Source organism: Labrus bergylta, chromosome 5, assembly GCF_963930695.1.
Source record: "Labrus bergylta chromosome 5, fLabBer1.1, whole genome shotgun sequence".
Taxonomy (NCBI): domain Eukaryota; kingdom Metazoa; phylum Chordata; class Actinopteri; order Labriformes; family Labridae; genus Labrus; species Labrus bergylta.
In genome coordinates, this window is record NC_089199.1 from 3,656,902 (window position 1) to 3,728,490 (window position 71,589).

The 71,589-nt window shown below is 40.6% G+C and overlaps 3 protein-coding genes and 1 non-coding gene across 12 annotated transcripts in view; 1 reads left to right on the plus strand and 3 right to left on the minus strand.

The window, feature by feature from the left end:
* Positions 1-588: 588 nt before the first annotated feature.
* Positions 589-22,228, minus strand: LOC109993808 (vitamin D3 receptor B). Of its 2 annotated transcripts, XM_020646899.3 has the most exons (10): positions 21,589-22,226; positions 21,172-21,250; positions 10,310-10,457; positions 9,235-9,365; positions 7,877-8,073; positions 6,730-6,829; positions 5,839-6,019; positions 4,066-4,217; positions 2,789-2,905; positions 589-2,225 (listed from the first exon to the last, which is right to left on the minus strand). In XM_020646899.3, the coding sequence occupies exons 3-10, from the start codon at positions 10,453-10,455 to the stop codon at positions 1,972-1,974; spliced, it is 1,278 nt and encodes a 425-aa protein (XP_020502555.1). In that variant the 5' UTR covers positions 10,456-10,457; positions 21,172-21,250; positions 21,589-22,226; the 3' UTR covers positions 589-1,971. The 2 variants fall into 2 exon arrangements, with proteins under 2 accessions (XP_020502555.1, XP_065810648.1); XM_065954576.1 differs by lacking the exon at positions 21,172-21,250 and having other exon boundaries at positions 21,589-22,228.
* A 5,571-nt stretch (positions 22,229-27,799) lies between these two features.
* Positions 27,800-27,871, plus strand: trnaq-uug (transfer RNA glutamine (anticodon UUG)). Its single transcript has one exon. It is a non-coding gene; the product is annotated as a tRNA-Gln (tRNA).
* Positions 27,872-28,691: 820 nt separating this feature from the next.
* Positions 28,692-58,369, minus strand: LOC109993817 (tensin-2-like). Of its 4 annotated transcripts, none has more exons than XM_020646910.3 (27): positions 57,620-58,369; positions 49,985-50,096; positions 49,781-49,818; positions 40,934-40,966; positions 40,789-40,838; positions 40,458-40,641; positions 40,145-40,195; positions 39,929-40,051; positions 39,777-39,841; positions 38,960-39,043; positions 38,754-38,866; positions 38,529-38,589; positions 37,798-37,873; positions 37,184-37,313; positions 36,059-36,124; positions 35,839-35,955; positions 34,363-35,757; positions 34,095-34,245; positions 33,151-34,010; positions 32,902-33,033; positions 31,683-31,775; positions 31,421-31,498; positions 31,152-31,229; positions 30,786-30,954; positions 30,541-30,609; positions 30,216-30,245; positions 28,692-30,033 (listed from the first exon to the last, which is right to left on the minus strand). In XM_020646910.3, exons 1-27 carry the CDS (start codon positions 57,740-57,742, stop codon positions 29,889-29,891), a joined length of 4,626 nt encoding a protein of 1,541 aa, XP_020502566.2. In that variant the 5' UTR covers positions 57,743-58,369; the 3' UTR covers positions 28,692-29,888. The 4 variants fall into 4 exon arrangements, with proteins under 4 accessions (XP_020502566.2, XP_065810650.1, XP_065810649.1 ...); XM_065954578.1 differs by lacking the exon at positions 57,620-58,369 and adding an exon at positions 56,443-57,596; XM_065954577.1 differs by lacking the exon at positions 30,216-30,245 and having other exon boundaries at positions 57,620-58,368.
* Positions 58,370-59,806: 1,437 nt separating this feature from the next.
* Positions 59,807-71,589, minus strand: part of eif4ba (eukaryotic translation initiation factor 4Ba) — a 14,088-nt gene continuing 2,305 nt past the window's right edge. Inside the window, exons 3-15 of one of the 5 annotated variants that reach the window (XM_020646894.3) lie at positions 70,628-70,833; positions 69,972-70,088; positions 69,726-69,780; positions 69,490-69,636; positions 68,898-69,029; positions 68,300-68,449; positions 67,817-68,090; positions 66,563-66,651; positions 65,963-66,224; positions 65,742-65,779; positions 62,195-62,324; positions 61,704-61,776; positions 59,807-61,421 (exon numbers count right to left, since the gene is read on the minus strand). In XM_020646894.3, the coding sequence (XP_020502550.1) occupies positions 61,344-61,421; positions 61,704-61,776; positions 62,195-62,324; positions 65,742-65,779; positions 65,963-66,224; positions 66,563-66,651; positions 67,817-68,090; positions 68,300-68,449; positions 68,898-69,029; positions 69,490-69,636; positions 69,726-69,780; positions 69,972-70,088; positions 70,628-70,833 (1,751 nt within the window). In that variant the 3' untranslated portion in view covers positions 59,807-61,343. Of the gene's footprint in view, positions 61,422-61,703; positions 61,777-62,194; positions 62,325-65,741; positions 65,780-65,962; positions 66,225-66,562; positions 66,652-67,816; positions 68,091-68,293; positions 68,450-68,897; positions 69,030-69,489; positions 69,637-69,725; positions 69,781-69,971; positions 70,089-70,627; positions 70,834-71,589 lie in introns of all 5 variants that reach the window. The other 4 variants (XM_020646892.3, XM_020646895.3, XM_029279889.2 and 1 more) reach the window with 4 other exon arrangements.

The following is a 71,589-nucleotide window of genomic DNA, read 5'->3' on the forward strand; positions in this document are numbered from 1 at the left end:
CATATACATATATATATACACATATACATATATATATATATATATACCTGGTATTTACACAATGCAGCCACTAGAGGGCTGCGCAGCATACATCATCAAACAGGACGGGCCTGGGTGGTGAGGTGCACACCATCAACACAATCAGGCCCTCTGACATTCTAGAGGATCCACATCCCTGTCAGAAATGAAAGGGTGTGATATCTATGGAGGTCTGAAGCAGCTTCCGAAGCTCTCTGCCCATCGAGCTCACGGTGTACTGAGGAGGAACAATTCATGGAATTGTTTTTAAAAGTGAAATGACCAATAAAACAACCAAAAAAAAAATAAGCATCCGTTGAAATTACATCCATAGCTATGCCAATTCCAAGTATGGTATGCAGCTATATATAAACAAGACCGGCCCCTTGCTTTGGCCTTCATTTACTATTCCAGTTAGATTTGGCAACTTAGCCCTTTAAAAATCTGTGATAATATAGATACTGTATAACAATACATAGGCTTGAGTAAAGGTGGTATAACAGTGCTTAGGATACATGTGGTAGTAATTAACTATTTACAAGGAAATAAACAATACCAGAGAAGAATGAAAAAATAATTTCCATAAGAGAGGAACAAGCCATAATGCAGGCTTGGTTTGATTGACAGTTAGCAGAGTAAAAAGTAGCTAACACATTTAGTGGCTAATTCTCACCTCAAAACCATACACCCCAAGTCCTGTCAAAAAACCTCACTAAATTACAGACTAAGTTCTGCACTCTGCAGTTATCCTATATTATGACATTTTCCTTCATTGGCTGCGAGGCCAGTAGCATAACTTGTTCCCATGCCGAATGGCTGCATGGGTGAAACGAGCCATGGAGCAGCAGCAAGGTTATTTTTAGGTACTGAAAGCTTATTGAGAAAGTAGTAGACCATACCTTTGGTGAAAAGTGAAAGGCATGCGTTTGATTTGTATACACAGTCATATATATATATATATATATATATATATTTATATATGCTGCTTTGGAGAGAAGCAGATGAAAACAAACCAAACAAAGGAATCACAAATATCATAAAAAGTCAGGTACACTGAAAAGTTGTCCGTACTGTATCTAAGTTCCATCCGTCCATTATTTATACCGTTTATCCTGTTTGGGGTCGCAAGGGGGCCGGAGTCGATTCCCACCTGTCACTAGGCGAGAAGCGGGGGTACACCCTGGACTGGTCGCCAGTCAATCACAGGGCCAACATACAGACTAAAACAACCAGGCACGCTCACATGCACACTTAAGGGCAATGTTAAGAGTCACCAATCAACCTAACAAGCATGTCTTTGGACTGTGGGAGGAAGCCGGAGTACCCGGTCGGAATCCACACATGCAGAGGGAGAACATGCAAACTCCACACAGAGAGGCCCTGTCCCTGTCCCAACCATGAACCTTCTTGCTTTGAGGCGAGAGCGCTAACCACTGCACCACCGTGCAACCCCACTGTATCTAAATTGTCCTGTGTTAAAGTTACAGTTTCACATGGGTGATGTAAGTATAAAACAACCCCAGTAAAACCAAGAGGTAGCTCAACTGAATAGCAAAATGAATAATTGAGTGTGTTTGTTGTGTTGGTGTGTGCATTTCACATGCACACAGAAAATGTCCTGGCATCTGAAGCAGCTGTTGGTTGATTTAAATACAGACAAAAACACTGTACGTAGAGAGAAGTTGTATGTATAGTTGAATTTGTATTTCATGAAGTCTCCGGTTTACTGTGTCTCTAAACATCTGCTTTCTCTCCATACAACCTTGATGCCGAGACAGCCTCAATTAAACGAGACACACGCACACAAATACGCACGCACACATCACTTTCTCTCTTCCACTCACTTCAATCTCCACAACTCCAATTTGGTCCATCCAGCACATCCTCAACTCTCTCCTTTCGTTCAATTCCACCAGGGATCTCGTCTCCCGCTGCATCTCTACCACCGAGCATTTAGGAGACTTCACTGCCGAACACCTCCAACACCAGCGGGGTCAGCTGCATGCTGTGCTCCGGCTGAAAGGAGAGCGAGCGGTACTGTTTGGAGTGCTCCTCGTTGAGGCTGCGCAGGTCGGCCAGCTTCTGGATCATCTTGGCATACAGCAGCCGACCTCCCGGGTGGTGAAGCTGGATGTAGGCCTGCAGGGTCTCCGACAGTCGGTCTTGGAGGACTTCGACCTGCGCGTGATCCTGAACACCTGGGCGATCTACATGGAAGGAGAGAAGAGGGGAGTCTTCAGATATTTATGGTGGTTACACTGAAAAGAGAGGTGGAAACCTTCACTGTTTACTGTTGTTTACTTGTTAATCCACAACAAAATGTATGACCTACATGTGCGGTTGCATTTCTACCGTTTGGGTCAAGTCATACTAATTTTAGATCATGGAGCTCACATCCATGCATTGTTAATGAGCTTCCTAATGTATACAAAGGAATGCAAATCTCCACTTAGTTACACATGCTTGCTTGCTTACATAACAACATGTATAATATATGGAATGTATATGCAGCAATCTATAACATAAACACAAATGTGTATTCAGAAAGAGGCATGAAACTCTTAAAAGTAGCTGAGATCTGCTCCTCCCTGTGTTTTATGTTGAGTGACAGATGACAACAAGTCCTCAAATAATCTCCAACAAGGACTAAAAAAAGGAAATGACACTACTATTTCTGTTGAAAAATTGATATAAGAAGATAACACATTAAGAATTCATGCTGCTGACCCCTCTATATGTTCCCTTCAGCGAACACTCAGACCTACAGTACCTGGAGACAGCAGGCAGATGGCCATCAGCAGCACATGTTCCTCCTCCTGCAGGTTTAGCTTCTTCAGACCGACCTGGAACTTCACCAAGGGCTCCAGCAGTTCCAGAGTGTGGCCCGCTAAAAAAGTACGCAAACACATCATGACTGTCCGTGCAGCAAACAGAATCAGCTTCATACTATATATCACAGGAGAAAGGCCCTCTGGGGAACGTTAGCATCCCTCTGACTCATTAATATTTCACTCTGCCTGTTAAGAGTCATCTCTGGAGAGGACTTCTTCCTACATGTGTTGTGCGTTATCTAGATTTTTGTCACTAAGAACTAATGGCTGTGAATGCTTTTTAATCAGCAAATTTGAATTCAAGTCGGTGTTTACTCAGTTTCTCATGGCGGAGATGTTGTTTTTTTATGTAGAGTTGTTAATGAGACACCATACAAATGCATATTCCCTATTTAATTCTAATTGAATAGTAAGTCCTTGTATTCAAATTTTAGTCTTGACCTAATTTCGTTAAACACTGATGTGTTTTGTAAATCTCGTTTTTGAAAAAGCTGAGTATAAAAAAACTGTTTTAGTGTTGAAAATGATTCCTTTAATTTTTTTAAAGGAAATGCTCATTTTTATGATACACAGCAGAAACGTTAACAGCAAACATATCTTGTGAATGAAGTGCTAATGTTAAACAATTTGCAGAAAAGATTTTCATGGCTTTTTTTTTTTTTTTTCAATCTTGGTGTAGACTTACATAAGAAAAGACATAAATCAACAGTATATTTTGGTCATGTTCATGTGGACTATTCAGGGATATTTTAAGAAAAGCACAAATTCTTGTAAGGAACGCACACTTCTCCCTGGTGCAGACAGTGGTTGTTTTGTGCGGTGAGCAGGTCAGGAGTAACATTCTTTGGTTGATCCCCGTCAGAGGGGTCTTGTTTGAAAGGCAAATGAAAGCCATGCCCATAGGGGCCTCTGCGGATATGTAAGACTGGTTTAGCAGAAAAACGTGCATTAGCATATTTTTTTTTCCTATGGGTGTGAGCACAGGCCACTACAAGTAATCTTATCTGCTCTCCCCCACTAATGATCTGGTCGCCTCCTCAACGCCACGCTGCTTCCTGCGAGCTCTGAGCGGGATTGTTAATGTGTAACATGCGCCTCTTTTCTTCAGCTGTCGGAGGGGCTAAACGAGAGGACTGGCATGCAAATTCATAGTCCAAAACGCTAGCTTGTCTTCACAGCAGTCTAAAAGTGTACACGTGGCAGAGTTCAGACCGACCTTTGGTGACATCACTGATCTGGTATTTAAAGTCAGGCCCGCCACAGCTCCAGGACATGTCCTCTAGGTTGAAGCTCTGATTTGAGCGCAGCATGATCACCTCTATGGCACTGGACTTGAGCAGGGCAATCTGGTCCTCTGCAGTCAGCTCCCTGTAGGGGAAAGATAACACCTACTGAGTTAGTGAACCACAAACAGTTAACTATTAAACCCGCGGTCCTCAGATAACCTCAACCACGCAGTGTTGATCATGTTTAGTTTTACAGAAGGCTGATACCACAACAGATAAACAAGTATGGATTGACAACAAGTTATGCCCGTTCTGCATGTTTTGGGGTCTGGAATATGTCAGGCTCTAGAGATGGAAAACTTTATTCAAAAGATTATGCTTATCATCGGTTTACAGGCTTCAGGTCCGAGGTCAGTCAGTGTCTTTAAACTTTATCTTCTATATGCTGTGGAGGAAGAAAAACATTACTCCCTGCTGTTGACTCATTTGAAGTCAAATTAAGGCTGTTTTATGTGCTGTTGCCGTCACAGACAAATCTTGCTTTAGGAAATGTCTTGAAAAGTCTTTAGACTTTTGGAAATGCAAACTACTAAACTAGCAGGAGACATGAGTTAAAACCTGCAGATCTGTAAGGGAGGTCTGCTTTGTTTTTCTGGCCTTAGGCAGCAGATTACAAGTGGACAAACATTCCATATGTAATCCGACCACGTCTATCACTCGCTGCCAGTGAGGACGACAACTTTCAGGAAATACAGGCCCTAACTCGTTTTAGCCCTGACTTTGAGGTGACCCCTGAGACACAGAGCGTTTTGTCCCTGTCAACGCACTGGCAGACAAACATGCTGAAATGCAACTGTTGCCATGTTGGGAAAGATGGGGGAAGAGAATAACAAAGCCGAGGCCAGCTATTGCTGTTTTGCCTTCACAGTCACAATGTCCTCTGTTAACTGTATTCCAAAGAAGTGTTTATTCTTCTTCCTGTCACTTAAGCATAAACCTTTTACCAATCCAACTTCTACACAAAACCCAGTCAATCCTGTAAAGTATCTGTTGTGTGTTCTAAACATGTTCTGATCATCAGGTAGTCAACCTGAGGGTGTACGTGAGAGGCAGACAGGTGAGTGCTCAGCAATAGAGGAGTGTCTTCCTCCCGAGTTTAGCAATCACCTACCAACGCACTTCACACCAACAACAGTAGCAAATGTGTAATCTCATCCAGTGAAGAAACAACCTAACATAAAAATATTGTCTACAATGTGTCAGCTATCTTTTCAGTTACCTATGGCCTTTAGACCATAGCAATCACTGTGGCACAATATCGACTAATAGGGCAGAAAAACAAGTAGGTGGACAAAGTCTTCAATGCACATTTAGGTAAAAAGTCACACAGAGACATTTCATTAACAAATACGTGTGGACAGTTCTGCATGTAAACTTTTGTTTAGTTAAGGGTCTTATTATGCCAGACTTCATGTCTTTGTTACATAAGCAGGTTTTTGTTTTTTTATCTGTACAGAAAATCAAAAACAGAAAGTCAGGATGTCCTCATTAAAGTCCAAACAACATAGAAGCTCAGAAAAAATAAACCCATTATCTCTTAATCTCTCTAGGATGGAAAACTAAAACTTTACCAGTTGAATTGTCCACACTATGTATGTTGTCTCTTTGTAGCAAATATAACTAATGTAGAGAGAGCGAGTTAAAAAGGAAAAGGCAGATAAAATGATTAATTCCAAACACAAAATACAATCACACAGACATACCTGAACCCCGGGATCATCTTTGCAAAGCCGATGACCTTCTGGATGCTATAGGAGACCAGGTCAGCAAGGTGGGGCAGCATGGAGAAGCTGGAGCCCTCCTCCTCGCTGGAGTCGGGGCTGCTGCCCTGCTCGTGGTACATCATCAGCAGGTTGTTGAAGTTCATTTTGTTGTCAACCGACTCTGCAGCGAGCAAGATGAAGGCGGCCAAGCAAGGGAGGAAGAGGAACGAGAAGAAAGTGGAAAAGCAGGGACAGAAAAGTGGTTATCCATAGAGCAAATCAATGTCACACTATTCTTACATGAGACACACTCTGTGCTGAAAGAACCGAAGAATTCAAGGCATATAGGCTTGTTGATGGAAAGGATCATCTGAAAATACACAAGTGTCGGGTCAGTAGGAGTTGGATGAAAGCTTAGATGACAGCTATGACAACATGTGAGGCATGCAGAGCTAGCTGGGGTTGTTTGGAGTCATTTGTCTCCTCTGAGTGTTGGCTATAAGCCATGTAACTGTGTCCCTCACTATGTTCCCTCCATTAGTGACAGATGCATTAATGAACTGGTGTTTACTAGTTGGAGTCAGGTGGTCCTGAGAGTGGAGGTGGGGAGGCCTTCCACAGGATTCTCAGTAAAGCAGTTTAGCAGATTACATAAGCAAACATTCAAACAGCTGAACTAGGAAAACAATAGCAGTCTTAAGTATTAACTTTATTGATACTGATAACCCTTCAACCCTTTACTTAAACATTGTGTTTCTTTAAAGTTATAGTTTTGGAAGGAAACTATTTTTCTTTTCTTTTTTTAGATTCATTTCAGATGATCCTTACAAACAGAATATTCACTGTATTCCCATGTTTTTAAATGAGGTCCTCATAATGTGTATCTCTTACCTGGAGAGTGACTGAAGGAGTCAGAGGAGGCGTCAGACAGAGAGTGTAGGGACGCAGCTCTACTGGCGCTGCGTGTCACTGGGCCCTCGCGCACAGGAGGCTGCACGAGAGAAAAAGGGGTATTCATAAAGACACTGAAGGATTCCCAACATATTTTAAGTCAACAGAAATAATACATTCTTGTGTTTTTTATTCCCATTTGCATCCTGACAATTAAAAAAATCTTTTTGGCTATCTGCGTATTTCCTAGACCCAAACAGACGCAGCTCTTTGATGATATGTTACAATCAAAGATATATCTGCAACATACTGTTTTTCTGAACTGTATGAAATCTGCTTTAAATAACTTATAATGCAGTAAACAGTGATGAGGGATTTTTAAGAGTGTTATCTCATAAATTATTATCATAGCGCCCAATACTGTCACAGTATTGTCTTTGCCACATGTAGAACAGCAGACAGTCCACACTCAAACTGACTGACAATGAATAATAATGTAAAACATATTTAAATAATAATAAAAATAATAAAACATATTTCCTATTCTATTTTATATATAATTTTAACTTTTTTGTAGACGCTGACGCACAAAAATTCCAATGTAACTGTACTGTCCTGTACCTGTGCAAATGGCAATAAACATCTATTCTATTTAATTAAATAAGATATTCTTTTTTTAATGGAGCTTTCTGAGTATCTTTTGCAGAGTCATCAGTGCAAAAAAAACATCACAATCCTCATACATTTTTACATTTGGACTGTTAACTTTATTGGACACCATATCAATAATCCGTGAATTTGAAATATCAGTCTCTAAAATCTCAGCCCAGACAGGCCATGTATTTATGTCAAGTCAAATCATTTACAGTGTGGACAACATCACTACAAACTAGATATCTGAAAAGACAGGTGTGCACATAACAATTCCTGCACTCATTTGGAAACAATATCGACATTGTAATTGATGAGTTATATCTTGGGACTGCTGTCATGGCACATAATTGTTGATGCTAGTTGCACAGAGTAGGAACAGTTTAACCTTGATGTTAAATGAAGAATATTTGATGTATCCACATTCAGTTTGGCGTTTGTAGATTAATTCTACTAATGGGGAATGGTATAATGTATTGCATCATAAAACACAAACCCTGAAGCGGCAGAAGTCGGAGTAGGAGTCGTCGTATGTTTTGTGGTGCGCCTCCACTAGCGTGGAGATGACCTGACTCTGTTCGTCTGTGAGTCTGGGCCTCCGTGCCTCCCTCTCTGCTTCGCGCTGTGCCTCCTCGTCCTTCCTCCGTTGAATCAGGTCCTTCTTCCTCTGTACTTCCTCGTCTGTCAGAATGACTGAGGGTGCAAATAAAAGAAGACAAAAGAGGGGGAGAGAGTGTTACATTATATAAACACAAACAAGGGAAAAATAAACTGTGAACAGTGATTTTCTTTTTTTAACTCAAGCAGAAATGAGTTGGATTGAGAGCAGGAACACATGAAGGGTAACAATAAGAGCAAAGACATTTAAAATCCAAAATTACAGAAGAGAGGTTTTCAAGCTTTCCAGTATGTACTTGAGTTTCTCATTGTGATGACAGATATGTCAATGTGGGGTTGGTTGGGGGTGGTGGTGGGGTTGTTATTCCCTAGAGGAAGAGCATGGGAGGGGACGGGTCCATATGGAGACCCCTGCTGCACCGAACAACTGAAAGCATTGTTTTTGTTCTGTTTGCTCCTTGTTGTTCTAGCCACTGAATTAGCTCACAGAAAAGCAAGAGAGAGAAGACGGGGCTGCTGAGACTCAACAACATGTTGCTGTTTTTTGCAACGGCAACGCCACTGGCTCCTGTTCATGTACAGTAAATAGTGGTGCTGCTGCCACCTCCACTCTTGTGGTATTCCCAGAAAACACACTCCGGGGGAAAGAACATTCAGCTGGAAGTGAGAGGCCTTTGCTTAAAAGAGGCCTGTGGACAATATCCGGATATCGGGGGGAAAACAAGAAGAAATGTACCTGCTATTTAGAGAAGCAAAATAAACATGACTGTGTGCAGAGAGGAGGCCACACTAGATTGTACATAACAGCAGGTGTTTAAACTTCAGATGGAGTATACTTTCTGTATACAATGTGGGGAGGCTCTGTTAGTTCAAATAGAACATGTACACACACTAATGGGAGCAAAGAACCTGAGATCTTTGACCCAAGTCTAACTATTACATAATTGATAGAAAAGGGGACAGTAGGCCTCCAAAACTGCAAACAGCAATGTGTAAAGTTTACTGTCCATCAAAAAGAAAAAACAAAAACATTAGGATTTAAAGTTATTGAAGTTAGTCGAGTCTTGTATGCACTATTATACAAAAGGTCCATGGCAACATAAAAAAAATGACTATTTTTTTGTCATCCCTTTCAAGCACTATATAATAAAACCATCATTAATGAATAGTACGATGCACCTACGATTACCTGCAATCCTTTGTTCTGAAAACATACCAGTCACATGTCATACTTACACTCTTTCATCATGCCAATGTCCACACAGCGTTTGAGCCGGCATGCTTGGCAGTGGCGCCTGTTGTCCTTGGTGATAGTGCAACTGCCGTTAAAGGGACATGTGAAGGCCGCTTTGCGCTTCATACTGCGCCTAAATAGATTGCATAGATTTAAGTCTGTTAGAATATCAGGTTATAAAGACGCAAAAGACAAAGTTAAAGTAACCCCTCAAATGATTAAGAGTTTAGATAAGACTCTGCCGAAGGCTGAACATGCTTCTTATTTAGCTCTTTCTGCACATATAGCACCTGTTTTAAACCTCCAAGTGCTTTGTTAAAATTCAAAATCACAGTAGAACTAGAAACATGCGTTTTGCTTTTTAAGCCTGGGATTGTGTGAAACATTATAAATATGGATGAGTGCCAGGAATCTCTGGGTAAAACGTAAGTCTTGCCAAACAGTGACGCAAAGCATAATGATTTAGTCAGTGACGGACGTGTATGTACGAACAATTATACACAGATGTGAGCAAAAACACACAGAGAAGCATGCATGCTGAGAGTTCAAGCGAGGGCCAGCTGAGAGACGGGGAAGGAGATTATCAAACATCCGTCTTTTTCATCCTCTCCTTTAAATATCAACACTGCGGAGAGGAAAAGGCGAAAGACTGGCGGATACATCATGCACGCCAGGCTTTCTAGATCATGATTTGCTCTAGTTTTGTCTTCAGTTGAATTGGAAACTTATGTGTGTACGAATGAGCAGGAAGCAGCCATGGCATTAACTATAGGAGCAAGCTTATTTATATTCTCTATGTGCTGCTGGGCATTAGTGTTGTCAGCTGTTATGTGTATGTTCTTGTGTAACTGTAGGTGGTAATTACATTTAATGTGTGTGTGTGGGTGGCCATTATAAATATCTATGCAAGATCACATCTCTGTTTGTATGCTAACATTAACATGTGTCAATAACTTCATCAGTACGTATGTGTTTGTTTTCATTGTTCTGCTACACAAGACTGACTGTATACATTAGTAATGTAAATCTGTACCTTCTTTACAGTTTATCTTTGGTGTTACACATGCATTTGTGTACCTGAAAAAACCCTTGCAGCCTTCGCAGGTCATGGCGTTGAAGTGGAAACCAGTGGCTTTGTCACCACACACGCCACAGATCCTTGGCATGTTCCTATCAAACTCATCAGAGGCCAGAGTGGATGTGCTCACAACAGTTGTATCCATCACTGAACAAAGATGGGGAAAACAGAGGAAGAAAAGACAAGAGACAAAGACAGATGTTATCAGCTACCAGTTTCACAAGTTCTTACTTGTATAGATATTTAAACTGATATCAAATGAATGTTTTTACTGTTAAAACCCTTCACCAACATGCATACAAACAAACAAGTGCCCTGTACACAGTCCCACACCTGGAGGTGAATTTAACTCTAGTGTTTTTGTCCTGGGGTGAGAAAAGGGGGACCACATGAATCAAGTGGAGGGAAAAAAAACGTTCCCCCTCTAAAATGCCTGATCCTGGTTACTTTTGATTACATAGTGCTCAGAGTATCTATTTCACTTAACGGCCTCGTGAGCGGAGGGGGGGGGGGGGGGGGGGCATGTCACCGCAAGGCGAGCATCCTCATAAACAAACAATCACTGTCCTTTTCACAGAGCTCCTTTCTTATTCTTTTCTTTGCTTCCTCTGCAAAGGGGAAGGCAGGGTGAATGAAGGGGGATGAGAGGGCTGGGGGGGGTTACTTACCCGACACAAACCTCTACAAACTTTAAAATAAGAAATCAAAAGCAATGAGGTAAATGGATTAACTACAAAAAGTTTTCTGATCACTTTTCACGTACACCTGAGAATAATTGTATTTTTTTTTGGGGTTGTTTTAGTATTTAGTTGGACCCTGGAATTGAAAAGTACTGTATGCCTTTAAACCAATATCTGCACCTGAACAATTTTATTGCCAGAACATGAAGTCCTTATTAAAACAAAAAGGTCAGGGGCGCTGGTGGCGCAGTGGTTAGTGCGCGTGTCCCATGTATGGAGGCTATGCTCCTCCAAGCGGGCGGCCCGGGGTTAACTCCGGCCTGTGGCTCCTTTCCTGCATGTCATTCCCTACTCTCTCTCCCTGATTTCCATCTCTATCCACTGTCCTATCTCTCAATTAAAGGCCCAAAAAGCCCCAAAATAAATCTTTAAAAAATAAAGATAAAAAAAAAAAGGTCAAAGGAAGACAGGAAACAGAGGACCCAGTTATTGGTTTACTGCTGCAGGCATCGATGACGGCACTGACTAGGGCCTCTATCGTTCGTTGATGTCTTGTATCGCAGCAGCAGCAGCGGGGAATATTTCCAGAGGCAATTCAGGACACAGGTTGAATAAAATGAGAAAATGTGTCTAAGAGCAGTGTGCCACACTGTTTTGTTTTGTTATGATGGCAGGCTGGCCTCCACTGGCAGAATAATCAAGGGTGTGTCCTTAACTTGCTAGTTTTTCTCCAACTGTCTTGGTGCACATTTTGTTTTTGTTTCTCCCACATTTCTTAAGTCAAGGTGAAGCATGCACGTTTATCTAAGGGTCCTTCAGAATGACATACCTGGCAATGAAAGCTGCACTAGTCATAAATCACATTAAGCAAAGATTTCACATCTTCATGTCAACCCTTCTGTAAAACCAACAAGATAGGACCTCCAGGCTATTTATTTTACGTTAACACTTGCTATATATGAGATGATATATGAACAGGCACTGGTTTTACATTTCAAGAACTCATACTAGTCTAACTTTAAGGTTTGAGTTACCCTACTGGCTGAGACTCTGAGGTGATTTCAGAGCTAAATGAAGATACTAACAACAAACTGACACACACTGGCAGCCTATCGTAATGCAGTGTCTTTACATTAGAAGTCCTTGCTACAGGTTTATAGATTACCTTCCAAATCTTTATAGCTATCATGTAAATGGCGCAGCCTTTAGCTAATCAAAAAAATCTGCTTGGCTGCATGCAAGCAAACTAATCCCAGGGGGCATCCTCACTCATCGCTCACGGTGCACCAATAGGAAAACACCCATTTACCTTCCTACATCATCAACTGATCAGTGAAGTCAGTCCTCTGTGATTGCATTCAGTCTTGACAGGCCATTACACTAAATGCACAGTGGTATTGAGAGCGCGCTAAATAATGCATCAGGTTATTAGACCCGATCCGTACTCGTTCCAATCTTGGGCACGCAAAGCCAGGAAACAGGTTTTGATTTTTACTGAATGTCTAACTCTTGAGTGATACACATGATGTGTGTATGCAGGAGACAGCATTAATCAAATCTTCCACTGCAGTTATGATGTGAAATATTACACAGTCCTCATGCGTTACACTTGCATAAAGCCTAAGCATAAAGCAGTAACCTTCTGATTTCTGAGTTGCAAACCGAGTTGATGAGCTCTGAGAGGAAACCAATTATTAATTAGTCATCTGACGACTGGTGAATAGAGGCTGCTATGTACCATTAAGAAAATGGAAAGAAGCATATACTACCAGTCTGCTTGTGTATTGTAATTAGACAGTATTAACAGTAAGAGAACAGCTGCCATGTGTTTTAGTGTTGGGGGGGGCATTATGCTTTCCCACTGACTGTGTTTAAAGTTTTTAAGTTTGAAGATCAAGAACTTCTGGAGCTGCTGAACTCCAACCTGTTGTACCGAGAAACACAATCAGGTTGTAGGCAGATCTGTTGTACCATGCAAAAAAATGTAACAATTAGTTTTGTAGAGATATGATGTTAAACTCCAACTAAGCATGCCAAGAGACAAGTGTTGTTGTAGTCTAGGTTATTAAATGGAGTTCTCACACATTTCTTACCCAAGCAAAACCGTAACCCTACAAAAAAGGAGCCGTCTGCCTATTCCAGTCAAGCCAACTTAAAGACAGCGCACAGTTTTATTAAGAACTTTTTCAAAAAAAGGAAAAAAATAATAATTATGTGAATTGTGCTAAAATCTCTTAGTTCGAAATAAGATACATTTGTATTGTCAAAGGTATAAGCAAAAATCTTATCTAAGCTAATCGGTTTGAAAAATAACTTGGGCTGAGACTTTGGATGGAAATTTGTTGCAATGTTTTTTTCATGTTGAAACAATATTGCCATAATTTCAAAATCGTTGTTTCTTAATGATAAAAACAAAAGCTGTGTTTAATTTAAACTTTCAATGTGATAATGCACTGATGGCAGAAATTCAACCAGAAAACACCGAGTAGATTCTATAAACACCGTGTGAATATCCTTTCTAATATCATATCAAACAAAAACTACACAATGACCCCGTCATAGACAAAAAATGGTGTCTTAAGCAAAACTGTCTGTTTTTAATCTTACACGCCTCAATCTTTACACGCACACACATTATCTTTTATTTAGAGGCTACATGTGTGGAGGAGGCCTCAGCGATAGTGGGGCAGACTCATTGTCGTTTCACGTGTCAGTGTGTCAAAATGTTCTTTAAGTATATCAAAGCAAGAGAAGATAAATGTGTAGAATCATCGTGTGCGAGCAACCTCGGATGTTGCACACATTCCACGTGACGAGGAGAACTACTGAGGGTAATTAAGGTAGCTCATCTCAGCCACATGACTAGTATGAGAAGGAATGAGCTTACACCAACTCAAGGAGACAAATCTCTCTGAACATGAACATGTTCTACCTGAGGGTGGTGGCTGCTTCTTATATTAGGTCAAAAACTTTGAATGTCTTACGCTGGCTGCGTCGCTCATTGAATGTGCTCTGTGTCGTCCCTCAGAGTGTTATAAGAGTATCCGTGGAAAGGGACATTTATGAGATCATTTATCAGGATCTATCAGGGTCATTCCACTTTTATTTAACGCACTATCAAATGTTTTAATAATAATATCAACAACAACAATAATAATTTTAATACTAAGACTTATTATGATCAAGCACTTTTCAAAGACAAGTTACAAAGCACTTTACAATAAAAGCCAAAATAATAAAAACAAATACTTGAATCAACAAATAAGAAGAGCAAATAGACCCAAACAATGATTTATCAATAAAAAACCTTGTAAAGAAGTACAGCTGTGGCCCGTGAATCGCAAACCTTTCGTGACCTGAAGTGTTTATAAACTGCTAGCATTGCCCTGCAGGAGGGTGTAAGGCGGCGGTCAGGCTCATATTGTGAGGCCTGGTCATTTAAGGCTTTAACAACAAGCGGCAATAACATCTTAAAATCAATCACAACTCAAACTCACAGGTAGCCAGTGAAGTGAATCAAAGACAGGTAAAGTTTGGCCAGCTCTCTTACTACACATAAAAAGGCCGGCCAGTGAAGGCATCAGTAGCCTAGTGGTTAGTACGCTCGCCCCATATATGGAGGCTATAGTCCTTCAAGCGGGCGGCCCGGCCTGCCAGCAGCATTTTTTTTTTTTTTTTTACGTATTGGTCTTTGGATGTTCTATTTGCTGATGCCAGAATAAAGTGCATTACAATAGTTGAGTCAGTACTGCATGACTACAAATCACTTAGCAGACGCTTTTATCCAAAGCTATTATATATCTATGCTACATTATATCTATATCTATGACTGCATAGATATAATGTGGATACCTTCAGTCACTGTTTTTATGTTTTTTTTTATACTTTAATGTTTATTGAAAACATTTTTTTTTTTTTTTTTTAATCTAAGCTTCATTTCCTTTGATTTTCAAATATATTGTCATTATTAATTGTGTTTCCTTTCTCTTTGGAATTTGTCATTACTGTAGTACATTTGGATGTTATTTTTTCCCCGTGATCCCAGGAGGAATAGTTTCAACCTTGGATGTAGCTAATAGGGAGCCAAATAAATAAACAAATAACATTGAGTTTGTCACATTGTAGGCACTTTTACTCTGCTTATGTGTCCATTGAACCTCACAACACAGATAGTACAGCTGAGTCAGTTCTCATCTTGTGTGCCGCTTGCATTATGGGGGGGGGGGGGGGGGGCAGCCCACAGGAGCAGTGATAGTAGTGAAGGAGGAGAGAGGGATGGACGAGAGAAGCAGGCCAGGGAGGAGTCGGGTGGACACTGGAGAGATGGAGTCAAAACAGACAGAGATATAAACATAGATACAGTGAGTAGGGGAGGGGTGACCTCTTTGTTACCCTGAATTTCTGCGTCACAAAGCAGACCCTGCTGCCTGCTGCAGAAATAAGACAAACGTACTACGAGGGACCAACACACAGCAGTGGCACAGAGAGAGAAAGAGAAAAAAAGGCAAACACAACAAACAGGCTGGTTGTGATTTTGAAAGGTGGCTAAAAATACACCATCGTAAGGCATTAAATTACTGGCTAAAAATAAATACAAATGTCTCATCTCTGACAGCTTTTTATTCTGAAGAAAATCATCTTTCAGGAGGTGATTTGCTTTCATGCTGGCGTCACATTTACAGTATTATTTATTTCTTATATTTCAGCCACATTTCAAACTTTCATGTTCAGATGTGTTGTTTGTGAAGACTATGAGAGAGGCTGATACCCACAGGGTGGCTCACATAACCCCACATGTGACTACTACCACACCTCCTTGCTCAGCCAATCAGTAAAGACCCTGAAGGGCAATCCAGTATTGGAGGATTATAGGAGAGAATGTACAATCTATCAACAACAATAGGATGCAAATACTTCTTAATGTTCTATTTCATGTAAACAGTACATAATGAAGATGTGCAATAACCATAAGACAAACAGCAATGCATTGCATATCCCAAAATATTTGGTGTGTTTGACCTAACCAATGACAGCACATTTATTATTTGTCTCTGAACATTTCATTTCTAGTAACAGCGTAGAAAATGTGACAAAACTTTGCCAGTTAATGTTCAGATTAATGTTCACCTACTGTGCAATAAACACGTCTCGGTCTGCAACCAAATAAACCGTTCATAATAAAAACATTGACAGCCCTATCTGAGAAATCATGTGATGAAAGTCTGGACTTTGAGTAAGGTGGCAGTGGCCGATGAGCAAAGGGATGAGGCCTGCAGTAATTACTCGCAGAACCACAAACTGACTCTAGCTTGTCATTTTAACTGGGTGGTGAAAGCTGCAAAATGAAGACATTAGCCCAATATTGGTGAAGCTGAAGGAAAAACTAGGGAGTTTCCCCTTCTTTTTTACCCAACAAAGTGGCAGAGGGAGAACAAGTGCCACTTTGCATGCAGAGGAGTGATGACTCATCTTTTCCTGCTTTGATTTATTCACATCATGGTAGAAATGACACACGTGTATCTCATAACCCAGGGACTGATGTAAGAGCCGGACAAGGGTTGGATGTAAAGACTGAATTCTGTTGTTTGGGGTGATTAAATATCAACCAGTCCAAAACACACCCTCATGTCCTTTGACAGAATGTCTTTTTTGACCTAAAATACACTACATAAAAGTCGAGTAGTTAAATATCTATTGAAAAATAAACTGGTGTTTTATGTGTAATAGAAGAAACTCCCAATTTGCATCAAATCCACAGAACACTACCCAACCTGTTTCACACCATCTGCCTTCTAGACTCCCAAATGATACCTCTGACACCTCCTAATTAGCCGACATTTGATGTCAATCAGTGCAAAATCTGAGAAACACATGGTAAAGACTTGTTAAGTGCTATTCACAGAGAAATAGTAGAACTTGAATCTTGAGAATGAAGTTGTTTTAAAAATATTTGTATTACTGCTGCAGTTAGCGTATCTACAGTGAGTCTGAGCTGCTGGGAGATAAACATGCAGGGATGAGTGCCAAGGTGGACCCTGGCAAGAGTCCAACACCACTCATAAGGTAGCTTATTTCCTTCTGCTCTACTCGCCATTTCATTTTCAGCTGCACTATTGTCTAAGTATGTAATGAGCAAACAGGAAAGTGGCCATTGGTTTCCTTGTCAGGTGCCCTATTACTTACAGAAGACCTAAGTGAGACCTTAGCTCTGAAAAAAAGGTTTGGACTGCAGCCCAGATGTTAGATTAACTTTCATCAAAGTCAATATCAAGCGATTATAAAACCCGACCTCCACCAACGTCCACCGACTAACAAACCTAATTAAGTGGTACCATTAGTGCCGAGGTGTTGAAATGAAATGTGGATTTGGGGAAGATGTAACAAAGTCGGTAAAGAGGAGGATCCAGACATTTCAATGAGGGATCATTTTTACTGCACACAGACATGCAGAAGAGGGAGAGAGAGTGGGAAATTAAAAAAAATTCCTCTGGCACCATGTCCCAAGAATGTCAGCAATGAGCTTACAGACCACATCCCAACACATAAGAGTCAAAGTCAGAATCACATCCAGACCTATAACGGCAGTAAAAGAAAGAGAGGGATTGCTGTGGACTGCTTGAGTGCGAGAAGGAGGCCCCTCAGACAGCCCAATGAGCATCCTTCCTTTACATCACATGACGCAATCCCACAAATGGTTCTGAAATTGTTCCATGCTGCCAAAAGTTTCTCTTTAAGGGGAAAACGGAAAACGAGAAGGTGGGAGAAAAATGTTAAAGAGGAAAGAGAGAGAGAGGGGGAGAGAGAGAGAGGAAGAGAGGAATGGGAAGACGTTGTGGAGTGGGTTGGGAGGGTGAAAACATAAGGCGATGTGTTATACTGCATACCTCCGGCTGGGTCACTACGAGTACACGAGAGACATAAAACAATTCAGATCTGGAATGACCTGGGCTGCAGAGAGAGAGAGATGGTCTACAACTGACATACATGAGTTTGTGGTTCACACATGGAAGTACGTCAAGTCTACAATAAAGGCAGCAAAAGAGAGATTTAAAGGGGACATTAAAGGAGAAGGAGGGAACAGAGTGAAGAAAACAAATGGGATTTAAGACAAGAATTTTAATTCAAATCAGGTTGATAATTAACATTTTCTTTGAAAAAAACAAAAAAACCAGAGAGAGAACAATGGACAAAAAGAGACAATGTGGACCTTACAACAACAACTTAGACAAACCCAGTCTGTAATGAAGCTAAACAACTGGCTGAGCAGACTAGTCCAGTCCTGTCCTCTTCCCTCTCTCATTCTCCCTTCCGCAGCCTCCACGGGTCTATCTCATGCTCTTTTCCTACGATCACAGGGAGCATGTTACAGCAGCAGTAATAGCACATGACAAGGTGACCTGTGCCCCACACAGGATGGGCTAAACTGGGGGTGGAAAGGGTGGGGGGTCCCATGTCCCGTGTCCAACCCTATGGTCTCTGCACCACTCCCCCCCCCTGCCCAGGCCCCAGTGCTGGCCTGCGAGAGGGGAGAGAGAGGCAGTGACGGCAGCCTGCCCCCTTATGCTGGGCCCCTTGCTGGACTCTGGAGAGGGGAAAGAGACGACGCAGGGAGAGGCCCACTCAAACACACACCGAAAGTCCTGTTTATGTCTATGCCGCTTCTGACAGAGAATGCACATTCTCAAGCACGCAAAAGTCGTGCACGTCGACAGAAAACTAGACAGAACCAGACAGACAACAGACATATGGGTGAGGTGGGTGCAAATGCACTTAGCCCACAAGTAAAGGTTATATAAGCTTCATAAAATGCTGTCTCTTTACAGGAAATACTTGAGTTAAAAATATGTTGAAATATTAACAACTGGAATTTGAACTTTTGATGAAAAGTCAACTATTGATGTTTTTACAGATATAAAAAAAACTGTAACACACTGAAATAAATAAAGAAACGAACCTCCATAGAGCACTGACGTATATTACACATAATGAAAAACCTGTAATCTGATTTTACAGTGAAAAAGAAAAAAAGGAACCACCCTTGATATAGAGTGCTGAAATTTATTTTGCTTTCCAAGATATTTTTTCTGCATGACTTGCGCTCCATATACGACAAACATTACCTGTGTGATGTGTTTGGCCTAGAAACCATCAACCACAGGAGGTAATTGCGGACCCAAGGACATTAAGGGGGAAGTTAACACTTCATTAGTCCCAAAGGCAACTGAACATATGTGGCAAACAGCATGCATGCACAGAGTACATATACAAGAGGGTCTCTACAGTTAAGTACAGCAGCCCCTTCTTTCTATAGGGTTACATGTGAGAGGAAGCAACCAATTACTGTAGTCACGAAAGGGGGGAGGGGGCGGGGTATTTTTCACTGTACAGGAGACCTAATGGACTGTACCATCACCACTGCACACAGCTCCAAGAGTGACACGCTACAATCAATAAACGACACAAACCGAGTCCACTATGTGACTAATCATCACTCTTCTCCTTACAAAGAAATTGCAGATTGATTCAAAAGTCTCAAACATACTTGCTCCTCATTTGAGAGAACTCCTTCTAGCTATCCAAAATAACACAGGTTCTCGTAAATCCCCATCATATAAATCCAGAACATGTGTGACCGTTGATCTCAAGAAGTTGTTGAAGAGGAGAGACCCATTCATTTTTTCCTTCTTCTTCAAAACAGGCAATGCAGCAGCTGATACAAAAACAAAAATCCTAGCAGCTATATTTCAGGAGTCAAACTGTGTTATAAACAGAAATGGATAGGTGTGAGAATGACAGCAGAAAGAAAGCTTACTGGGAGGAATTACACTGTATGCCCCCATGCTGCTGGCTGTATTTGGTCCACGCAGATTTTATTTAAGTGTTTGAAAATTGAATTTCAGATCCAAAGAAAGACAAGAATCTAGTAGTGATAAATGATATCATTATTTGTCAGGTGCTTAGTTTTCTGTATCTATGAAATGAAATGTTAAGGTGTAAAAAAAAAATCACTATTAGAAATACTTTAACAACTGTGTGGGTGCGTGTCGATAAATGTTTTGCGGTTTCACACAGACAAACTGTAACTGTATGTTGTGTGACATCAGAGCTGAGTGTATTGTTTGAGATCAGCCGAGCCACTCACAAGTTTATCATGTTTCTAGTCACAACACAAAATGACACTTTTATTAACAATGTCTGCACAACAAGAATAATTCCTTTTTTATATATATATATAGAGAGAGAGAGAGAGAGAGAGAGAGAGAGAGAGAGAGAGAGAGAGAGAGAGAGAGAGAGAGAGAGAGAGACAAATTATACTTTGTGGTTGTATGAAAGACTCTTTCAAATTGGGACAGGAAAAACACCCTACACTAAAATGAACATTAAAATTACCATTTTATATCCTGCAGACTTGATAACACAGCCCACATGTTCAGTCTTATTCCTTTGGTTTGAGCAGTGTCCCTGATTTAGGTTTCACCTTGACAGGTTCAACAAAGTTTCAAAACTACAACAATTCAGAAAACTACAAACGCTATGACTTTTAAGACACAGGTATGTGTGTTAAAAGACTGTGTCTTCTCCCCTCAGGTCGGAGGTACAGGCTGCCCAGGGCTAAGGAAGGCAAACAGATTTCAATTTTCATATGTTCCTCATGCAATTATGTTCTTAATCTTCTTTAAATCCTTGACTGCACTTTCAAGCAGAGCTATTGCACTTTATATTTATACCATTTGAGTTAAACTTCTTAACAAACAGTGAGTTTTTATATTTTATATGTCTTAGTTGTATTTCATCAGGTTGTGTTGCACTGTCCTTTGTCTGTTTATCTGTTGTGTTTTTGTGTCCACTGCTGCAAATCAAATTTCCCTTCCAGGGACAATAAAGATCAGAACTGAACTGTATTAGAGTTTTTAAGTTTACAATAGTCATAAAAATCTATGCATTGTTTGCTGCATTTAAAAGGAAGTATCTGTTGATATGATGTCCATGTACAATAAGAGTAAATACACTTCTAATAATCAGTGCAACGATTTCCAAGCAAATCAGTGTAAAAATATGTAACTCCAGAGAAACACGAGTTACAGCTGTGTAACACGTGAGTGGACACTTTCAGTGTGTTTAAACAGAGGACTATCACTATACACGTGTGCACATCAAAGCAACAGGGGAAAATGTCTCACCTCAGTTTTACGCATGCCCTTGTACAAAAGCTTGAGCCTTGAAACCGTTCTTCTGTAATTTCCCCCCAAGTTGTTAGTCCTGTTCAATACAAAAGCAAAATGGCATGTCGCATTTAGAAGAGTGGGCCTATACTCTTAAGTAGGTAACCTGCTGTTACTCCGTTTATGTAACGCAGAAACACACACACACACACACACACACACACACACACACACACACACACACACACACACACACACACACACACACACACACACACTTAATGGTAAACATCATATAGGTAGTTGGCACTATCCAGGTAAACACTTGACACAGGGTCACAGCCTTGAATTGTGTTAAACATTTTTGCGCAACTCAATTTACAATAACCAGAGTCTAGATTTTAGCATTCCTCCTGTGCAATGCGAGTTTCATACCTCAGCTCAACTTTTCCCCATCAAGTCCGAGTTGCTTGTAAATCCTTTTCAGTCGCCGCCTCTCGTCTTCTTCATGCTCTTTGGAAGAGTGTCCCCTCCATGTTGGCTGGGTGGGCTTTGCTTTGAGGAAGAGAGGACTGTCGTTGAACTAAAACTCGTTGTAAATGAGAGGAGACTTGAGGAGGAGACGTCAAACTCGTACGCCCTTCTAGACGCTGGTTCACTATAGAGGAGGCGCTGGTAGTAGCTTAGCGTTAGCGTGGCTAGCTGCTCCTGCTTTAACCCTAAAACGCGGCACCAAGTTCAGCCCCGCATCACAAACCGTGTGGCCACTGTAGCTAAACAACGTCCAGCAGAAAGACGACTAAAGGCGACACTGTATATCATTGACGGGCAAAACGTACGCAGTAACATGAGGGGGAAACTCAAGCACACCTACGGTAGTCCGACGAGCAATACCCCTCCTTCTTCAGGACCCAAATAGATGGCCATTAGTTTTTGTTATGCACCGCCCCTCTTCAGTGCCGCTACGGGAAAGAGGGATTTTCCCCCCCAAGCCCCTCTGGTGACCAATCGCAGGTGGGCTCGGCGTGTATCCTGTGTTGTGGTTGGTGACATTTCGGCCTCTTCCGGCTCTGATTGGTCAGACCCGCTGCTCATTACCTTAGAGGGGCGGCCCTTTCAAACAGGGGTGTGTCGTGACGTCAGAGGTAACGAAGAGGTAAACAACTTTGACCGCGTGAGGTTTAAAGCAACATCGTATTGCCCCTGATCTCTGATTGTGATGGTACGCAATTAGGGGATAACGGTGCTGTCATTAGAAATGTTGTAGTGTCTCCTACGGAGCAGATCGTCCCGTTGAGGTCGTGTTTCTGTCATGTAGGCTACTGTCTTTGTTTTTCACTTTCAGACTTTGACCCTTAGCCTACATTTGAAATTTCAATGAGCCAAAAACACCATCGATATCACGCGGCTGAAAACACGACATGAGCGCCGTCTGGTCAAACATTTTCCATTTCGTGCATTTTGCTGCATGATTTCTTTGACACAATGTAAATGTATCCAGTGTGGCGTGTGTGTGTGTGTGTGTGTGTGAGAGAGAGAGAGAGGGGTGTGTCTACTCTGCGGTACACTGGTAGGCTGGGAAGCAATTCCGCTGCATGGTGATCTTCCTATGCGCTTTGCAATGCATGAAAGATGGACGAGCAAGCTGAAAAAAAAAACGATTGAAAAACTCTAACTGCGTCATGCAGGAAAAATGTGGGTGTGCTCTCCTTAAAGTAAGAATCTTCCTTATTGTTGAACCTCTCAGGATAAATGGACATTCCCGGTGGTGTTCATGAGCTCTGGTATGTGGTGTAAATGGTGGTGTTTGTGTGTGTGTGTGACGGGGCCATGCGGAGGGGCTTAGGTGAAGGTCAGGGGTGTGTCTATAATGTAAACACGGTAAAAGCGACAGATACGAAGGGGGAGAAGGGAAAAGAGAGGAGGGCCCCATCCGGTCCCATATATCCTCTCTCAAGTCATCTTTCTCTACTCTTGTTGCTAAACAAAAGATAAAAACCAATGCCGTTAGAAAAGAGGATAAACTGTGAGCAATTTATTATGATACAACAGAAAATTACAACAGCCTAAATATGTCGATTTTATAAATACATTAAATATTGTAAACTGCAATTATTTTGTATTAGTTTTATCATTATATTTATGTATTCCAATCAATCTGTTTGTGTTAACTTGAAATTGTCTATTTCTATTATTTAATTGACGTGTTTAACGGGATTGACTTTTCCTTTTTCCTCTTCCTTTTTTCTGTTTATCAAATGTGCATTGTAAACTGTCATGAGCTCCTGTTTATCCCCTGTATAGAAGTAAAGTTACAGTGGGCTTTCTGTATCCCCTGCCAGCACCACACCTTGTCCAAAACAACGAGTATCGTACATATTTTACTCCTCTCATCAATAATCTGACATGATTCATATCTTTTTTTTACCCGCTCTGTTTCTAAGGAGCACTCAACAATTAGGGTCACACCGTAAAACCTTAACACACATACAAACTTCGACATCCAGTTCTGTATTATGTATGACACTCAAAAAATGTGCATAACCCGAGCCTTGCAGCACCTTAGAAATCTGTCACAAGCTTGTTGCAGTTGATTCATGTGCGGTAACTAGTAGTAAAGTGTGTGGGTGTTAGGTTCATGCTCATGGAGAGTTGATCCTTGTCCTGTGGCTTGGGCGGTCTCCAAGTCTGGCACCAGCACTGGATCAAGCCGTTCAGCGAACAGTGATTTGTTTGGCTCCACAACACCCATGTAAGACATGTATGCTGGCCCAGCCACTTTGTGTCCTCAGATGCTCTGGCCCTGCACACTGAGCTTGGCTTGCTGTTTGGAAAACAGAAGAATGGAAATCATAAATCAGAAACACTTGACCCACTAAAAGTAAGAGAATTAGTCTTTGCAGCACTGGTGCAGAGACATAAATAACTTGCATATTAACAGAGTGCATAATGGCATATGCCTTGAGGAGAGACTGATTTGACTTAAAGCTATATTGAAATGCAAAGGGACAGTGCAGGACAGGTAAACTCGTACATATACATGTACATAACTCGTAAAAATATACTTGCGATATAATGACTGCAGTTTCAGAGGAGATGCATTTAATTCAAAGCAGTATGTAAACCTTCAATTCTATACCCACCCCCCATCTCACAACTCTTTTTGGCATTCAACCTGAAGAAACCCCTTTACCAAATAGCATATCCAATGTACTGCTTACACTTCTCTTTTAGCACAAAGACTAATCTTGTTAAATTGGAAGGAAACCACTCCTCTAACTAAATTCTCAGAACTTAATGAATTTGGAGAAAATAAGATTTGCTGCATGAGTCTATTGGCAGATTAAAACAAATATGGCAGCCTTTATTTTCCTACTTGATTTACAGATTGTGAAGGGGATTCTTTTTTGGATGGCAACATATACTTTTTTGTTTATTCTATTACCTGCTGGGTATTAGTGCTATTTATTATATCATAGTTTGTTTAGTTTATGGGTTCTTTTCCAAAGTCTTATTTTTTTTCCCAATTTTGTCAAATATGTATATGTTGACTGCCATTTCACTGTTATGTTGCTTTGAAAAAATAAATATATGAACCGATTGTTAAAGTATATTGTGTCCATTATGTTATATTTAACAGTTAACTACTTAACCTCCAAGAAGCAAATACAAAAGTTAAAACCATCACGTGTCCAATAATTTCTTTAGTGGCCTGAGGACTGTCACAGTGCAACACAAACAAGCCATCATGTCTATGAGAACTCACTCTGTCCAGTCCTACGAGCTGAGCCCTCAGGTGTACAAACGCACTTAAAGCACCTGAAAGGGTCTCTGACAGGATGCTGAAATCAGAACTGATCAACTCGCAGATGTCCTTGTGGATACACTCAAGCGTTGCCTGCATCAGTGCTGTAGCATGCATTCATGTAGAGCCTCTGAAACCCAGGATATCCTGCCTGAGGGACTACCACCCTGTTCCATTTACGTCTGTCATCATGGGATGCTTCAGTCTGCTGGTCAAAAACCCACACAGAGAAGACTTACTTTCCCCCAAGCAATCTAGACAGTGTGCACTTTTTACATAGAACAAATAGATCATCTTAGGATCACATTAACCCCTGACTGTCCTTTCATTCTTGAGAGAATACTGCCGATTACAGCACAGCATTCACTTGAACTCTCCTCATCCTCAGGGACCACATCTATATGCAACTGAATCCCGGACTTGCTGACAGGCAGGGGACTGGTGGTTAAGATTGGCACTTCCTCCTTTCATTCTTAGCACTCCAGCCCATGCCAGTACTCCCTGATCACACATAACTGTGTGGCACAGCTCAGCAACCCTTTCATCAGTTTGAGAACAAAACCAAGGCTATCAGCTCTTGACAAGTTTTCATGAAGGAGGAAAAAAAAACTGATTGTGTAATGACTTTCATCTATAGTCTGATTTATGAAACATAAACAGTATGATTTGTTAATATTATTTCTTAATTCAGGCACATATACAAAGTAAGTAATACAAATTGTTATGTTTGATTTTCTTGTGAATTAAAATATGGTTAAAATATGGGAACATCTGATTCCTGACCAGTTAGTTAGGAGAGGTTCAAGAGTAGTCAGATCAATAGAGGACACTTAAACCCATTATTTTTATTTTGCATTATCTCCTATAATAAAAACAAATCTTTCTCTGACAACAAACCATAGCTGAGATCCTTAAATATGGTGACAGGATAAGTACTGTAGTTGTAGGAGATGATAGTGGATGGGGGGTGGGGCGGGGGGGTGGTGGGGCACCCTCATTCTCATCAATATGCCATTAAGCTGAGAGAGTCAGCAGTTTCAGGTTCCTTTAGTTCAGCAGTACAGAGAAATGTCAACATGTAAATTCAGCATCATGGCTCCTTAGATCCTCTCTACCTTACACACAGAGAAGCAGCTGCATCACTGTTTGGTGTCCATGTTGCACCATCCAGGACTTTAAAGCTGTACAGCAGGTGGTGTGTACAGCATAGTTTCTCACAGGCAATAAACGACCATACCTCTGGGACATTTACTAAACACGAGACATTCGAAGGAGGCCCGCAGAAACATACAAGACCACACTCATTCCAAGCCACAGACTAGGCTGGCTTTAAACCTTCTGGAAAACATTACCAGAGTCCTATTTCCAGAGCTGACATGTTAAGGAAAGCTTCATCATGAATGCCATCAGACAGTTACATTTGTAAACAAAATTTCTGTCGTTCAAATGCTGCCTATAAAGTTTGAAGCGTACTGTTTTTATGACCAATTCCAAAACAACTACTTTGTTAAACCAGTGTAATGCTTAGACTGTTTGGTAATTTGGGAATCACTTTTGTAACGGTTCTGAAGTGAGGGGTAAAGCACAATTGTATTTTATTTATTTTTAATGCTGTGGTAATCCAGGAATAGTTTACTCAATTATCCTACTTGTTATTTAGCATGTAATAGTAGAGCACCCCTGTCAAAAAGGTGTATACGATGCCCTAAAATGTGGATACTCCAAAAAACTGCACAGAAATAAATTACTTTAGTGAATATACATTTCATTTTTTTTGCTTAACAATGTTACAATAACTTCAAAATAAAGTGTATAATAACATGTTTTTCTTCTCTAACCAGTTCAAGATATTCTATTTTATTAAATGAAGCTATACATGCAGAGATAATTTTAATGTATTAGTAAAGTGTCAGCTCCAGAGTTTCTAATCAGATAAGTTTATAATTTCATTGTCTTTTAAGTTTTTTATCGCAGCAAATCCTGAGCATTGTGGGAATTCCTGTGATTTCTGTGTGTAATGCATAAACCTGCCTACAACAGGGACATTAGCTCAACCACAAACACAAATCTCCTCCATGGAAGAGGTGGTGGAAAAATGTATTTATGTTTTCTTTATTAGACACTATTTTTTTTATCTCGTGGCCTTTTTTAAAGTTAAGTTTATTTTCAAATATTTATACAATAGTAAGCTGCATACGAATCTAAAAAATGTAAAGTGGGAAGATGCTTACACTAAAAATAATATTTACCAAGTTCTAAATAAAAATGTTGCTGGAAAAAAACTATATGTCTATAAACTCGTCAAAAATATACACTACACTACACTACACTACACTACACTATAGCCTATATGAAACACATCAGTTGTAAACTTTATTTTGAAAACAAAGCTTTTATTTTGACATACCGGATGACAAGTTGTATCTAGCTAGCGGCCCGCCTAATTGAAAGTAGCGTAAAAATAGCTTGAAATCATTGTCACTGTATCTATTATATATGATTGCAGGCCCTGTAAGACAAACGTGGCCGACTATTTCCACCTGTAGATGGATACGGATATAAACAAGCTGTCTCTGGGTTCACACTTTAACATCGCTGCCTGTTTCTCAACACACGTTTCGTTAGCTTGTCAGAGTTAGCTAACGTCAAATTAGCTTTAACGTTGTAAGCTAACTAGCAATGCCTACACACGGTCGATGACTCTGTGAGCGAGTCAAAATGTGGTTCCGTTCAGTAATACGTATAACAACATAACTTACATTCCCAATTATTAAGTATTAGATATCACTATAGGCTAAAACAACCTTTAAATACAGTAATACCGACGTGTGTGGCAGACATGGTCCCATGGTGTAATGGTTAGCACTCTGGACTTTGAATCCAGCGATCCGAGTTCAAATCTCGGTGGGACCTCATCCTTTTGAACTGTGTTTGTTTCACGACATTCATTTCGTAAGAAATGGATTATAATAAGTTAAACAAAAAGACATTTAAAAAGGCCATGTAACATGAACTGCATGAACTGCCAATTGCCTCCGTGGAACCCCATAGACGTGAAATAATTGTAGGCTGACAGGGGCACATGCCTCACAAAGTTCTTGAAATTTGGTCAAAACTTTATTTTTTCAGCTTTCATTTTGAATAATATATCGTTATAATCAAAATAAAATATTGACATTTTATTTCAAGACATATCGGCCTATCATACCTCACCTTTGTTGAGATGTGTCTTAGTTGTAGGTTATTTTAGATTTAAGCTGGCAGATTGTAGACCTTTGGCCTTAAAATCACACACTATGGATGGAACAGGTGGTTCACTAATTGCGAATGTACTTGAAGCAAGGAGTGATGGCCATGTACCAAATCAGATTAAAAAGTGAAAGGGACAGTGTTGTGTCTGGCAGATGAGCTTAGAAAAGCTCAAGTAAAAAAAGACTGGGGGCAGTGTTTTTAATTTGTTTAGAGGAGTTGGTTTGTCTGTTAAATGCAGTGGAGTATATCTATTTGTGAAGTAAATAGTAGGAGAGACAAATGTTGACCACACATTTCAATGGCTGTACAACCTCAGAGAAGAAGATGGTATTAATGGTTTCTTTGTGAAGCCAACAGTTAACGGTTAGATGAAGCTGAGAATATGTAAAAAGATAACATAAGGACTTGACAAATAAAGCATGGAGTCTGATAAATATATTAAAATTTTAGTTTATAAGTATTTGAATAATGAAGCACACACTTGTAAGTCATTTTGATTTTATTGCTTCAATTTTCTGTCAAATATAACACATTATTTGACATGTTTTGCACCATCTCAGGACTCAAATATATTACTTCATTTACATAGAAATTCATTATGAAAAATAATGATTGTGCTTAAACCATCTAAATACTGTATAAATTTATAGAAAAACACACATATACCAAAAAAATCTAAATGTAATAGAAAAAAAAATAATATCAAGTCTTTGGCTTGAAGGCAAACTCCCTCTTAAAGATAAATCCCTAACATGTTATTTATATATCTGGAATATGTAGACTTTTCAAAACCTTTTTTATATAGTTGAGATGCCAACATTGATATTCATTTGAGAATGTTCTTTGATGCCATTTTTAACTTCACAAAGTAAGGCATTTTATGATTTATAGCTTTAGAAAACTTTAAGATAATACTTTTTTATCCACAATATTTACATTTTATTATTTGTTCTGCATTAAGGCGTACCTCTTATATATTAAAATGCAGTTATAAGCTACATTACACAACATTTTGTGCAACCATATAATACCTGCCTGTTTTACAAAATTGTATATGTAGGTTTAGTCGTTTCTAATAGATAAAAATATTGTGTTGATAATTTCTTTGTGAAGAAAATATTGATTGTTACAAAAACATGATAATACTAGTTTTAATGTAGCATAACTTCCATTACCCTTTGGCACATTGCATTAGAAAAAATCAGCTAAACACACCTTCATGTATGACTCTGACATTCTGCATTGTTGATGACCATCTGAACTCTTTCTGTTTGCTTCATATTTTGATGTAGAATTTTCTAAGTTTAATACAAATGGATCGTCACTCTTGCAGCATGTGAAGTCTGTTACACATTATTTGAAATGTTTAAAAAAGGAAAAACAATACAAAAAAATCAAAACAGCCAACTCCCTCAAAATGTTATTTCTATCTCATTTGGAACAAAAAGTAGCCAAAATGAGGTCAGTTTTTTTGGCTTATTGAGCGTTTCCTCTTCAACTGTTCACTCTGTAAACTGTATACTCATCAGAGTGAATCTGTCATCAAACAGTCATACAGCCAAGCACAATGATGCACCTGTACAAATACACACACACAGAGACACACTTCATCAAAAATATGTCACAATCACATTAATATCTCCCCCAGATCCCCCTTTAACCCAGAGTGTGTGCTCTTTCATCTGTGTAGCTGTGGTCCCAGCATGACTTTGTTGATAAAGTTGACAATGGCTACAGCTGGCTGCTCGGGGTCCATCTCTGCAAACAGGTGGCAAACGTTCTCTGTAGCACTGCCCGTCCGCCTCGCCACAAAACCAAACATCCTTCAGCAAAAAAGAAGACACAAGTAGTCAAAAGAAGGGACAGAAAAAAGACAGAATAGATAGAAAAAAAGGCATAAAAGACTAAATGAATCCACACTACCAGAACTGATTGTGATTAATTGCCATGCAACGTAGCACATTGACTTGGTCAACAATATAACTCAAATATAGCAAGCACTTACTTGCTTGAAGTGCTATCAGAATTAGTCCACCTGAAGCATGGGTGCATAAATAGAGACACAGACAAAACATTGGGAACATGAATAACAAAGACATGGAGACTGTGAAACAAACACTCAGCTCAGACTAGTGCTCTAAAGATATCCAAAAAGCAAACAAAGAGGCAGGCAAATCACAAAGAACTTATATTTCTTAAATATAAGTCTAAAAAAAAAAAGATTTGTACAGCAGCAGAAAATACACATTGATTTTACTGAACATGGTCAGCAGCCCCAGCATAAAGAATGTTTTTACATTACATTTGTTTTTTAGATTTTAATGACCTACCTCTTGTCTTGCGGATCAAGGCTGCTGAAAGTCACACTGCTGATTGGATAGTGTCTCCTGAAAAATACCCTGTAAACACAAACAATATTATTACTCACATGTCTTTGGAATTAGAAGAATACTATTTAGAGAAGTGGACAAGGTGCTAAAGAAATATGACACAAAAAGAAACAACACTTTTTATAAATATCCAGGTTTTTACAAGTGTCCATTGCAATTAAAAAACGGATGAGTCTAAGATGTACCTTCTCTTGCTGTCTGTCAGAGTGATTCCCTGAGCCGACACCTTGAAGTGGACTACTGTCGGCACTGGACGTGGACTCAGAGACAAAGTACACTTGGTTGCCTTAGAAATGGCCTCGGGGCCCGTCAGTGACTCAGTCTCCACAGAGTTCAGGTACAACACGTTGCACGCTTGTTTTTAAGAGAGATAAAGAAATTTAAATAAACTAAAGTGTGTGGTCTAATAGGTCTGTGCTTTGAAAGTGTGATGCTATTGCAGTCTCTGCTGGTCAAAGTTGAGAACTGCAACTATTTAACATTTAAGAGGTCCTCAATTGAAGATCGGATCACGACAGAATCAGCAAAAACCAAACAAGCACATGTCTTACCTGCTCCTTGTTTGAGGAGGTCAGCTGCTGTGCTGGTGTTTGTCGCACTCTGCACCTCCTGAAGCTCGCCGACTAGGTCTGAAACATCATTAGTCAGTATTTAAAATGATCTTTTTAGTTAGGATCCAGTCGGTATTTGTTGATTTAACCTTCCATTCTTTATATTGTTTAGTTTTTGTTGTTATGAAAATGATGTTTTAACAGGATGGAAGATATAATTTGGGCATATAAACTCTGACATCTTAATGTATAAAAAAAACAATTTTTACCTTTTTCTGGGATGCGAAGGGCACATGGCAGAGAGATGGGAGTAATTGAATGCTGGTACACTAGGGCAGATAAACTTCCTAAGATATAAAGACAGAAAGAAGACAAAAGTAGAGCATATCAGGATTATAATGCACCCAAGGAGAGAAGTTCTTAGGAAGACGACTGGGGAGAGAGCAAATACTAAAGGGCTGTTTCACTATCACAAACATCGCTAAACATATGAAATATGTTCTGGCATGTTGTGTCTCTCACATAACTGACCAAAGTAGGACTCATTCTGACAGCCCTTGATCTTCACTCCCCGCTGCCCTGTCTCGATGAGGAAGTGTCTCACCAGCTGTTCAAGAGGATCCCCTGGGATAGAAGAGGGGTGGAGGAGAGAGGTGAGGATGAAAAACATGACAGACTTTCTTTTTGCAGAGCAAATTCTATGAAAATACATGAACAGAAATGCAGGAAATATCAGGCTGTAGTTATGCCTATAAAACCCTAATGTCACTTTAATTTGATTCCATGACAGTGGCTATTTGGTTATTTTTACTTGATGCATGAACAGAATGTACCCAAAAAGCTGAATATCTATCAACATTTACTTTACTCTGTACGTACAACTAACAAAAAATCAAAGTGACCTTCACAGAAATGCACAAGAATAATATTTGGGGCCTAGTTATAACTCAGTTTTAGTACCCCTGACTCATATTTGATGCCACAATTATAATTTGCCGACTTCAAACTAAAACAAGGATTAGGTATGTAACTGTGTCACTTAAACATGACATTCATTTGAACTTGAATGTGAAATGTTGAATGTATTAACAACATAAATGCAAAGTAGAGTAAAGGAAAACAGAAACTGTTTCATATGTAAGAAAACTGTTGAAATGAGTTGTGCTGTTTGCCATTTATTTTTGTACTCATGACAGTAAAGATAACTATTTAATTCATCGTCCCATTTAGCTACAGCAGTATGACATTGAGCCAGCATGCTAAACACTGGCTGCTGTTTGCTGGTTGCATACATCCAATGTCTTTTGCTTCAAACTTTCCTGAACCTGGCCTTGATGAGAAACTTTTGAAGGACTCAATTCTAAGATTACCTCTGTGCCACAAACCCTGGACTACTTAATTATGTGGCAAGATTCTTATGTTTATCGACTTGTAGGTTGCTGCAACACAGGAACGTCTGATTATTTTTCTTCTGTAGAGGTTTGTTGTGTAAACTTGCGTCTCGGATTAGAGCTATGACCTGCTCTTAACATGATTACCTCTGATACTTTTGAGCTCATTTTCCTCAGTTAGTAACCTCACCTAGCTAAAACAAATACTGGATGGCAGTCTGGCACCCTGAAAACAAAGCAGCTAAATAATTTACAGTCATTGAATATTTCAATATTTGCATCCATGCTTTGGTTACTGTACCATTTCTAAAAGACCCATTGTAAGCTAATTGCTATAAATAACACATTATAATGGATACCTTTGATGCCAATGATGTTGGCATTAGGAGGCGGGGTGGCTACTTTGAGGGCAAGGCCATAGGCCCCCTGGAAGGAGTTGCTGTCTCTGATGAGAAAAGTTCCTGGTTCTTTATCCTTCAAAACAGCTATTGCTGCAACACAAAAGGGCACAGAGTAGGAAGGTACAATGAAAAATGGCAGAGGTCGAGCTGCTTGATAATCATAAATAAAAACATTGCTCATCCCTTCTACTGAATTCAAATCCTCACCTTGGTCTCTGGAAATGCCCGGCTTGTACCAGTGCTTCGAGCTGTCCTGTACAAACTTAGCATTGACCCTGTTGTCCGAGTCATCCCTACAGCTGTATTGTGCGGACCCCCGTCTCTGCTCCCCCACTGCGGGGGAGAAACTAACATGGTGTGTAGGGGAAGGAGCAGAGGAGACCCTGAGTAAAGAGTGGTGTCCATTCTGGGATCCTGCTGTGTTTGAAAGCCGTTTCTTCTCAGGGAGCGGGGGCTGCATGGCGGGGATGGTGATGGCGGTGTACCCAGTGTAGGGTACATGCGGGACGTTGAGTAATGGGTAGTAATAGGATGCTAAGGGGAAAGTCGGTGTGTTATATCCATCAGGCACAGGTGATGGTGGTTTGTTGTCTGATAAGCCATCTCTGTCCGGAGTCAGTCTTTGTCCTGCTGCCTCTGAAGCTGATGTGGAGCCCTGAGGTGACGACTGGAGGTCAGGGGAGGCAATAGGAGAATTTGGACAGGTGGTGGAAGGGCTCGAGTTGGCAGAAAGGTTCATGGAGACACCTCTGCTGCTATCGGATGGAGCATCAGTGGGAAGGTTAGAGCCGTTGAGTTGCACTTGGACCGGGGTGATGAAAACAGTGGCATAGCTTGAAGACTGCAATTGGTTGGTTCCTCCTGAACTTCCTTGGATGTTGGCTTCTCTTAGCACAGCATCAGGGCCAAACCTTTGCTCACTTGATGTTTGTGTGGAGCTTATGGATATGTTGGAACTTTGGCTTTGCATTTCTCTTGGTGATGGCGACACAGATTGGCTGTTGTTTGAGTTGGGCTCCAGTTGTGTGGAGGTTTCTTGGCTTTGAGGAGGGCTATCAGCAGGTATACTTAAAACAAAAATGGCAAGAAATAAAATAATTTGCATTTCATTTTCAGTTTTTGGAGCTGTCGAAAACAAAAGCTACACCAACCTGTCTTCTGTGTGTGTTGGACTGCTGCTACCAATGATCGTGTAGTCATTATCAGAGTCCACTCCAGCGTTGCTCGACTGGCCATTGGAGTCTGATTTACCTTCTGAACCCTCGGATATGTTGTCCTTCATGTCAGCCTTGGCTTGTTCCACTTAAATAGAGGTGAGATACAAAGAAAAGATGTGAGAAGAAGAAGTGAGACAAGAAGTAACACATGTGCTTTTGGCATGTTAAAAACCAGTACAGATAGTATCTATCTATAGTTCACCTTTATTATGCTCAGTGTGCTGCTGGTCTTTAGATCCACAGGGGTTCTCAGGCAGTCTTCCTCTCCCTGGTGAGGGGCTGCTAGCAGGCAGGGGTGAGGCTGATCCAGAGTGATACCCTGAGGCGTAGCCCCGGCTCTCGTGGCTCTCTGCAGGAGAGGACTGATTAGAAGAGCAGGGGCAAGAATGGCGAGGCTGTGGAGGGGTGTGGTACCCACTACTGGCTCCATCCCGCACATCCATTAAAGACTGGGGGCTTGGGTAGCCCTGGTGGAGTGCCATGGCATATCTAGGGTGCTCTGGGTTCTGACCTTGACCCAAAGGGGGCTGGTAGACGTGAAATGCCGGCATGGCTGATTTACACTGCCAGATTTCTGCCTCCCTTGCCACCTCCCAAGGGTTCTCACTTTCCCACAGCGGAGGCGGCTCTCTGGCTCGCCCCGCTCCTTTGGACCAGTGAGGGTTTTCCAACTGGTCCGGGTTCAGCGGACCGATTGTCCTCACTGAGGCGGACTGGTGCTCTCTCCTGCTGGAGCAGTCACGACAGGAACAACCAGAGGATGGCACCGGAGAGCCAAAGAAGATTTCCCTGTAGGGGCTGGAGGGCAGTGATTGATGGGAGAGATGAGAGGCCGGAGTGTGGCCGGGGTAATGGAAGAGATGGCACTCTTCCCCAGTACAGAGTCTGTTTGCGGCTGGGAGGGTGTGGCTGTGCTGGTGGGCGTGTTCGGGGGTTGAGTACGGGTAGCAAGGCCTGTGGAAACAAGGCGGGGGTGGGGGTGGGGGTGGACGCTCCCATGGTAACTCTGGTAAAGGATGAGAACTATGTCGATGGCAGAGTTCCATATGAGTTGCATGAGGAGGCGGGGACATGGATTTGGACGGTAAGGCCGGCAGTGTTTGGCTTTTTGGGTTGTTTTTAGTGCTGTTGCACCGGCCGAGACAACGACTGTTAGAGATGCAGGGTTCTCGTTCTCTCTCCAATCCAACTTCGCCACACTTTGTACCTGCTCGACCGCAGCAGAAGCGCTCTCTCCTCACGCCCCCAGGACTTGACGGGTCTCCATCGTCTAAAATAGCGGTCTCTCTATCCCTCTCTTTCCCTCTTGTTATTTCCTTTGCTCCATCTTCCCATTCTCCTTTCCCAGATGGAGATGTAGGGTCTCTTTCTGGGTGGTTTGTGGTGTCTTTCAAGTGACCACAGGGGACCGAGGAGCGTTTGGAGTCGGGGATGTAGGTGAGAGTCTGCGGCGGGCTCGGAGGGTGGGGCTTGACTGTTGGGCTGCTTGTGAGGCATCCATTTGTTGATGCCGCGGAGGCAATCGAACCCGGCCCTCGACGCTTCCTCACCTGGGCGTACAGGCTGCCGTCCAGAGGGCCTCTTGTATGACAGATATCTGGAAAAGAGATGGCTTCGTTAAATTTGATAATTTAATCCAAAGAAAACTTTTACACCTGTGTGTTTATAGGTTTCTTACTTTCCATGCTGTCTTGATGATGAAGGTTGAAGTTCTCATAAGAATCCCACCTGACCACAGGGTCCGATGTGTTGTAGTCCACTTTAATAGACGCATCGTTTTTGCGGTATTCTCGACCTAAAAGGCGGCCATTTTTATTATTGTACTGAAAGAAAACTGTCAGATGAAGTAATGCACCAGAGGACGCAGTGACAGACAGCAAACAGCCGAGAATAATCACCTTTCATTTTTTCTGGCCCATTGGAGAAGATAAACTCAACTGTAGCATCGGGAGGGAACCTGTCATCTACAAAAAGAGGAGCACAAAGGCAATGACTAAAATATCCAGACTGTGTCTGAAGAGACTGATTAAAAAAAAAACACAGAGGAAAAATTGTGCTCTGTGAAGTAGAAATACCATGTGAATAAATAAAGACACTTAAATAAGGATTCTGTCACTCACTGTAATAGAAACAGAGCATAACACTATACAGATGCATACCAAAAATAAGTTTCCTTTTTTCTCTCATTCATGCGGACGTGTAATATTAATCATATATTGTATTCATGCATCAGCTTAAAGCACTTAGAGCAATTCACATGAGACTGCTGCTTACTTAGCCACGTACAAGCAATTCTGTTTCATGTCATTTGATATCTGAATCAAAAGACACACAAACACCACAATGATCTGAAAATTAAATGGGTTTTGAATTATACAGCCATGTTGGCCAAAGAAAGAATAGTAATATACAGCAGCAGGGTTCTATTTGTCTATTAGTTTTTTTAGTTTTAGTTTTAGTTTATTTGCACATTTTTTTAAAAGAAGAGTCAAACAGAAAATTAAAACAAATAAAAAATAAAACACATGTGCAGGTGAGGTAGAACCCCATGAGGGTTTATCTCAAAACCTCACCTTAAGAGATTAAACAAAGTTAAAATAAAATACAGTAAAAATAACAAAGTAAGAATATTTACTATCACAAATCAAATTTACCCAATTGAAAATTACATACAAACATTGAAAACATAAAAATAGAGCAAAACAGGACATACAGTATGCAGACAATATAACAAAATCAGGACAATTCACTATTCACTACAAATCTTTCTGACATCAACGCATTTCTGAGTCTCAATTTGTATCTAGAAAAAGACAAAAAATCTTTAAGTAAATAAATATGCGTGTTCCATAATTTGAGTATCTTATTGAGTACTGTCCTCGAGATGTATGACACATTGGTAGGTATATGCTATCTATCTATATGCTTATGATACATTCAATTCTAAGTTTATTTAAGCCCTAGTATTGTCTAAAAGCCAACTGGCTAGGATATAGAACCTGAACAGACCCTTTGTTTTATACCTGTGCATGCCATGTCCAGTTCAGTCTTGCCAAACCACAGCTGAGCTCCATGAACAGTGCAGGTGTGGTATTGGACTCTAAACACAACCTCCCTTTCTGCTGAGCGACTCCGCCGGTGATAACACTTCACCTGCAGAGAGAGATGAGTGATGTATGAATACAAGAACGTCTTAAAATATTGACATCATGGTAAAAAAGCAAGAAAAAACTGTTTATCTGCTTTGTTTATGGGTTCTGTTGCTTTGAATCGTATGTTTCAGTCTGTTTCTTTGTAGGTCTCTTAGGAATATAAAGCCTTTCAAGCGTCTTGAGGAGGCATGCAAGACAGCGCAAGAAAATCATTAAGTGCACATTTTCATATTCTACAGAGGATTTGTAGCTTAAGTGGTTTAAAATAATCCAGCATTTTTCAAAGGCAATGATTCAAAGTGTATCAAAGCCAGCAGTCGAGTAACTGGGAATAAAAGCCTTGGGCTGCAGGATTTAGTTATAATACAATTGAGGTTTTGCAGTTATTGCAGTAATGATCTGTATGTGTGGATATGCATAGTGTTCAAAGGTTTCCAATAAAACTGGTCATACAGACATGTAGGTCATGATAAACTTATCCTCACCATAATGTCCCCCTTTAATAAAAGTGCTGGCTCCATAGTCACACACAGTTTCCGGGCCCTCGAGCTTTGGGGATCACTGGACACACACATACACAGAATTCAAACAAAACACCTCACCTGCTAAAAACATTGATAAAAACACTCCTAACAACACTAACCTCAAAGGTCACACACTGTATTATGCAAAACACACTTCACCATGTTCCTAGTCTGTCTACAAACACCCCAATTATGAGAAAAGTCCATCCTCTCCTTTTTTTTTTCGCCTGCTCCACTCTTCATGAAATGTGTGCCTTCATTTTCCCTTCATGACATCACAAAGGGCGGTGACACTCCCACTGCTAGGTGTTTGGTCTGCCCTCCGAGTCTGCCTTTCTACCATTAACAATAGGACATGGTGTAAGAAAGCCAGAGCCACCCCAGCCCTTTCAGTTGGGCGTGGCCGATAACAGCTCACTTGCATTTAAAGGTACAGACACAGAATCAGCCTGTTCTGAGCAGGGCTGAAATAGAGGGGTTTATAGACATGATCAAATACAGGATCAGAGTGGATTTAGAACAAGAAACCTCACAGACATGTTTTGGAGACCTCTTAGACTTATTTAAACTATGAAAAAAAAATGAGTATAATATGTGACCTTTAACATAAGCACAGACTGGCCTACACCTAAACATCTGTCAGTTAGACAGAGGAAAGAAAAGTATCTGCTTGCATGACTTTTTGTACTTACTAGACGCCTGAGGTGTACACCAGCTGTAAAGACTGGTATATTTTTAGGAAGGGGTAAAATCCTGAAGAAAGATGATTAGAAAAAAAGTGTCAAAGACTGCATTGTTTTTCCTATTTATGTTTGACATTGTTAAAAAATAATTTTTTAACTTACTTTTTTTCAAAGATAAGAAAAAACTCTAAAAACTCAACCTCAAATGTTTGGCTTTTTTTGTGTGAAACTGACCTCCTCCTGCCTGGAAGTTGGGCATTGATGGGATGAGGATCTGATGGAGGAACAGGGGGCTGCTGTTCATTTTAATGGTACCCGACAGTAAACCTCCAAAGTAGTAAATGTACCTGAAGAAGAGAGAGATGAGCACAAAATGTGACAAAAAGAAATGCAGCACAAAAAGAGAGGAGAAAATTCAAAGATACTTTAGTGTGTCTGACCTGTTCTGAGAGGGCTGTAGGGAAGAGGACACTTTGTCTTCACAGAACTTTCTCATCGCTAAAGTGGTGAGAGCCTGCTCCGCTCTGTGGACACAACCACGTGCGCAATATCAAATGATGAAACAACATCCATGCAATAAATGTTCAGAAGTTATAGAGTGTTTTGGAGGTTGAGTTCTGTCATTATTGACTTTTCATACATGTGTCTTCTAAAATTTTTATTTTATAGGCATTATGGATATTTACATTTTCTCTGGGTACAAAACGTATTAATTGTATGCACCAAGGGCCGTAATCTAGAGCTAAATTAGTTGGTCAATTATTAGATTACTTTATCGTCAGAATAAATATCATCAACAAATTGATAACCAATTAAAATGAAGTTTTTTTTTAATTAACGCCAAACGTTTTCAGCTACTGGATGAAATATATTTCCATTTGGTTTGTTTTCACTTGTATTTGTGTTGACGACTGTTATCTGGGCACAGAAAAAACATCATATGTCAAGTTTGGCTCTTTGAAATTGAGTTGTTTTGTATTATTTTCCGACATTATGAGTATTATGAGTAGCCTGATTAAAAGAAATATTCATAGAATTGTTTGATTATAAAATTATCTTCCAGCCATACAGTTTTTTAAACTGACTTAACTATCACTGAAAGGTGATCAAAGATTGTTTTTGCCTTCATGGCAGATAATAAAAAATGTTGAAGAGACATAGCAATTTTTTGAGGGTAAAAATAGAACTGTGATAATTGTAGATTCAGCTTGCATAATTGATTTTCAGACATGCGTGTATTTGGATAAAGAAGATTACCCAGCTGATATCTTGCTGTAGTGCATGTAGGCAGCCACGATGACCCCCGTCTTCCCTTTGTGACCCTGTCAACAGATTAAAGTGACCATGAAATAGCTTTTCTTTCCTTTCTGTCAACCAGGCAAGCACATGTGGATCCAGGTGGCACTGACCTTACAGTGGAGAACCACCACATTGAGAGGGTCAGAGGTCAGCCAGGTCTCCATGGCTTTACAAATAGCACAGATCTGCTCCAGGGGTGGAGCGTGAACATCTGGCCAGCCAAAGTCCTGCACCTGGAGAGCAAACAATTCAAATAATGGTTTTTGAATTCACTCATGATGCCAGTTATAATTCAAAAATCTGTTCTCTTTTTAAAATGAATTTACCTTTGGGTTGAGTCTGGTGATGTCATGTCTCTTCTCTGATAGATTCAGTAGCTAAAAAGTCAGATACATAAAGATATGTCACAAATCTTTTTTTCAGCATGAGAATGAAGATGCAAAAAAGGAAGCAGTTAAAGGAACAATATGGTTGTTCATTTAACATAAAAAAGACTTAAAGCATAATTTCTTTTGGATAGTTACACATGCTCAGGAGTTTGTTTCAATACATTGTAGTTGCAGCCACACAGTACAAATATGTATTTATTTTAGGAGACATGGAGTTTCTATATTTCTTGTTTTCAGTTTGATGACTTACTAAGAACTTGTCTTGGTGTTTGGACTTCAGCATTGAGGCCACTTCCTGAAGGTTTGTTCGATACCGCTGCTCCTCCAGGTCCGGCAGGAAAAAGACGGAGATGATCCTCTCTGTGATGTAGGTGAGGTCAAAGTCATAGTGACGCTCCATCACATGCTCCATCACCTTTTCCACACTTTTACTCCTAGACATTTTTTGGGGGGAGTCATTGTTTTAGTGCTGCTGAAACAGGCCTCAGGCAAAATCACAGTTTAAGCTCTATACAATTTATTTTGTCATTAATGTAACATACAGTATGTATGAGCATAAGTAGGGGATTCAGGGTCTCTACCTTGGAAGGGAGCCTCTCTTCTTCTGTGGTGTGGATTTGGTGGAGCCGTGCTGAAAAACAATCCAGAAAGAAAAAACTCTGTAATCATTGATCACACTATATATTGTAAAGCTACTTCCTTACAACATCTAGTAAACACACTTACCAGGTCTGGGGTTGAGGTACAGGTGAGAGTTGCCTAAAAGGAAACGGAAAGCACACAGTTAATTGTGAACACAACCATATGGACACACTGGGAAGCTGCAAGCCAAGTCATGTGTTTGGTTTAACGCTCTTGGTCTCGCTCCAGTAGCGCAGATGAACGGATGGAAGGATGAGGAGGGATGAAGAGCTGATTGAGCGGATAGCACATTCATTCTCACTTTCCTTCCTGATGTGCGCAGCAGCTGGTTCGAAGAAGAGGCTGTCTGCAAAGATTTAGCTGTTCTGCATGATGAGTTAGTGACACACACACACACACACACACACACACACACACACACACACACACACACACACACACACACACACACACACACACACACACACACACACACACACACACACACACTCTCACACACACACACACATCCTGATACAGACTTATAGACTAATTTCACTTAAAACTCTTCCACTCTCTAATACATTATATTGACTTATTTAGATTCTCTTTCGGTTTTATTTTCCTCACTAAAATAACACAATTCTCAATAAAAATGATTGATTGTATCTGTGTGTCTCGTAAAGAAGCAGGAGGAGACCAAATGGCTCAAGTTTAATGGCGGAAGATTCTACATGTGGTGTGCAGTCCTGGTTCTTTGCTGGTGAGTCAACAGTAACTTGCCAAAAACCCAAACACAGATTTACACAGAGAAACAGAGCAAAGGAAGACAAGATCACTCACAGAGCCACAATACTCTATGAACAGACATGAACAGGATTCTGTGCTTTTTCAATTCTAGATTGTTTTTTTTTAATAAAAGCAATTGAGGCTGAGGTGCCGAGCAAGTAGAAAATGGTATGTAAAAAAGTTATTTTTAGACACACAAGGTATTAATTTATTATGCAAATCACATCAAACTATTCAAAAACATGGTGAAAGATGAGCAATGAATTCAACACGGCTCACAAATCAGGAAATGAACTGTGAAATGCAACAACAATAACTGTGTACTTTGACCGTAAAACCTTGACAGGTGCCACGCTGTCAACTTTTGACCTGCGCACTACCCCATGAGAGTGACTGACAGCTGAGCTGCCCTCTGAGGCTGAGCGCCGACCAGTGCTGACAGGTGTCAGGCAACAGGTTAACGAGTCAGATGCCTGACAGACAAAATGATCTACAGCGGAAACAACCTCGGGGGGAGAAAAAGGCGACTGACCAGAAATGCACAAATGTTTCAGAGTGCTACAGAATTCTTTTAGTTAGATAACTTCCAGGTCGATATTCATTTTAAGGCAGACCTTGTTGACCTTTCTCGCTCAAACTTTGAGTACTTTAAAGGCAACTAATAGTCAAACCAAGTGAATGTCAAGGTGAGAGAAATGATGAAGAACCCCTGATAGTTGAGGCTGGTTGCTCAGTCGATTCAGAAGAGCTTTCTGACACATCATGTCAGCAACAACACTTTGACATTGTTCAAATCAGAAGGAAAATGAGGCATCAACCGAGGACCAAACTTTGTAAAGGCGCTCCTGCAACTCCTACATAATGGTCTTCCTTGTGCATGCTTTCAGAAAGAGAAAGTTACTTTACATGACTTTAATCTGATTTAAACCAAAATTTGCAGCAAATTTGATTTGCAGGCTGAAGGCAGTCATAGGAAGTCTGAGCCCACCTAGCATTATTGTAATGACTATTATCTGAGAGCAAAGCTTTATAGGGAAAAAGACATGTGATGTAGGGAGGAATGGGTATTAAGGAAAAGTGTATGGCGTGCTGTAATTGGTTACCCGATGGCAAAGCAAATTCATCAAAGTATGCTACTGCTGAAATGACAAAATGATGCCATCATCATGTGGTTATTGTCACGAATGTCTCAGAAATACTTACAAAAACCCTTTTTTTTTTGGTTTTATTTTTTTTTCATATCCATGGTATCATGAGGGGATATCTGTAATATCCACATCTTTGCTCGCGTCAATCAGTTCTTTTCACATTCCACGACAGGAAGCAAACATTGTCCACACTCTGCAGTGTGCAGATGTAGAATCACAAACATGTTATAAAACCTGCAGTAGGAAAGGAGAGTACGCAGAGATTCAGCCAGAGGGGAGAACTCGTCTCTTAATAGGCTTAATAATGGTGGTTAAATGAATAAAGTGGTCCAGGAAGGAACAGTGGGAGACAGACACAACATACACATGTACACCCACATATTAACAAAAAAACATGCACACACACAAAAGACGCCAGGGGTTGAACATGAAGACAGAAAACACCAAAATGCAGCATAAAAAAGACATAAGGACAAGACACCAGAGTCAACAGGAAACAATTTGCAACAGGATGTTAGCACTGGTCAAACTGGGTTCACGTGTAGCCTATGCAAGCACATACAAAACACACACTCAAACACACACATGCATAGTGTTAACACGTGTCTTTGGAAGCCCTGCCAGCCTCAGGCTCTTCATTTAATGCATGTGGACTGTATGATGGAGCCACATGGAATGGAGCCATCTGGTTCAGTTTGTCTAGTTGTGGTGCCAATGACAGCACTCAACGACGCCCTCAGGGACTCACTTACTGTTAAGAGGACTGGATGCCTGGACTGTTCTCTAAATGGTTCACTTTGCCTTTTTTATCAAGTCAAACGTTTCATTCATTTATTACACAAAATGTGGAAAGCTTAGCTTGTCACATGTGAGATTGTGCTGCTTATATGAATCATCTTTAGCTCTATTGGAAATACTTTTACACCACATGTCACACCCACCCATTCACACACTGATGGTAGTGGTCACTATGTAGTATCATCCATCAGAAGTAACTAATACACCGCCACCGAAGCAGATCAGCGATTCAGGGTTAAGTGTCTTGCCCAAGAACACATTGGACATGTTGCCCAGCTGGGGATCGAGCCCTCGACCTTCCGGTTGAGAGGCCACAACTCTACCAACTGAGCCACAGCCGCCCTGCAGTCATACAAGACTGTAAGCAAAAACAATTAGATTATTTCTTGAAAGAGCTATGAGCTACTAAGCTAAGCTAACTGGCTGCTGGCTCAGACATATAATGGGAGTGGTATCAATCGTCTAACCTTCCTCTGTTCAGGTAGGAATACATTTTCTCCCAAAAAAGCATACGTACGTCATTTGTTTCGGCTAACAGGCAGTCAAAAATCAGAAAATAATAGAAAAATTATCAATTCTGGCGTTGCTGGCAGCCCTTTGGCTAAATTAAGCACGTTGAAAACAATAAAAAAACATGCCTGAAGTTTAAAGATTCTCACTACTTTTTGATTTATACATCCTATCTGATTAAACTAAAGATTTGACGGATTAATCAGCCTTAATCTACATCCAAACTTCTTTACAGCTTCCTTTGCCGTAAATCTGCTCCACAACAGATTAACTGTGGAACGAAATCAGAAAAGTTTTTCCCTGCCACATCATGAATCACTGCTCCTTTTCCAATGAAAAAGAAATCCAACACAGAGCTCTGCCGGAGAAGCTGAGTCAGTTTCAGAGAAGCTGGAGATACATGTGAGTGTTTGAGACACATGCGTCAGTTTACCATCCAGGAGGAGCGAGTCCCACTCTGACAGGCACCTCAGATCTGACATCACACTGAGGAGAGGGAGAAGTGAGTAAGCCTTCCCATTTCAAACTGGAAAAGCAAAAATAACCATCGCTTATTCCAAGTTCCATAGACTCACAGAATGACACTGAAGTCAAAAAAAGCTAAATAAAACTGATGCATTTGATTTATTTAAACAGACAGTGAACATTCTCCAAGTATACCAGAGGGCACATTTAGAAGTGGCCACCATTTAGGAGGCTTAACATGAAAGAATGCCGTTCCTTCTTTCTTCTCCCATTATCGGCCTGCTTTTTTTCTGGTTTCCTCTCATCTTTGATCCCCTGATTTTTTGGGGGATTTTCTACACTCTGCAGAATCCCACTCCTGCTGCAACCTCACACTCCTGTTTCTCTCTCTCTTCTTTCAGTGCCTGAGGACAGGATAAACACCATCATCCCTGCCGTGAGACACAAGTATGTCCTCCCCCCCTCTGAATAAACAACATGCGATGACAAAGGACACCTCGATAAGCATCACACATAACCAGGGCACTTTATGCAACTGGAGAAGAAGGGAACAAGAGGAAGCTGGGATGAGGACTCAAAGCAACAACTTAAAAAAAAAACTGTCCAGGGAGCAGAGGTACAGACGCAGCTTAGAGGGGTGAAAAAAAAGGGAAATGTGAAGGAGAAAAAAAGGAGAGGCATACAGAAACGCAGACAGGAAGTGAGAGCGAAAAGCTGGATGGGAGAAAGATGTCAACAGCTGAACATGCTGACCACTGACATAGAGCAGAGAGATTTCGCAGAGCTATTTTGATAGAGCTCCTTATTTTAGATCACACGTCCCTCAGAACCAGAACACTCAAAGGTTCACTTTGTCTAAGTCCGTCAGTCATCTCACAAGTCCACTTTACTATTCTGGCAGCAGCAGCAATGACATTTTTTAGGAGATTCAGAAATGGATCTCTAGTAAAGCTATGTCTCGTGTGACTGCGTCTTGGCATACAACATTTAACATCAAATAATCCAAAAATATCTCCTAATACATCTGTGGCAATATTGAGTGTGCCTAATTCCTGGAATAGTGACAAAGAGCACTTATCAACCTGGCTTATGGTTTCAGGAAATTAAAAGCAATGGGTAAACATAAACACTGTTTGCATGCATGCCTACTTGTGTGTGCCCTCTGACACTTGATTATGGATATGAGAGAGGTAAAACAGTACATTTAACTTGAGAATTATTTGTGCAAAATGTGTGCAATTAGGTCGGTTATAATGAGCAACAAAAATGTGACGTCCATATGTCAGTGGCTTTATAAGGTTACTCATACAGTCTGTTCATGACATCATCATCATCTTCAACCATTATCCTGCCGAGTTCTCCATCTCTTTAGACTTTGCTGTTTCTACAGTTGCAGGACGACTTTAGGACGTGTTTCCTGTGGTGAGAGACACAACCGACGGGACAAGCTAAAAAACATGAAACGTGTTGCTATGCTGTTCAAATACTTGATACGCAAGAACCCAGAATAATAAAAACACCAGTCACACACAAGCTCGAGTAATAAATCAGCCGAAATGAGCAGACTGAAGAGTGTTTGTTTACACCATGTGTTTAAGACAAAAACAAACTTTATAGGCAACTTTTTAGATATGTTCTAGCTCCACTGGCACTAATCAGGACAAATGGACTGCATTAGAATTTACAAAAATGACTTTATTATTAGCACAGGGTCCATTATATTATTAGAATTCCTATATCAATTCATAAATCAGCATGCAACATTCACAGAGCAGCTGGTGTGTACGAGCAGACAGTGCAACCATCTGTATCTCACTATGCAGCATTAGGAGCCATCAGATGATGCGAGGATAGTTGACTTGGGGTTATTTACAGACATTTGTCTCTGTCAGGAAACCTTTGGAATACACCATACAACACAAGCAGGTCTGTACACAGTGTTGAAGCAGAAGTGGATTGATGGATTAATGCAGAACATTGCATTTTAACTACACATGCTTTCTGTATTCTGCACTAGTTATTTAAATACTGAACAAAGTACTAATAAGAAAAACTTTTAGGTATGCAAACACTTGTAAAATCACACACACGCAAACAGAACACACACTCACATATATAAAAGTAGAGGGAAACATGCCCCAAAACACGCATCTAATTTACGCCCCAAACAACCAAATAAAGTAGTGTATATCTCAGGATGTAATGCAGCATCTATATTCTACCAACCTGCATATATACTGTAGTCAACAAACTCATAAAAAAGTCAATCTTATACGTTCACTCTCTAGTATTAAAAATTAAAATCTCTATTTTTTTGTAGGTCACAGCAGGGGTCTTGCTTCATTTTCTGCACTTGCCTTAATCACAGTCAATGAAATCCTCTTTCTTGGCAAAGCGAGAGTGCACTGACTTACAGCTTTAATGGAATAATATGCACAATCACATGCCACATTATCAGAGTATACCCCCATGAAGAGGCTAGAAGGTTATTCGATTGCTGCTCGGTAAAACAGAAAGATGTACAATGTAGATGAAAACTGCATATTTATGAGAAAAGCCAAAGCTGTCACAAAGTAAATAAGAGTGCCGAGTGTTTTTACCTCTCAACAAGCAGCTTCAGTGTTCCCCTCTGACTCCGAGCAGTCCTGTCTGTGGAGTGGGATACACAAACCTCCCCACTCTCCCTCTCATACAAGCTCTCTGCTCACTCTCTCGCTCTCTCACCAGCGCCCTTTACCTCCCTCCCTCTCTCTCTCACGATAACACACACTGTCCCACTGTGCCAGCAGCACATGCAGAACAGCCTTCCCTTCTCGCTCTGCCTCTGCCGTACGCAGACTGTAACGCGTGTCACTGTGCGAGCACTTTCCCTTTGCACATGCACTCACATACACATCAATTAGTCAATGCAACACATGCAGACAGTGGGCAGCCCTGCAGAGGCACATGGTGCTGATGTGCAGTGACCATAGAGAGATATGACAAGAGGCAGACTAAAGGGGCAGCATGACAAAGGTTGCAAATGAGCATGACTAGAAAAACCTGTGTGTATTGCATATCATTTGTCCCTGTTAAATAAACAAATACATGAATAATAATACAAAATTAGATGAAAATACAAGAGTTTAAGACATTTACAAACAATGCAAGAGCAAAATAGTGAGTCAGTTACAGAGTGGGTAGCCTACTAAAATGATAATGCTAAAAGCATTTAAGACATAAAAAGTGAAAAAATGCCACTGAGGAGACGCAGAAGCTTTATGTGCAACAACATAAAACAAGGGGCAGATGCTATCTCAAAGATTCAAGGTTAAAAAAAAAAATATGATGACAGTGAGATGCAAGGGATGAAAGTAGTGAAAAAGAAAAGAAGCAATATGAGACGCATATTAAAAAAACTTCAGGAAACCAAGAGAGCATGGCGTGACATGCAGCAGACAGCAATTTGTAGCCTTGACCTAATGTTCCCCCTCATTTATGAATACCCCCAAATGGGACTTATTACACACACACACACACACACACACACACACACAAACACAGTCTACCTCCCCAGCTGCCTCTCACTAATTTGTGTCCCCCAACAGATCACTCACTGGTAGGCATCTACGGCACTCTTGTTATTTTCTATATTTACCCGCTCAGACTTCTCATGTCCACACTGATCATCGTTCTCTGTGACGATGTCCACTCTGGTCGCCACGGCGCCTGCCTCTCCTGCAGCCACCATGAGTTGTTTTTGGCTATTGCCGTGGTGACCAGAGGGGACAAGTATGACAAAAATAATAATCTTATTTTGATGCATGCTGCTGAGGCACAACAGCTGGTAGTACCCAGCAGTACATTACAGTGTGTGTGTGTGTGTCCGTGTGTGTGTGTGTATGAACAGGGGGGGGGGGGGGGGTCTGGTCATAAATCCTACAGGATTTGTGCTGACCTGAAGAGCTAAGGACTAAAGGGGATGGTGCAAATGCGCGGGGTTTGTTTGTGCTGTAGGACGGTGAAGCAAAGCAACACAGTTGCAGCAAGGTCACTATCTCACTCAGTGGTGTGACACTGATGTGAGGCCAGAGGAGAGCAGAGGAGGCTGCTGCTAATGGAAGTGTAAAATGAGAACAAAAATACATTTTATTTTGATTCTGAAAACCTAACGATCATCACTGAATCAATGCGAGAAGCGCTCTGTAATTCAGCTCCATTTTGATGATGACATGTTTCCTATACTACGGTGGCTGTCTTATTCATGCACCTCTTGATACTGTGAATCATCACAAACTATAAAGCATTTTAGAAGTTTGCTGCTGCCTTTTCTAGGAACAAATTACAAAGAGACCTGAAACTTAAACAGGTGGTCTGATATAATTATGATTGTGGCCAATTGTGACAATTATTTACTGGTTTCACTTGTTATCTTAAATGTATTATAGTAATGTGTCCATTGTAATGTTTACATGTATGGCTGCTCAATCTTTGATGGAAACTTTTTGGACTGTCCTGCTGCCTATGTTGGCCAGGACACAAAAAAGAGATTTTTAATCCCAATGAGCTGACACAAAATGCTAAATATATATGCACATTAAAAAACTAACATATCATAGATGTAAATATAGCTTGGAGGGTCAAAGTTGACAGTCACAGTTCTCTAAAATGATTGCAGAACATGCAGAATGATTATTTGACACATAAGTAACCCAAAAAGAAGAGCCATTAAGAGAAAGACATTTCCTGAGTCACAAATCCTCATACAAATTCTGAAATAATCCGCTCTGCAAGGTGCCATCTCCCTGAGCTTTGCTGCTTCGTGAAGCTTTTCTCCTGCTTTGACCCCCACAGAGAAAGCTCAATGCTGCCCCCTTCAGTTCGGCCCAGGAGATCTTCCCCCTGACATTGTATTGTGCATTATATTACTCTTTCATATGCAAAAATGCTTCATATCAATCTATTTAAGAGAGTAATTTCCACTGTGACGTTTGAGGTTTTTGATGACTCTCAGGTGTTCCTGCTACATTACCACTTGACTGAATCAGTCACAGCAACCTGAAGGTTTGCAGTTCAGGGGGAGGCCATCTTTAACCAGAGATGTAGGTCAATGCACATGGCTTACTCCACTTCAGACTAAGAGCACATTAACATGTGAACCTCTGACAAAGTGCTGACACAGGAACAGACTTTTTTCAGGATGTGAGGAGTGAGGCAAAGTGTTAAATTTGTGATGAATTCAGCAGAGAAAAATGGGGCTTACCTTGGCTTCACATGTCTTGTGGACTGCAACCTTGCATTCTGCAGACATCAAGGAGAACACAGAGGTGAGGGACATGATTAAGTCTGACATCGGCTTTGACAGAGACACAGAGAGGACAGTCAGGGTGAGCTCATCAGTGTCAGGTCTTAGGTGTATGTCAGTACTGTCCCTTTAGGTCTTCAGCCTGACCTTTCTGAGACTCACCTTTGCAGAACGCCCCCGGGTTATCGATGTTCTGGTTGCACACATCACACACTCGTTTCCTCTTGAAGCTCTTCTCTGTGAAGGCGTGGCTCCCAGCTCCCCCTTTGGCCAGCTGTAGACACACAGAGGGATTCAAGTCACAAAATTAAAACTGACCATATAACTAATACCACATTAATGAATTTCTACTGAGAATGTGACATATTTAGTTGTAACATTCCTTGTGTCTTAATTATTCCTTCTGAAGCACTGGTCGGTCACTGCCTCAGTGCTGCTGTCAGAACAGATGTGGGCTGGCTCGGTGACATACCAGCATGAGCAATGATGCCCTACCTGCCGTACATTCAGCCTCCTCAACTAAAAAAAAACACTGTCAAATCACGCTGTGTTTAAAGGCATCACTTTGTCTCATCTTTTAACATATTCTTATTCTGTCTAAGAGTACCTATGATGAAGAAAGATAAGCAGCTTTCTGTGCAGCTAGCTCAATTTAATGTAGATAGATTTGCTGTTCCTTGTTTAAGAGTGAGTAGGTGTCAGTGAGTTTGTACTTTGGTCCCCTCTGAAATATTAATATCAACTTTCACCAAGAAATATCGTGCAAACATCCTCGTTTCTCAGTAAGGATGATTCCAACTGACTTTTCTGTAGGCACAGAACATCAAGTCAAGTGTGTTATTTGCTGTGAACTGTGATTTTATCATTTAGGCTATTCTTGCAAAATTATGGCACATTAGCCTTAGCTGTATTTTCTGTTTAAGGCTAATATGTGTTAGCATATTAACATAGGCTACTAGTTCTAGTATGTGAACATTGAAAACATTGTCCCTCATAAACATTAGCATGTAAGAATCATCATTGTAATGATAGGGTAAAGCATCACTAACTAGCATAGCCTACAACTAGCATAGTTAGCCTTGAGAAATTGTGCTATATGGTCTAGCTTAAAGACGATTATTATGCAGAACAAAGATATTTCTGACAAACCTATGCCATGTTTTTTTGCCCAAAACCACAACAAATGCTGTCTAATATTTGAAATGTTTTAATGCTTGGTGGTCTTTTATTACTCTGACTGAAGTAGCCTGGGTCTCTCCCATTTCATGATACCTCTCTACACTATAGGCCTACACATCATGCCAGCTGTGTAAATATGAGACATGAGCTTCATTGGGTAAAGCAAATGTAAATCTGATACCATTCAGACATCTCGATTCATCTCTACTAAAACTATATTATTAGCTTAAAGATTGAATATACTAGATTACCCAGAATGAACTGAATGATACCCAGGGTTGAAATTCAAATGTGGTAATTAAAATAAAGCATTAACCCTGGAGAACATTTTTTGCATCATTTGAACAGGCCACACTCTTCCTTTCCCTGAATCATAATCCATGGATTTGTGTTTTTGTAAACCAGCTCAACTCAGCTGGGACTATACGCACAGAGTAATACCCTAAAAAAGCAATGCCTTCTGACAGCATGTGAAGCACATTAAACCATTAAATCTTCCCTTTAGATGAGGAGGAGGGGCCTGGAAACAGGAAGGAGATGTTGTTAACACTGTTTGTGTTTGTGTGTATGACGTAATGAGGGAGCTGGAGGGTGACAAACAGCCAGCCTAACTGCACACACTGGTGTTTCTTTTCTTTTTTAAATGGCTCGCTGTGTCGCTCCTGTCTTGAAAAAATACATTCTCAGCTCTTGCCTTTTTTTTTCTTACGTTTTCCGATGCCCGGTTTTTCCAGACAGGAGGGGCATTGAGTTTAACTCTGGAAGGTGGAGGTGCATACACTTGAACGTCTCACACACTTATTTATTGACTATCCAACACCTTAATCTTGCTTGAATTGAGAGTGGAAGGAAAAGTCATTCTATTAACCACAATCTATAATAGATCAGCTGTGTCTCTGAAGTGGTGCATACACAGACTAAATCCTTTATGACTAGAAATGTCTTATTAATGTTTCATGGAGCCCTACCTTGTGCTCTGCATGGTTACATAATGTGAAAATAAATACAGCAGATTCCCTCTGACTGCACTTGCTCTCAACCCTTTAAAACCCACAGAATTCCCTTGGTGCTTCAATAAAAATGTAATTCATTATTTAGCTTAATTAGTTAGTAGTTTAGTTTCATCTGTAAAGTTCATTAAGTAAGAAAAATAATCAATTCAGGTCTCATGTCTTCTATAGCCAGGAGACAGTTTGTGAAACATCGAGACTAGCTTAGCATAAAGACTTGCAGTAGGAAGCACAGAAAACATATATATCAGTTATTTTGTATTTTTTAGGCGACATGCAGCAATGTCGGATTCATACCAACAACCAAGCCATGGCTCTCCGGCGCCCTATAAAGTGATATTTTAATCACATTTTTGATAACCATTTCAGTTGATATTGTCTATTTGTAGGCAGATTGGAGTTTGATTTGAAGTTAGTGTCAGTGTCTCTGCAGGTCATTTTGTATCAGGCCTTTGGATCAAGCTTCGAAGTTATGTCAGTGTTTCAGTGGAACAAGTTTAGCATCGCTTTCGGTTGGCTCTGTTAAGGATAAAATAAGTATTTGGCCTTTTTATACTGATACCAAATGACAAGGTATTATTAAAAGGTTTAGGGAGTCCAGATGCTTTCAGGAATGTTAATCAGTTCTTAAAACTCATCACATGGTTTCCTCATTTGAACATTTGTGTTACCAAAAATAACATTGATTATAATCACTTTATTGTGAGCACAAGTCAGATGCTGATGGGCTTTTGGAAAGACCCAGCTGTTTCCCCATTTCCAGGAGCTAAACTAAAATAAGCTAAGCCAATGGTTCCCAAACTTTTCCTTTGGCAGATGAAAATATTTTAAAGCCCCCCCAATAGCCCTCAATGGTCATAGTTATACTGAGCACACAGACACAAGAGTTTTCTTGACAGTCAGTCTCAACTAGTGTGTGTTTCAAATCTCCTCAACCTGCACGGTGTGATTGTTTTTATGACAGCCTCGTGCCCCATATTTGGGTCCAGGGGTCACAGGGGTCTAAAATTGATTTGGGGTGTGCTTCACCCTATGGTTTCACCGTAATAAAGGCAGCTGGTATGTAATAACTTCACAAGATCTTTTATTGACACATTTTGTCATATCAAGCAACAAAATACTTTCAGATGCTTAGGCTACAGACATTACCATTTGGTTGAATGTATTGACTTTATAATGAAAACAGCACAGTAACATTGGACTATTGACGTGTCCTCTGCTATGACGATGAATGGTTGCTGATGTTAACTGGGACATGTGCGGCATTTGTTGAATGTGGGTCTCTGTGTGTGTTTTGGTGTGTGTGTGTGTGTGTGTGTGTGTGTGTGTGTGTGCGTGCGTGCGTGCGTGTGCGCGTGTGTGCGCGCGTGCGTGCGTGTGTGTGTGTGTGTGTGTGTGCATGGGGATTTAGGAAGAGAGATGATGGGCGATGAACCTGACAAAAAAGAGGGCACATGAGGGGAGAGAGGATCATCATCCACTCCAGCCATTACATTTCAAATATTATTACATAAAAACAGGCTCATGCAATCGGCTCACTGAGCCTGTTTATCATTCTGAAATCAGATCTACTGCAGGATTTAAGCTCACTGCTCAGGTAAGATAGGATTTTAACAAGAATCAACTTAGATTGCTCATATTTTTCTCAAAAATCTCAACATTTTTTACAAAAAAGTAAACCTTTATAATTGTTTAATATATATTAAAAGCCCTACAAAAACAATACACAATATGTCTTATTATCTAAATTATGATATTCAACACTATTTTTAATTCAAGAATGTTAACATTTAGTTTTACACAGTTTGGAGCGGCTGTGGCTCATTGACAGAGCTGGATGGTCCCAGCAGTATAATGTGTCTGACTTAGTACTGTTGGATGGTTGGGCACTTCCCGTAGCAGCCTCTGCCATCAGTGTGTGATAATGATGTGAATTGGAGAATTTGACATTTAGTAGTGGTAGTAGAAGTACTTTAGAAAGGTGCTATAGAAATCCATTCACCATACAGCATTCAAATCTCTAAAATCATGAGTGAGCGGCATGTGGCTCAGTACGGTTTTCACTGTTTGTGGGATTTTGTGGCAGTAATAATAATCCCTCCAAATGTGGCTTTTAGGGACAACCTATCCAAGCAGCTCTCTAATATTTGAATGCCACTTAAACACATCCTTAAAGCTACAGGAAACTGACATGAGTGCACTGTTTGTAGATGTAATAAAATCCACCAAAGCGGAATGTATATGAGTCTGGGCTCTTGGAGTTTTCAAAGGGACTGTGAATTTTTCAAAAGACAAACATCTCAGAGGACTACATAACTGTTTATATTGGCTGGTCATCTTTTTATCAGACCATTTAAAAAATAATAAGTCATCATTTCTGCCAGTGTGGGAGGATTAATCCACCCTTACAGTAAGACACAACACCAGTTAAGGGCACCACTTGGTGGTCAAATAGTAGTAATGCAGTCTGAATTCACACACAGGACAGATTACTGCATTTGGTGAAAACAGGGATCTGAGTATCAAGGATGATTAACATTTTTCGAACTTCAAACATTGTTTTAATGATCTGATGTATGAAGACCTGATCGTATCATCTGCGTTACAAATGCTGACTCATGAGATCAAAATGTCCTCTAAAATAATACTATTAAAAACTATGAGTGTGATCAATAAATCAATCTTCTAAAAATAAAGCAAACAAACTTGTGAAATCAGAACTAATACCTTACAACAGTAAACCTACACTCACTATTCAAGTTTACATAAATCCTTTAGAGATATTATCCCACCAATGGGAGGATAACAAAGGTCGGAAAATCATTTTGGACATTATGACTTCATAGTGAGGTCTTGTTCCCCAGACATTTGGGTCAAAGAATTGAATCGTTTAATTGTTTACTGTGAGACATTTGTTTTAAAAAGGTTTCAAAAGTGTATGAATTTTTTTAATTATGGCCAGAAAGTTAGTTTGAAAGACCACTGTGACCTTGACCTCTGTCCAACAAAATCATATTAGTCCATCCTTAAGCCAAAGTAGATGTTTGAACTTAATTTGAATAACTTTCACCCAGATGTTCCTTAGATACAATTTTCACAATAAAGGGACTGACATACAACCCCAAAAACCCCACCGCCGCAGGCTAAGTCTGTCCCCACCACAAAAACCTTAGGCGTCATCACGGCATATTATTCGAGCTGTTAGCTGCATGTTTGTTAAGTTAACACTCAAGTTAGCAAACTTACGTTTATGATCTGTCAAATAACATAAAGGATCAAAAGAACGGTCATTAAATTAATAACTGTCTCAAATGAAAATAATAAAATGGACGTCACATTGTGGGGGTTATGCAGCTTCTCACACTTTTTCCAGTTGTTGCTGTTTCTCTAGAATCCATTAAAGTGCACGCTCTTAATTTCAATTGTTTTGTCCTGTATTAGACTGTACATGTGTATGAAACATTGCATCCAACCCCCTTAATGTACTTTCGACACCAGTGAAAAAAAGAACTCTGCTTCAGTTTGCATTCAGTCTCCAGAGGGCTCCTGTGACTATCAGCAGTGTTGCAGTATTGCATTGCAGTATTTAAGAACCCCACCCCAGTAGGATGTTTGCAGCCAAAGTCTGTGTCATTCCACAAGCATCTCTGACCACTGCAGAGCGCCTGGAGCACTCCAGCTTCTACCATGGAGATGAGGAGAGGGTCAGGAAACAACACAAGCATAATGGATTGCTTTGTTCCTGCAGCTGCGTTTACCATTTTTATTTATCACTGTGAGGGCTGCAGCAGTAGCATTGTGACAATATTATTATAAAACAACTCATCTAGACTGACAGAGAAAATGTATGAAAGTTGGCTCAGGTTCAGAGTCCTTTTAAATGATGGTTTTATAGATCGAGAAGAGCAGAAAAACTGCAACATAAAGCCCAGTATGAGTACATGAATACAGAGTACTGTGACACACCCCCCTGGTACTTAATGCCTGAGTGTGCGTGATTGTTTTTTTCAGTGACACATCACTGGTGATGATATACTGGAGAGCAGGGGCTGTAACTTCTAACTCACACAAATGTAAACAAACACACACACACACACACACACACACACACACACACACACACACACACACACACACACACACACACACACACACACACACACACACACACACACACACACACACACACACACACACACACACACACACACACACACACACACAGGATTTTCTCAGGAAGGGACAGGAGCAGGTGGCGAGCCAGGGGTATGCTCCGGCTCTGGTGGGGTATTTATAACCTGCAGGAGAAGGGGGTGTCACCTCTAACCAGCCATGAAAAAAGCTAAAAATAAATGTGGGATTGAGTGTACTTTTGAGATTGTGTGTGTGTAAGTTGGTGAAAATCATCAAGAAAACAAAAGCATTACTTACTATGAAACACATTAAGGACTCCATGGTTTGCTTGCATGTATGACACATTGCATTCCCCTCCAGTGGAGAGTCCACCCATTCAGCTGGGACTATGTTATCATAATTTGGCCTGGTAAGGCACACACACACACACACACACACACACACACAAAAGCACACACTCTCACAAAAACAAAAAAGAAATCAGACAGGCACAAAATCAGGGCTTTAGGGGATTTAAAGCCACATGTGATCAGAGTAACGTTCTCCTTCCGGCAGGATCTGAACGTCCACTGTGCAGCACCTCACAGCAAATTTCAATTTGAAACAAAAATAAAATGTTTCCTTTTTCTTATTCCCTCTGACGCACAGCATGCCAGATTGTGATTTACTTTGACAAGAACAAGACCACAAATTCTGCTGTGTGGCCTTTGGTGCTAAAACAATACACACTTTTTATTTCAGTCTCTATAAAAGTCCCAGGGTGGCTTTGTGACATGTGGAGCAATGTGGCATGCTCCTAAATCCATACATGTTCCTAAATAGAGGCAGCAGACAGGCGGACGGCGGGCCGGAACTGGACAGTAACTTATACCACTTCCTCTTGAACCTTGATCCCTGAGGGACATGATTAACAGCGATCAAGCGGATCATCCTCTACTCTTGACATCTTATATTACCGTTTCCTTGCACGCAGCAGGAATGACAAATGAATAAGGGCCATCACAGTCACACACTTTTGACTTTTAGCTTCGACTTACAAACAGACCCAATGTGCATGCAACTCAAACATCTGATGCAGCTCTTAACAGGACCTGTGAACATGTTTATGTCTGGGTATGCATGCATGTGCAGCACAAGATGCTGCTGCTCTACTAAAACTCGTGTCGACAAAATATAGAGGAGGAATGTTTCCAGGCATCATCTAAAATGTCAGGATTCTTTTGGTTGATTTTCCATGACTAGTATTTGGTAAGCCTGCATAAATATTAAGCAAAGTTCAGCTTCGTCAAATGTCAAACAGAAAACAATCAACATGTACCTGATGACAGGTCAGTAATGTTTATCTTTCTTTTATTCATTTGCACCGATTATCATCAAACTTTAAAGGCTCATGCTTAACATACTGCATGATCAAACTTTGCAGTGTATGAACAGAATTTTAACAGCTCCCTGAAAAATATCTTAACTCACTTACCTCAGCAAGTTGAATGATTTCAGGATGCACATCAGGGTCTGCTTTCATGGGGACTCCTCCTGGATCCATGCTGGGACCATGTGTCTTCTTCCTGCTGCTACTCGTGCTGTGAATGCACCCCATACTTCCACCAGATACCTCTTCTTCTTGTCTTGAATTTCCTCAACTCCGTCAAACAAGTGCTTAACTCTCTCCTCTTCCTTCTCTCAGCGCTTCATGTTGTTGGGGGGGGGGGGCCTCCATAAGTTCCTCCACCAACATGATCCCTCTTCCCCAGCAACTCCTCACACCTCTGCCCCTTCTTCTCTGACAGCTTGTCCTGCCTTGAAATCCACCCCAGATGATTTTTTTTCTTTCCCTCCTCTCCTCTTACAACCTTTCCTTCTCCCGTCCAAGAAATGTCACCAAGGGACTCCCACTGTTTTCACCCCCCCCCCCCCTTCTCCTTGTCCCCTTGCTCCCTGGCTAACCTCAACCAGAAAGCATGCAAACATACACCTCTTCCTCCCCTTCTCCTTTTCACTTGCCAATACCTCCTTCTCTTTGCCTCTTCAGACCCTCAAATGTCTCGCATGCTGCTCTCTCCTTCCCACTCTCACAGACCATCCAGCCGCCCCCCCTCCCTCTCTCTCTCGCTCTCCTGCTCCATCGGGATCCTCTTGCTGTCTCTCCACGGGGGAGAAGGGGGCAGCTGTTTAGGCTTGTTGATGTCAGGCCCTTCCCCTTTTCTTTTTGCTTCACTTCAGCCCCTCATGCTCTCTCTTCTTCCTCACGGGGGGAGTGATTAGATAGAGCTTCTTTCACACACGTCATTTCTCCAGACTGTAACTTTGCACATGAGAACACACTTCCTTCCTCTCAGCTTATTGTGAGGAAGTTTAGACTTTTAATCATGATCTGCTCGCCTGGAGCAACAGACAAAAGGGACCAGGACTCTCCTTTCTTTTTTGCTAATAAGGATCCCTCTGTCCTTTTTTATTTTGGCCTCTCCTTGGGATGTGAAAAAGCTTGTAATGAACTCCTGCACCCTGTTTGATGAGACACACGACAACATTGTCCGCTTTCTTTATTCCCTTAGTTGCTCTCTCGACTGAAATTAAAACAAAGATTTTCTCTGTGCTTAAATCCAAAATCTGCTTCTCCCCTCGTTGATCCTTCAGACTACTGCTCTCCCTCTCTCTGCTACATACATATACACACACACAACTGAATTCCTCAAACTGGGTTCTCCAGACAAAATGCTGCTTTAAGCTGGAGGTTTTAGGAGTGAGGGGAAAATCTCCAACAATAAGCTCTTTATTAAGCCATGTTTTAGCCCCCAGTCAGACCGTACAAAGCAGGCCTTGGTTTGGAAAAATCTGTGGCTGTGAGCTAAATTAGACGACGAACCATCAACATGAATTAGGGTCCAACAGATCTTGAGCCCTGTTAGAGATGCATCTATAATATAGTTCCAGTGATGGCAAGTTGACCAAGACAGATTTTATATGACATTAGTAAATGAACATTGCAAATATCACCTGATTTGTCATTAAGGGGAAAAAAAAAATGTTGTGTGGTAGTTTGAGGTGGATGAAAGCAGGACCCTCCTGTGTGGACCAGCTGCTGATCCACATGGCATGAGGGGTGGGGGCTGGTGGTTTGCTGGGTGAGTGCATAGACATTTAAACTTTTTCCCCACAAGATGTTCTGGGAAAATTTGCCCCATCTTTTGTCGAGTTAATGTAGCAATTCTACAACGGACAAAAAATCATAGTATCATAGTTATTACTCTTGACTTATTACCTGGGACAGGTGGAGCTGGTGACTTACTTTTGACATTACTATTTGTAAGTGATTAAGATGTATAATAGGATGCATTACTCTAGTCATTCTTACACCCATCTAAAAGAGATCAAGTCATGAATATTGATCTGTATCTGTAAATAGAGATTATAATACTGATAAAAAATCTGGGTAAACCAAATATTCCCCCCTAAATTATTGTTAAAAACATTTTCTGGTAAAGTACAAGTACTTCCCCCCCAAAAGGTCATATTGCAGGACAACATCACTACCTGTTATTGATTTTGAGAATGATGCATAAAACAGCATGTGAACTTCTTAGTATTTGTTCACACAGGTACTTAACTCCACATGACATTTAGCAGGTTCTTATAATATACACAGATTACGCACTCAGAGAAATCACTATAGTAGAATTTATAATATCCAGAATCAACGTGCTTTTTCAACAGAGGATCACTTTGAGAAGGGAAAATGAAGCCGTCATGTTGGATTGGCAAACACACACCTCATGTATGACTTGTGTAATGAAATAAAGCTAGTACATCTTTATATGCAGATATTTTGCTTTCTGTCATTCACTGTTTCTACTGTAAGAGTGCCCTGCTGCTAAGGGGTCAAAAGGAGTCACGTCTCTCAGGAGAGGGGGCGCCCTGCTTGTGTGTGTGGGATGTGAAGCTCAGCAGGATCCTAACCAGCTGCCACCAGGAGCCCGGCCCTCAGCAGGAGGCCGAGACTGAAGAAATACTGCGCAAACTGTGTGTTTCATAGACCACACTAGAAGAACAGAAAGCAGAAGCTCTTGTTGCTGCACATTAAGAGATGAACATTCATTGAAAATGTCACAGTCATTAAAGTGGGCAAGGCTAACTACACAGAGCAAAAACTAAATCTGCCTTGATTGTAGTTCACACTTATTTTAAAGCCCATGCCCCATTCCAATATCAATGACCACATATTATGCAAACTTACAAAATGACCCCAATTTAATGCAAGTTAAAAGACAGACTCATGTTATCTCAGGAACAACGGCAAATCCTGCTATAGACTATAGAGGGGGATTAAGGATTCGACAGCAGTCCAGTTTTTGAGACGACGACTGTGAATCACCTTTAATTTGAGGAGTTTATCAAGTGAAGAAGTAGATCTGTACAACGATGAGGATAATCATAATGGCACTTAATTGAATTTTTCTGGCTTTCTCAACTCACTGGTAATTTAAGTAATATCTTTTTCAATACATTACATTTCCTCCTGTAGTTCTGTGTGAATCAGTTCAGAAGAAATTCAATGATTTGATGACTCTTGCACATGTGATAAGACAATGTTTCTTAGTCACCAAGGTTACGAGTCTCGCCAATTTAGACTGTTACATCTAAGATTGATTTCAACATTGAATTATTTGCTTTAGAATTAAAAATTTTAATAATTAATAACTACGCATTTGATGCAGGAATATTTAAAGTTAATGAGTCAGTTATTCAACAAGTTTGCACTAAGGTGCCACTTCCATCACCAACATCTGTTTAATAATCCAGTCTCACCACACCTCAGATCCACAAATATACAAAATAATTTTTTCCCCACTTTTTCCATTTATTTATTACCATTAATTCAATGTTATCCATCATTTTCCATGTGTCAGCTAACCTTTTTCCATTTAAAACAAGTCCAGTATGTGACTATTCTTTAGAACTTGAATAGTCCCGAAGGTCAGGCAGGGGAGGGGGAGGGGGGGGGGGGGGGGAGGGAGGGTGGGTGTCTTGAAAGTAAAGGACAGGTTTGTAGGAGTAAAAGAAAGGATGGGAGTGATGTCCTCCCAGGAGCCTCTTCCATGTGAGGAGTATTTTTCATAAGCTAAGTGAGATTATTTCTTTTTTTCTGCGTTCGTTGTTTTCTCCTCTTCTTGCGCTTTTGGGGCCTCGCCTCGTTATTTGCTCTATTCTACGTCGTCTGCGTCGTCTCCTTGGTCTCCGTCCATAAGCAAAGCGGCGTACTTACTGGCTGAGCTGAACTTCTGGAAAGGAAAAAACAAATGGGGATCTGGATTAGAACAGTAGCTTTGGATGCTTCACATAAATAGCTTTTAGAAGAAAAACAAAAAAAGAGGTCAACTTTCTCAAGAAGCAAAAAAAACATTAGGAACTATTATCTTAAGATCGCTGAAGAGAAATCTATCAACCAGCTACAATGAACTGGAGGATCTGGTAGAACTACTCAAGGCTTTGGGGAAACCCGTCAGGAGGAATCATTCAGGTGATATTCAAGTCTGTCTAAACCTTGGCAGTGAAGGACTTACGGGGGTTGGGGTTTCTTCAAATTTCTTTGGCTCGGGGGGTGGTCTGGAGTCTCGGTCTCTTCTGTTATCCTTTCTACAATCCGAACGAACACTGAGGTTAAAATTTATTGGCACAGCTCGGTGCTGGAGAGTTTACTTTTGTTTGTTAATCCTTAAAAAAAACACACACAGCTAATGAGATTTACTCAAAAGGAGCACAAATTCTGCTCAATTTCATTGTGTGAAAATGTTACATCTGTAAGCTGCTTGGCACCCAGTTCACACTGTGCTCAGTCTTCTTAAAAAGAACAACATTAAAAAACTTTCAGAATGTCCAAAATCCTGATGTAATTTAATTATAAAAGTGCATCAGCAGAAATCCTGGATGGTGTTCCTATTCAATGAGTCATCAGTTGTGAAGCTGAGCATAGGTCACTCTTTACAGATGCCTACTTAATGTTCTCCGTCTCATTCATTAAGAAGTTTGGAGTTGCTAGCTTTGGATGGCTGACCTGTCGGCCTCCTTTCTTCGGTCTCTGTTGGGCCCCTCTCCTCGACCCCGCCCTGCTCCAGGCCCTGCAGGACCCCCTCGTGCCCGTGGGGGCCCCCGGTCCCGACGCACACCGTCAGCCTTGTTCTCATCTTAAAGTAGAAGCCAGACAGTTGAATGAAGGGAGGTTGGTGGACTTATAACCGAGTTGCCTTCTGCGGTACATGAAGGTGTCTGAGTCTACCTTTAGACAGTGGACTACAACACACTGCATCATCACAAGCCACTGGGTTGGACTTTAAAACACTGTAGGACCAAATGAAAGGTTCACAACTGCTTACATGCAAGCTGAGCCTGTTCACTTCCTTATATTTGATTTTGGCTTTAGAGTTGTACCAAAGGTTTCAAATACAAAAAAAAGGTCTACTCTGATCCAGACTGCAGACGATGAAAGGGTTTTTCACAGTTTGCTAGATTTCTTTGAGTTGAAAAGAGATTTCTTTTTGTCACTTTTTAGTATTATATTAATAAGACCGAGACATGTTTTAGCGCTCCTCTTGTCATGAATACTCTCCCCATAGGAAGATGAGCTCACTGCCTGCTCCTATCATGTTCTGGCTGTGTTGAATACAATGACTATAAAACAGCTGCAAAGCAGTGTGAAAAGTAACAGCTGCTCTCATCTCACCTCATCATGTTAGTGAGAAAGTCTTGATTGAATACGAGGGAACATTACAACACGACTTTAGTATAAAAAAAAAGAAGTTTACATTTAATGATGGACATGACTTCTTGTCTGAATAGTGAAGTTCTATTTCTTAGCATTCTTACTATTTTTGGACCTAAATATTATAAATTAAAAAGCCTTTTAGACATTATCTTTTGTAGGCCCTAGAAAAACGGTCACACTACTTTGATATCAGAATTACACCATGAACACAGCGGCAGTAACCTAGTAGTTAATTTGCAATCCTCAGGTACCAGTCCTCAGGTACAACCTCTGGCTTTCCTGCATGATACTCCTCACTTTCTTTCTCACCGATTTACAACTCTATCCACAGTCCTGTCTATCTAATAAAGGCGTGCAGGTGGTCTAAGACATTTTGTCCATATCGACTTTTTTCATGGCAGAAAAGCATTGGCACTATGTTTGGATGAAGCACATGTTCAGTGACAAAAATTAACTCTCATATTTTTAAAAGTACCATTAGATGCTAGTCCAGCAAACTTTGTTAATCATTATTTAGATTATTATTCTTCCCTGTTACCAGTTGGAGGATTTTCTTCAACACTTTGTTTGGAAATGTTCGATGATGTCCCCGCCCTATAAAATTGGTTGAATGAAAAAAGTGACATTTACTGCACCAACCCCATTCTTAGAGTTATTTGAATTTCAGCTCAAATTAAAAATAAAATAAAAAAAGGTGGAGAGTCCAGTGTATTTTTATTAGTGACTGCATGCAGCCACATTCAAACTGTTATCATTGGAATCAATTGAAAAAGATGCAGGTTAAATTTTAAAAAAAGTTCCTTAAGAGTAACTTCATTCAGAGCCACACTCTACTCAAGCTTTGTACAAATCTCAAATCAAATCCACATCAAAGCTCAGAGTCTGTGTAGATTGTGCACCAGAGTTTAACAGTCCGATTTAAAGGAAGCCTGTCGGATGATGAAATAACTAAATCATTCAGAAACCATTTGGACAGGCTGAGTAGGGCATTGTAGTGCATGTCAACCCTAGTGACTGAGGCCCAAAAAATGGCAACCTGTTGTTGTGTTTTGGCTTCTTTTTTATTTTTCACACGACAACAGAGTTTTAGGTGCATGACAACTTATGTTTCTGAAAACCAGAGTGCAAAAGTTTTGGAAACAGCACCATCTCCATCACTGTGTAAACTGGAAACATAGTTCATTTCAAACACCGGCCGTATGCACGTGCACATTGCGATTACAAACAATAGCCATGCGTGAGTAGGTGAAGTACATCAACAGGGGGTGACTCCTGAGTTCTGTCTGTGCTGCTCACTCGTAGCCAACATTCTTTATTTAAAATTGGCTGGCGTTGTAGCTCAGGGTCAGTTGGAGGAACGACCTCACCTCATCCTGTGTCCAAACAAACATTTATGCGTCTGACATTCCTCATGTTTAAACTTCAACGCTCTGTGGAAGTTAAAGTATGTCTACATCTCAGTTCCCTTAATTGCATCCATGAATCTCTCACTTTCCTCCCCCACTGGGGTCTTAGTCCCTCCCGCCAACGAGGTAGAGGAGAGAGGGACGAGGAAATAAGAGACACCCTTTATCCCGAGGCGTCACAAGAAGCAACGTTGGTTTGTGATCACTTCTCGGCTGTCAGTCCGCTTTAACAGATGTTTGTGTCTGCACACGTGTACTGTATTCATTCTCAGAAAATAACAATGTTTTGTCTCTGTATGTTACCTGATAAACAACTGCACGAGGAAGAAGTCTGCTCAAAACCATATGGATTATTTCTGCTGACAAAGTTTTTGAATTGTTAATTGTTTTTTTTCCTGATAATCTGATAGTGAACTCTGTATTTTATAAACACAGATACTTTATGTCTGAGGAATACTGAAAATTATTGTTAAGGTTCCAACATTAACAGAATGATGATAAAAAGGTCTTTACTGGCAGACTCTTTATCAGACTGTCAGGCATTTGCATCATGATCAAATTGAGTTATTTGTGATCTTTTGATTTTAACGGCTAACATTTTTGCATTTGACATACTGACTCTTTAGAAAAGGACATGTTCACAATCTGTTTAAATGACTGTTGTGTTTCACTGCAGCGTTCAAATCAATGAGTGATATCTGGTGAGGGGACGTGTCTGTCTGCTCTCGTGTCTTTCAGTTATAGTGCTTTGGGACGCTCCTTAACATGTTATGTCTGGACTCTGGATCTACTCCTGGTTTGACTGAGGAGCCAGCATTTAACAGAACTGAGATGCAAGACATGTGTTGTTGAATTAGAAAGTCACACCGCCAACTCCCTGTCTGCCACGTATATAACAATGTTTCGAGCCGTTTTTGCGAATCCCTGTGCACGGCAGTTGTTTTCAAAATGTTGTCGTCTGAAACTGGAACATTTTGGAAAACAGACTCAGTTTCTAGAGTATTGTCCTCATGTAAACGTGGCCTGAGTAACCATCAGCCATTCTCACTGCATGCTGTTGGAATGTAAACATTCAATAGTTTTGGATACGAACAATAACATGCTAACATGCTAAAATTAGCTTGTAGCTGAAGGCACAGATGAGTTTGAGAAGCTGAAGCAGATGAAAGCTGAGCCTAGTTTGCGTAAAGAGCCGAGACTGGAAGAAGAGCTGAAGAATGGGCACCTATAGAGTATCAACATTTTGACGGTTGTCTAAATTCTATCGCCCCGATGCTTTTTGTAAACTTGTCTTCTTTTGCTTTGTTTTTGTTGAGCCCTTTCTGCTTGTGCTTAAAGACAACCTGGTCTGGTTTGAGTTCACTCAGTTAAAAACTTAGGGTTTGCTTCAAGTTAAATTCTTATTGTGCCCAGTATTTCTGTTTAGGACTTACCTTTCTCAGAGTCTCTTTCGTCTGCAGAACTTGGGGAGCTGAGGAGAAAGTAAGAACAGTCAAAGTAACGTATACAAAAGGATTTCATGATTGTTTTTAAAAATGTTCTGACTTTTCTTAAGCCCTAAAATCTAGATACGAAGGCTTTACTCAGTAATCTGATTTTAGAAACCTTGAAGTGTCTGTTCCTGAACGTAGACTGAAGTACATTATCGTCTCACCTGAGTTTGGGAGGAGCTGAACCACTCGGAGAAACCGGAGAGACTGGAGGTCGTCCATCGCCTTCACTAGAGCCTGTGCTGGCTGCACTTCTCTTGGCCCAGACATTTTCCTTGGGAGGAGGTGCAGGCATCACTTTTGGTGGCTCCTTGGCTGAATTGGTAGAGGGAGGATGTGGGGAGGTCCCAGGGGAAGAAGGTTCACCTTCTCTCCCACTGAAAACCTCGTTGTCCCCAGAGCGCTCACTGTCTCGACACCTGGAAGCTGGCGGGTGAAAAGCAAAAATATACTTTGAATATTTTCCTCCAAAGACAAACGCAAAATACTCAATGTATTTCCAGTATGGTAAAAGCAAATGCTGCTTTTTGGACTGGGAGTTACAGGAATATATCTCTAAACAGTATGGCTAAATGGAAGCTTTGATCCCATTTAAAGAGGTTGTAGAGCTGTCATATAAATTATAAAACAAAAGTCTTATGACACTGTTTTTAGTTTAAAAAAATAAAATAATAATGCATGCACACCCTTCCCATGTCTCTTTAATGTTCAAAAGAAGAACCAGACTGAAGAGGATAGATTAAAAAAATATATATGTATCTCACCTCTTCCAGAAGTGCTTCCAGGCTGTGAAGACTCACTTCCTGTGCGAGATCGCTCGGTAGGAGTTTCATCGTTGCGCCAGCTTGGATCCCTGAAAACAACAAAAAAAAGGGTTATGTAGCCCACATCGATAGATCTTTATTGTCATTGCAAATTAACACAACGGAACTCTGCAGAAGCAATCCAGCTGCAGCATATAAAAAATATAAAATATGTTCACATACACCAGCACACACCCTCAAACACAATCCAAGCACATCTCACCCATATCCACATACATAACTGTAAAAAAATTGTAGAAGACTGTAATAAATACTCTATAGATAAAATATAAGGAATGATGAGGATAAAAAAATATATACATAAAAAAGTGGGACTAAGGGTGGGCATACACACTGTGCGACTTTCACCAGATTTTTTGGGTCATACACTTGATATTGAACTCAGGACGAATTCAGCACAGTTGCGCGTCACTTATCAACTGTGCACAATGGGGCACTAGAGTTGCTCATGGCCAAATCAGCTGCGACCACAAGTGAGATAAATTCTGTAAGTTCTTAACATAACATTGAATGAATTCATAAAATGTAAGCTTTTTTTAAATCCCGATAGCGGCAGCGCAATCTGGAAGAAAGGGCCTTGAAAGCACAATAGTGACTGCAGGCACACCTGTGATGTGTGTCCCCCCCTATCATGAAAGATATAAGGGAGAAAAACGTTTGTAGAAAATAGTTGTGGACATCCAACTGCCAGGGAATATGTGTCAGTATTTAGCTTTCTAGTTAGCTTGTTTTTTTTTTGTAATGCCGAGTGTATGTGCATGTAAGAGAGCAAGGGTGTCTCTGATAGTGTTTGTAGTTTAGCTGTGCATATAAGACAATTGAAATACACATGATCCGACTTCAACTCTTGTGTATGTGAGTTTTAAATGAAGTGACTTTTGTCAATGCTATGCCTTGATTTAACACGTACAATGTGAGTATGCGTCCTAAGAGATTCACTCGGACAGTGTGACTACAACATTTAAACAATTGTACTGTATGCCTGACCTTAAAGAGGTAAAGGTTCTGAGAATTTGGCCAAACTTTTCTTTGCAAACCATGCTGCAATGTCAGTGCTGCCCAAAAACCGAATGAAGTTAAATGGAATTTTACAGTCGACAAGTAGTGTGCAGCTGCATAACAAAACTTTATTTTTGTTTGGTTTCCACCACCTCATCATATATTACGTAATGACCATTTTTGTCGAACCCTGACCTGTCTCTCATCTTTCTGTCGGGTCCTCTGCCTTTGTCCTCCTCCAGCTGCCTCTGCAGCCTCTCTTCTTCTTTCTTCAGCCTCTCCTCCACCTCCCTCTCCTTGGCTGCTGTGTCAACTGGCTTGGCCGCACCAAAGATGGATGAGGCCCTGCTGCCGGAGCTTGGTAGGGGAGCAGGGGGCGTTCCACCGCTGCCGCCACCACCACCGCTACCTTCTTCCTCCTTGGGAACGCTACGGGGCTTGAGGTTTAACTTGGGTCTCTGCAGGGGAGCTGACAGGAGTTCAGGAAAGGATATTATTAATAAATGTTGTGATTATATGATCATGATAAAGCTTAATTTTAGATTTAAAGAGTTTGAGAATATATCAACATTGGTAACTACAATATCATTCATTTACACTATGTATGAAAATCAATTATCAGACAGATCAATCTAGAAATTATAGAGGAGATAACAGAGGTTCAATACATACTCTCACCTCTCTCCTCGCGCCGGTCATCCCTTCTCTCGAATCGCTCTTCGCGTTCGCCATAACGATCGTTGCTTCCCCTAATGTCGTCATTATCGCGACGGAAGCCACTGCCAAAGGCACGGCGACCTCCTCCACTACCGCCACGAGAGTCGAAACCTGAAGAGGCAGCAGAAGGGGAGTAAAGAACAGAAAACTGTAAGAGATGTAGGAGGCAATACAAGTCCAGCAGCAGGAAACTGTGCATTCATTTTTTTTAATAGAAAGGCCTTCTTATAATCCTTATTTCATCCATGATGTTTTATTTGTTTTACTGTTAACTTTAGCCAAGTTGTTTCTATTTTCTCTGTTAAATGGGTGATTGCTGCGTTGTGGTTTTATTTTCATGCTTTTAATAGAATTTTGTTGTCATGTATTTTATTGTTGGGATTTTATTCTGTAAAGCACTTTGTGACTTTTGCTTTGATAAGTGCTTTATAAACAAACTTTATCATATTTTATTATTATAATGGAAAACTGATGGTGGGACTGATTTTGAAAGAAGTTAAGAAACTACTTGGAGGTACATCTGAATCACAACAGGGTCCAAACAAACAGAAAGGCACACCTCCTCTATCGTAGTCTCTGCGGTCCCTGTCATCATAACGATCACGGTAGCGGTCTCTTCCTCCGTCATAGCGATCATTGTCCCGTCTTGGCCCATCTCTGAAGCGATCCGACTCATAACGGTCCCTTGATCCTGCAGAAGTTGTGATAAAAAAAATAAAAAATGCAATTTCTGCTCACAAACTTTTGGCTGGACTGAGTTCCTAGTGTGAATAAAATAAGTCTCAGTCTCTGAACTTATTGACAATCATTGTCCTATAGACAATAAAGTATAAAGCCTCCTGGAATGGATGCCAATTCCTCTGAAATTCTAGTGGAGCCAGTGGTAAGCATTAAACCACTTCCAGCAAAGACTTCCTTTTCTCTGCATTTATTGGTCCACATCATCAAGAAAAAAACCTTTTCATTTCTGCTGCATTTTAAGTGCTCGGAGAATCTTACCGTTGATACTTTTTTAGGACATTTCAAGCAGAGTTGATGCTCAAGTAGAAATGTAATTGGTACCCACACCATTGATACTGATAAAAGAGTTCATAATGTCAAAAACAACTAAAAGAATCATCCTAGTAAATACGCAGAAATATAGTACTCACTCTCTCCAAAGGCATCATCTCTCCTGGGAGGTGCATCCTCCGTATCCCCACTGGGCCGAGCCCTCCAGTCAGTGTCTGTTTTGTCAGGACCCATGTCCCCCATACGTCCACCTCGATCTCTGCCTCCCATAGACCCACCGTCCCTCTCTGTAGATTAACAAAAATGAAGAGATGTTATGCTATGGTTCTGTAGTAGTGAGGACCTCTGTAATGCAGTCTAGCTGTCAGCAATGTACCTTTATCATTAGACTGGTCCGCGATATCCACACGGATCCTTCGGTTTCCAAGGTTCTGTTTGTATGGACAGATAGAGGGCACAAGTTAGTGATTCTCCTGTATATGTTTTTAAAACGCTTTGTTATTTTATGAAGTCGGGGCAATAACCCTTAGTTTTGCAAACACTTACAGGAAAAAGTACTATTAAAGGTTGAGACATCAAAATAAATTCAAACTATTAAACCAACTTCTTGTAGAAGACTCACCTCCTCACTAAGAGTGAGGGCCCTCATGAGGGAATCCACATCATCAAATTCAGCATAACCAAAGCCCTTCAGTCTCTCAGGGTTATTGGGCTCTCTGGGCAAACGCACAGCACTGATCTGGAGATGAGGAAAGAAAAACATAAAAACAGAGAATGCTGTACGGTTCACTTAACAAGGAACAGGAAAATATAATAAAATGTGAAAATAAAGCCACCCTGGCTCAAAAAAAGCACCACTTCAGAAGAGTAAAACTTTACTGCATTTTAATTGCTCAAACTGATTAGGTTTCTTAAACAGAAATTTGACCAGCTATGCTTTTTAAATTCAGGTTATCTGTAACTATTGTTTTCTTCTCCAATATTTAGCTACTTGAAGAAACTGTCATACATAATGAGTAGCAAAAGTTGGCAGACCTGTATGTCCTGTTTCTTAGAACTACACAACCTCAGTGGTGTTAACTGCTGCAGTCCTGAAGACAGATTTTCACTGTGGACTAAACCTTTAAACAAATAAAGATCTAACACACATACAGGCCCTTATATTTATGGAAGAGACAAGCTTGACAAGATGTTCCGATAGGTGTTGATGGTCCCTGTAAAGAGCAATGCTATGTGATTTAAACCCCACGCTGCATAGATGCTCATTGCTACACCTACTGCCAAGCCGCGGAAGAAGTCTTTGATCGATTCCTCAGAGACGTCGTAGGGAAGGTTTCCCAGGAAGGCCGTGTAAGGCGGGCTACGGGGCAGTCGGGACCGGTCGACATTGGGTTCACGAGCTGAACGAGGCGCTGTGGGAAGGATAGACCGGTCGATGGGTGGCGCCCGGTAGCTGTCCTCCTCTGTGTGCCAGGAAGTAGAGACTGAAGGGATGAAAAATTAAGACAAATAAATAACAAATGCAAACCTAAAATATACTTTTGAATACTAAATAAAACAGATTATCAAATCCTGAAAAATGTGTTTTTCAACTCCTAGAGTTCTTCTATATGGACAAAACTAAAAGCAGCAAATGCTTCACAATCACAACCATTAATTTAAACACATTGGCCTTAACACACATGACATGTTTACATATACAAGAAAATATTACATCACGTAAACTGCCACTAAAACATACCTCTGTGAGATCAACAGTTACTTCATATGCAACATGCCCCTTTAGTTAGCAACGTTCAAGTGTTCTGACGCTGGTCTACTTATAGCAGTGTGTAAAGTGTAACTGTTCTATGAGGAATATATCTATGGGGCAAATAATAGTTGTATTTCATGATACTAGCCAAGAAACCTACATAGACCATTAGTATAAGAGATGGTAAGTAAAACTACACATAAATAAGATGTTGGATTTATTTTAAACCATTTTGATGTGATTTTCTGAAAAGAGAACTAACAAAACATCCCATGACAACATGTGATCATGTCCTCTGCTTGATGTGTTGCTCACAGCAGAATGCAAATGGTGTTGGTGGATTAAAGTTCAGCACCGGAAAACCTGACAAAAACTATGTGTAGATGCATGATACCAAGAAATACGACAAATCAGCAAGCACAATATGATAAATATATGGGATGTGTGATAATAACAGTGTACAATATCAAGAAAATGATATGAAGCT

What these genes read in the sequence shown, in the direction of transcription:
- LOC109993808 (XM_065954576.1), bottom strand. Translation starts at nt 10,455, where the DNA reads ATGGATACAACTGTTGTGAGCACATCCACTCTGGCCTCTGATGAGTTT. An exon ending in GGCTGCAAGGGTTTTTTCAG is followed by an intron (nt 9,366 to 10,309) that starts GTACACAAATGC and finishes CAATCTATTTAG; the next exon opens with GCGCAGTATGAAGCGCAAAG. An exon ending in CCGACTTCTGCCGCTTCAGG is followed by an intron (nt 6,830 to 7,876) that starts GTTTGTGTTTTA and finishes TCTCTCGTGCAG; the next exon opens with CCTCCTGTGCGCGAGGGCCC.
- LOC109993817 (XM_020646910.3), bottom strand. Translation starts at nt 57,742, where the DNA reads ATGGGGTGCATTCACAGCACGAGTAGCAGCAGGAAGAAGACACATGGT. An exon ending in TGGTGGTTCTCCACTGTAAG is followed by an intron (nt 39,842 to 39,928) that starts GTCAGTGCCACC and finishes ATCTGTTGACAG; the next exon opens with GGTCACAAAGGGAAGACGGG. An exon ending in CTACAGCCCTCTCAGAACAG is followed by an intron (nt 38,867 to 38,959) that starts GTCAGACACACT and finishes TCTCTTCTTCAG; the next exon opens with GTACATTTACTACTTTGGAG.